This window comes from Gossypium hirsutum, chromosome A09 (assembly GCF_007990345.1).
Source record: "Gossypium hirsutum isolate 1008001.06 chromosome A09, Gossypium_hirsutum_v2.1, whole genome shotgun sequence".
Taxonomy (NCBI): domain Eukaryota; kingdom Viridiplantae; phylum Streptophyta; class Magnoliopsida; order Malvales; family Malvaceae; genus Gossypium; species Gossypium hirsutum.
In genome coordinates this window covers 62,608,074-62,678,150 of record NC_053432.1, presented here as the reverse complement: position 1 = coordinate 62,678,150, position 70,077 = coordinate 62,608,074, and the positions used below count along the sequence as shown (strand labels likewise).

Sequence of the window (70,077 nt, the reverse complement as noted above, 5' to 3'; positions counted from 1 at the left end):
ATCTCAAAGTTAGGATAACAACAAGACATAAAGAGGATAAAAATATCTCGAAGGAAATTAAATGGAGATCTTCAATCTTGAAGGAGATCTGCTTTCGAGTTGATTCTGATAGCGTTCTTCGAGTCTTTTATTCGATCTTCTCTGCGTGCTCCCTTAGGTCTTCTTCTAATTGGTATTTATAGACTATTAGGATCGACCCGATTTAAGCAACGAATAAGTAAAAATAGCAGAAGATATTGAAAAATTGAACACACAAATTTAACGTGGAAAAACCCCTCTAAAGAGGATAAAAAACCACGGGTAAAGATAATTTTACTATAATGGCAAAAGAACGAAGAGTACAAAAGATGGAGATAAAAACTAAATCCCGAAAACCTGAAAATAAAGAACCCACAAAACGTAAACACAAAATTCACTAAATGTGTTATGAGTTCTAATATCTAATAGGTGTATTTTTTAAGGTTGTAAAAGACCCTATTTATAGGCTAAATTAGCAAGTCAAATAAACCATGCTAATAAATACTAAATATATTATAGTAATAAATACTAAATCTTCTAGAAAGAAAATATATTTTTGTTTAACTTGACTTGCAAGTAATCTCTTAGAATTTGGGTCACACAACTCTAACAATCTCCATCTTGACGTGAATTCTTTCAACGCCATCTTTGCCAAAGCCCGCCATGGGCCTATCTTAAACTATGCAGGGAATTAACTGAGTCAAATCTGTGCTTAGAACCTGGAAGACTACTAGCCTTCGACTTGTGCACTGTAAAATCAAAACTAACCAGGGTCTGATTTTCACGAACACAGTGCCCTAACTTTTCAAAACCTGCATCCAAAAGAGAACCTCTTTTCAACGAAATGGTCATACATTTTTCCCTCCTATGACCAAGTTGCCTCCGCTCCAAATGAGTTGACTTCGACTCCGTAACGGACGAGGGACGTCTGATTTCACCAGTCACTGTAGATCCTTCCAGAATATAAAGACTGTCGGTTTTTTTATCTTTTAACAAAACGAAAGCTCCACGAGATACTTTAATACCGCTTGACTCGATGCTGATTCTACATCCTTTCAAGTCTAAAATACTCAAGGAGATAAGATTTTTTCGTAAATGAGGTACATACCTAACATCTGAGAGTGTCCTAATTGCCCCATCTTGTATCTTAATTTTAACAGTACCAATACCAATTACCTTACTGGATGAATCGTTTCCCATACGTACAACTCCACCTTTAACCAAACTGTATGTGGAGAACCATTCTCTATTGGGACACATGTGGAGAGAACATCCCAAATCTAGGATCCACTTGGACGTGAGTTTGGAGTTATCACTTGTTGACACTAACAAGAAATCATCACCACCTTCATCGGCCAAATTAGCACCAGCTACATCTTCCTCATTTTTCACAGTTTATAACAACCTGCTTTGATGTGACCTAACTTTTTACAATAGCGACACCTTTTGTCTCATTTCTTTGATGCTACCAAAACGAAAGGTTGTCTATCTGCCTTGCTATCCAAACCAAACTCATTGTCGAGTTTGTCTCTACTCAACAAATGACCCTTCACATCTTCGAATGAGAGTTTGTCTTTACCATAAATCAGTGTTTCCCTAAAAGACTTGTATGAAAGGGGTAAAGAGTACAATAATAGCATAGTTTGATCTTCATCGTCAATATGAACCTCAACGTTCTTTAAATCATTTAAAAGAGTAACGAATTGGCTGATGTGATCTCTAAGAAACTCACATTCGTTCATGCGAAACGTAAATAGATGTTGTTTCAACGCTAAACGGTTAGCCAGAGACTTAGTCGCATAAAGAGTTTCTAACCTTTGCCCTAATGCGGATGAGGTCTTCTCTATCAATACCTTCTGCAATACCGTATTCGTGAGGTATAACTGGATTGCAGAAAAGGCTTTTTCATCAAGCTCTTCCCATTCTGTTTAATTTAGATTCTCAGGCTTTTTTCTGGTAACAACCTTTTTCAAGCCTGTTTGAACTAGAATTGCGATCATTCGAACTTGCCATAGATTGAAATTTGTCTCACCATCGAACTTCTCAATTTCAAATCTTATTGTTGCAATCTCTAGACGGGCTGATCTATAAAAATTAAACTAGCTCTGATACCACTTGTTAGGATCGACCCGATTTAAGCAACGAACGAGTAAAAATAGCAGAAGAAATTGAGAAATTGAACACACAAATTTAAAGTGAAAAAACCCCTCCAAAGAGGATAAAAAACCACAGGCAAAAATAATTTTACTATAATGGCAAAAGAACGAAGAGTACAAAAGATAGAGATAAAAACTAGATCCCTAAAACCCAAAAACAAATAACCCTCAAAACATAAATACAAAATTCTCTAAATGTGTTATGAGTTCTAATATCTAATGGGTGTATTTTCTAAGGTTGTAAAAGATCCTATTCATAGGCTAAATTAGCAAGTCAAATAAACTATGCTAATAAATGCTAAATATATTATACTAATAAATACTAAATCTTCTAGAAAGAAAATATATATTTTTCAACTTGACTTGCAAGCAATCTCTTACAATTTGAGTCACACAACTTTAATATAGACTTTAGAATGCTTAAAAAGCTTAAAAATTGAGTTTTTCAGCGTGTTTGAGAAACAGGGTGCGAAATCGACCGGACTGGCACATGGGCATGTGGCCAACCCGTGTGGAAATGCTCAGGCCGTATGGATGTTGAAAACAGCTCTTTTTGCTCAATTTTGGCTTTTTTTCTCCTTTCGCTCCCCTATGCTCACCTAAATATAGAAATATGAATTTAAAGGATTAGGAGCATTAAATTCACTAATTTACATAATAAATTATCCAAAAACTCATTAATAATGGAATTAAAAAAATGTTACTTTTATGACTTATCAATATATATCACGTATTGCACATCTACAAAGTTTTTGAAAATTAAAAAAAAATAGTTAAAAATATTTTAAATTAAATAATGTACTAATTATTTTTCAAAAAAAGGAAATTATTGATGTGGGGAGTTTTTTTTTAAATAAAATAAGAATTCTACGATTTTAAAAGTAAATTGTATAATATCCTTACTTAAATTGATATCATATATTGAAGGGATAAATTTTAAAATTATACATGAATTTTAATTTTGTGTAATTTAATACATGAAATTTTGATTTGATCCAATTCTTTTAAATTATTAACACAATTATTGATATAACATCATTTTATTGCTATTTATTGCATACATAAATAATTATATTTATCCAATATAAAAATAAATTGATATATTTATTTCTTTAAATGTATATGGTTAAATTAAAATTAAAGTTTCAAGTATACATTTAAACTGCAATTAGAGTTTCACGTATATAATTGCACCAAATTAAAATTTATGTATACAATTACACATTAAACTAAAGTTCATGTATAACTCTGAAATTTAACCCTATATTCAATTTCGCTTTCTTTTTCACATTGTTCTGATAGAGCTAGTGTCAAAATAATAAGTGATTATAAACTCAATCAGCCCTATTAAGTATAAACATATTATTTATACATAAATGGATGTCTATGACTCATAATGCCAGCAATCCTAAAATTTAAACTAGAAATAAACAAATTTTCCACCATTAGATTGTGGGGGTTAATGAGATTACCATAAAATCAAAGGGCTTGATGCTCCTACACTTCTGGCTTTCCAAAGTTACTCAAAGATGGCACAAATTCATTCATTTTATTTTGTTCTTGGATAACTCTCATCAGCCCTATATAAACATGGTTTTATGTTCTACTTATAAGCACAAAAGAAAAGGAGAATCGTAGGGGAGAAAAAATTAATAGGGTGGAAGACATGGAGAGAAACGGCATGAAGAAACTGATGCTGACAGTGATGATGGTGACGATGGTGGTCGTAGTGGCAGTAGCCACGGATTTCCAACAGGAAACATCCACCAAAAAATGCGCCAAAAAGTGTCGCAGTCAATGCATTGTAGAGCTTTTACCTGGGAGGATTGCACTTTGTTTCGTTCTATGCATGATTAAATGCAAGCTCGTACCGACAGAAGTTGTTTACAATTGTACCAGTGATTGTGCCAACTCTTTCCTTCACAATAACCCTAACGCTGGTATATATAAACATCTCTTAGTTTACCTATCATTTTTTTTTTAATTTCAGCATTCGTAAGTAAATATTCAAAGTCTATGTTCCATGGATTAGATAATTTTGAAAGTAACTAAAAAAATTAAAAATCTAATAATGAAGTTGATGGAGTCTTAGCTTGATTGACATGGGTATTATTGCCAATATAAGGGAACATGGATTCGAGTGTGCTGAAGCGCATTATCTTTTTGTTTATGAGTTAGGGAAAAGTTATGAGTGGTTTTAAACATTATATATAAAGAAAGAAGAAGCAAATATGATTAGAATTTATAATAAGATTATTAAAAAAACCTAATAATGAAGTAATTTACTGAAAATTTTAACCTTTATTACTTGTTATCTAATAAATTTTAACTCTTAAATCTCACTCTTGTTTCTAATATTTGCAGATCCCAAAGAAGTACGACTCCATGTTGATCAGTGTTACGAGAGATGCCGGAACAAAATTTAAACTTAGGCATTCTATTTCATGCTTTCTCTATTCTTTAATGTAATTGATGTTTTTATTTTTTGTTTCAATAAATTTTACAAATTGAATTTTAATAAGAAATTATTTCTTGTTCTCTCGCCTTTCTTTATCCAAATCTATCGATCTATTAGAACTTTTCATTTTTTATGGTCAAATTCCAAGTTTAGTCCCTATACTATAATATCAAACGAGTATGATTCTCATGTTTTGTGTTGGGTTAATTCTTTTTTGAGGTTAAATTATAGAGTAAAAATTTCAAGGATACAATATTCTATAAATTTATGTACTTTTTTATATTTGGAATTTAGTCACCATACATTTACTTTAAAAAATTTAGTCTTTCTACTTTTTAAATTTGAAAATTCAAGCCCAGTTATCAACACCGTTAAAATTCTTTTATTATATTCATTGGTCTGGCATTTTTAAAATTAAAAAAAAATCATTTGCTAGTTATATAACAAAAAAATGATATTACAATAGACTAAATTTAATAGAAAATTTTAATAGAGTTAGCAATTCTTAAATTTCATTTACGTACTTTAATTAGAATAAAGTATTTAGAATAGCTAATGATATTATAAAAGTTGAGGTACCAAATTATGTTAAAAAATAAAGTATAAAGATTAAATCTCAAATTCAATTATAGTATAAGGACCAAAACTAAAATTTGACCATTATTATATAATCTCAAAAAAAAAATTGAAGGATTAGGTTTGAAAATTAATCATCATCATATAATTCCAAAGAAAAGAGAAAAATATAGTGAACAAGGGCAATGAAGGAACACCAAGTTTTTACATTTTAATTTAATCTCTATATTTTAAGTACTAAGGAGTTAAGTCCAAATTGTTCTGTTAAGCATGAGCTTGATTTTATTCAAATTATTTTTACTTATAAAAAATATGTTTCAATCGTAACCTTAACCCTTAATCTATTTGCAATTGCTTAACATAATTTTTTTTCTCTTTTTGTTATATTTTTATTGTTTTGGTAAATAGCGTAGAAATTAGTTGAAATTTGCAAGAATAGGGGAGTAGTGCTGCGAAAGAATAAAGATGAACACAATGCAATTGTTTACGTAATTTGTTCCTTAATGTATGTGGAGTTTTACCTAAAGAGATAATTCATTATCTTTCAACATCGTACAATAAGTAATTTAATTCTTAATACACACCGATTTAGTAACCTTACCAAATATTTAGATCGCTCTCTTCTATGATTTTCTCTGAAAACATAGACTATCAATCAAGTGATTCACTTGTTTACTTAGAAAATGCACTCTAAAAAAAAATTTTAAATATTAGAATAAGTGCTAAAATTCTCCACACATGGTTACCCACAAAAGCCTTTCAATATATAAGAGTTTAAGGCTTGCTAAGATAAAGATCAATTATAATAAAGAAACCCCCCATAAAAGTAGCAGTACAAATCAGCAATGTATCTTCATAAGGTTCAGGATAAGTCATGAATTCTCAAGATATATTTCTAATTTATCCAATCCAACCTCTTTAAATTGAAAAATCCGATTTAATCCAATCTTCAATGATTTTTTGCTTCATAAGATTGATATTCAAATATGGGTCAGCACATGTCTATAATATCATCTAAGTCATGGCCAAAGTGTTTTGGTTTAAATAATTGTCAATCCTAAATAAGGCAGATTATGTGACTTGCGTAGTGTCAAATGTAGTGGGCATTGCTTGTGGCACTATGTGTGTCATTGCTCATATAACTACTTCAACAATTTCTTCTTCAATTATAATCTTAAGATTGGATGCACAAAATCCCTAAAAAGATGTAAGCAAATCACCAACATACTTTGGTCAAACATGCCAATGAATAAGAAAAGTTATAAAACCTAAGCAGTGCCAAGCATCGTTGTAACTACTCAAGTCACTACTTTCAATGATACTTTGGTCGGTATTATTTTGTGGGGGGTTTCATCTCTTAACTCTATTAAGAGCCTGAATGCTTGAAAAGACGTCACATGAAGACTAAGGTGAAGGCAAAAGGGCAAGCAGGGAGGTAAAACCACCATGAAGGCCCTTGTACCAAGAGTCAATTTGTCCCCTCAACTAAAAAAATGGGCAAATTAGTCCTTATACATTAGATTAAAGAGCAAAACTAGTCCTTCTATTAAAAATTTCATGCATCCAATTTTTAACGTAAATATTGGAAACTGTAAATCAGCAGAAGATACACAAAGCACGTCACATGTCACTACTTCATTACTCCATTAGCCACGTCAATTTTTAACAGTACAAATGGATGGAAATTTTTAACAGAAATGACCAGTTTACTCTTTAATATAACGTATAGGAACTAATTTGTTCATTTTTTAAGTAGAGGGGGCAAAATGCAATTTGGCTCCTAGTATAAGGGTCTCCATGGTTCTTTCACCCAAGCAACGGCTTTGTCGCCAAAAATGGTAGATTCATCATTTAACCCCTTAAAATTTTATGAAATTACATGTTAGTATAATGGTAATATTGTACTTTGACCCTTAAAATTTAAAATTCATCTTTGGCCTCCTAAAGCAATTTTCTAACTTCTCCCCTTCCTGAAAAAATGAGGCATTCTAAGAACGGGAGTGCCTCGTTGGGTGCCTGAGACCCATTGGCTCTTTAAGCTGCACCTTCTCAATCATTTGAGCTTTCAGCAGAATTAGGAGACAAAACTCTTACTAAGGACAATACTAACCAGTTGAGGGATCTTTTCACTCTTAACAGATGATATTTCACATACTTCTTCTGATGAAATGAGCATCTCCTAAACAATAAATATTTAAAATCTACGAGTGTATATATACCATAAAAATGAATAAAATAAATTTTACTAAAAATATATATATATGATTATTTTCGTATTTATAAATCAAGCCGCATTCCCTTAAATTTTATATGATTGTTTCTGATATTTGCAGATCCAAAAACAGTGAAGCACGATGTTGGCAATTGCTATGAGAGCTTCCAAAACATAAATTAATATTTGACTATGTCTTTTTTTTCTTCTTTTTTTTGTCTTTATCCATGTTGTTATATTACAGTTTCAAAAAAATTATAAATTGAATTTTAATAAGAAAATTTTTTTCCTATCCAAACTAGATAAATGTCCGCACTTCAATAATAAACTTACACACGATATGACACAATTTTTAGTTATTTGAATATAGTTGATTAGACTTATAATAATTATATAAAATGAATTCAATATGAGAAATGATCAAATGATATGAAAAATCATATCATTTGATCATTTCTCATATTGAATTCATTTTATATAATTATTATAAGTCTAATCAACTATATTCAAATAACTAAAAATACTTAGTCTAATTGCAATAGTGTCGATTTTGTCTAGAGGTGTGCATGGGCCGGGTTTGGGCTGGGCCCAACTAAAAATTTAGGCCCATTTTCTAGGCTCGGGCCTAAAAAATGGGCTTAAAATTTTTTCCAAGCTCAACCCAAATAAAAATGTTAAAATCCGAGCCCGACCCGGCCCTCCCATATTAATTTATATTATTTTTATATAATTTTAAAATATATATATAAACTATCAAAAATACTAAAAACATAAAAATAAATATTTCTCAACATATTGAAAATAAATTTTAAAAAATATGTATACTTAAATAACACTAAAATAGATGCAACTTAACAAGCAAATGCTTCTAAAATAATAACAAAATTAACAAATGTGTTTAAAATAATAATAAAAATTAACAATAAAATAAATTTTATACAATATCCAAACAATAACAACAAAATAGTAGCGACATAATAGTAAAATAGTAGCAAAATAAGGAGAAAAAATAAAGAAATAATATTTAAAAATAATAATTTTTTTGTCATGTAGTGAATTCGGGCCAGGCTGGGCCGAGCTCGGGTCAAAAATGCCCTACCCGAGCCCGGCTCTTTTTTTAAACGAGCCTAATTTTTTTTGCCCAAGCCCATTTTTGGGGCCTATATTTTTGCCCAAATCCTCCCAAATTTTGAGCGGACCTTCCCTATCCTGGCCCATACACACTTCTAATTTTGTCTAATTCATGTATTCATGTTATTTTACATGTCATATTTATATTCGTGTTATTTTCTTAGGTTCAAAATATTATAATAAACATATTTGTACCATGTTTGCGTTCTTTTATATGTATTTAAATATTTGTAAATTTCTACACGTTATTAATTCGATATGTAGTGTCCAACACTGATGAATAATATATATTTAAAATTATTCGAATCCACGATGGCATAAAATTATTACAACAACAATAATATAAATTAAGTTAATGCTTAATCTATAATACTAATATATTACAAAATTTTAAAATATAGATGAAAAAAATCAAATAAAATGGAATAAACCACTCACTCTCATTTACAGAATGAAGTGGAGCAATTTAATAAGTGAAAATAAGAAATGATATATAATTACAGTCAAATGAATTAATTGGCCCATTTGTGATCCATTAGTGAGTTGATTGATCATAGTCAAGTTTGCTCAATTGGTGAAATCATTACTTCGGCCACTAAACAAACTTTTTAAATTCATATCAATTTGAATACGTGGATTTCAATTATTTGTAGATAATATATAAAACTATACGTTCTATATATAAATATATAATTATTGTTCAACATAAAAAATTATGACTGTTCTCATACAAAGATTTGGGGATTAATTGGGTTTATATATTTCTAAATAGAAGATTTTGACACTATTTTTGTTTCAACAAACAAATTAATGATTTTAGCTGTTTATATTTCTTTCGATTTCACTTTTGAATTTTGTTTGAATGATTATAATTAGAAGTGATAAAATTATTAGTAAGTTAACGTTTTAGTTAATTAACTTTAAAAAGTTATAAAATGGTGATTAAACTATTCTTTGTTTGCATTGACTGCACCAATCAAAAATTCTCATTTCCTTTCTCTTCTATAGTTTAGTGTTTTTTCATGAAACAGCTTTGAACGTCACAAATCTATGAACCAAAATCCAAATAGTTTTTTTCACCAATCTTTGACACTGATCATCAATATTCAACTTGGACCTAAAGTACCTTCTTCTTCTCGTCAATGAGTACCTTATGAAAATTGAACACTTTCGCATAGAAGATGTAAAACAAATATTGGGCATTCTAGAAAAGAAGTAGAAAAAGCATTTCGAAATTGATTTATCAAATTTTTTAATCCAATGGATTTTGAACCTTCAGCACAATCCATAGATTCGGACCAGAATTGAATAAATGTATCTAGGGAGAATTCACTTTGCCTTTGAAGTGACTACTCCCTAGATACGCACATCATGATATTTTTTTTAATTGATTCAATTTAAAAAAGACCTAAAGTTAGGGATTTATCAATCGGTAATGTTGCTCCAATACCCAACCAAAGGGCTACTGCAGTACCAATCAAAAAAACGGTTGTCGCTACTGGACGACGAAATGGATTTTGGAATTTATTAACATTTTCCAAAAACGGTACTGTTAATAATCCCGCGGGTACTGAAACCATATCTATCGTACCAATTATCGAATCGTTGATTGAAACTTACTAGTTGGAGTTTAAAAAAAAAACTTAACAATCCAATGACTTAAACGAAAACTTTGAATAATTCAATGACTATTTTGTAACTTTTTGGAGTTTAAGTGACTAAAGCATAAGCTTATTAATAGTTTAGTGATATTGGGTGTAGTTTACCAAAAATAAATATTTCTTCTTTTATTTATAAGAGAAATAAAATTTCTTAAATAATACTCTTTTAAGATGTGTCACACTTATCAAATTATTCGGTAAAAGTCTTATGAGATAACCGGTGGATCAAATTTTTTTTGTATTCTTCATGTTCATTTTCTGGAACAATATGTTTGAATTTTATGACTGTAATTTCGTCTCCAAAATTTAAACCAACATCTCTCCTTAAAAATACAATATATATATTAACGTTAAGAAGTTAAAAAAGAATCTGCACAAAATTCTCCAATAAATAAATATTTCAACAACTAAAAATAAATTTAAAAAATTTTCAAAATTCTTATAGAAAATAGTTTAAAAAGAAAAAAAAAACTAATTACATAACATGATTGTTAATGATTTCACATAGGATGTGCAAATCTTTTTTTTTCCCTTATTTTCTAGTAAGAGAAATCAAATTTAAACCTTGACATTGTAATGGGGTTTCTTCAACATTGCCAACCTAACTCCATTTTCATTTGCAAACCTACCCACACAAAGTCTATATATAAACACTCTCTAAAACCATTGAAAAAAACAACCACCAAAACCTCAATTTACATACATATATTTTCATAATTGATCCAAAAAAAATATGGAGAAAAGAGGAGTCTCAGTTTCATTTCATGGGTGAGTTGTTTGGTGGTGTTGGGGGTTTTAGTTGGCCAATCCACCGCTCAACTCATGCCGTTTGGGATCTGCTATGCCTCTTGCTTTGCTATGTGCACACTAGGAGGCGGCGGCGGCCCCGCCCCTTGCTCTCTCCAATGCCTTAAGAACTGCCTCCTTACCAAATCAACCGTCGGCGGCGGCACTGTCAAAGACACTCTCTCCTTCTGCAAGCTTGGCTGTGCCTCCGCCTTGTGCTCGAATTTCAGCACCAGTGACAATCCTGGTAATCTCTTTTTCCTTTTCAATATATCTCCCTTTCCCTGTGATTTAACACCGACACGCAATACTTGTACAAAATGACATGAATATGATCATATAAAAATATTTTAAAATTTAAGATACGAATAAGACAAGACAAAATATAATTCCATTAGGTCAAAATATAATTGCATAAGGTAAAAAATGTAAAAATAAACACCTATTGGATGTAATGTTAACTCATGTTAGTTCCATTGTTTATTTTGAGATAGTTTATTAACGAAAATAATGTCGTGATTAATTATTTTTATTTATTTATTTTATGATAAGACATGAATTAAATCATTCTATTTACATTAAGAAAAGTTAAATTGATTCAGATGTTATAAGATAAGCATCTCATAAATTTTTATTCCTAAAACAAAATGTTTTTAATAATATATTATAAAATTATAAAAATTGATACTTGTTAATAAAATACTAGAGTTAATTGTACTAAACATTCTCAAATTATATGCTAAATTTTAAATCAATCCCTATCAAAACATTATAAATGAATCCTCAAATTAAAGTATTATTTCAATCAAGTCTTTTTATAAGTTTATCAATACGTTGTAAGTGAATCGTCAAACTAAAGTATTATTTCAGTCAAGTCTTTTCATAAGTTAGCTGGACGTTAAATGTCAATTTGCATCTGACATAGTTTCTTTTTTTAATAAATATTTTTTTAAACATGTTATATCCAAATTGACAATCTCGCCACAGCTTACCGCTAAACTAGTAAAAAGACTTTATTGGAATGATATTTTAGTTTGAGAATTTAATTGGAATATTTAAAGTTTAGGGCCTAATATAAAATTTGACCCATAATTTTGAACTTGTCATGAAATTAACCTAAATTTTAGTAATATAATAATTTTGAAACATTAACCTTTAAAATTACCCATTGTTGACTCTATATTGTTTTGACTGTAACCAATATTTTTTTTACATATCCTCGCAAGTGAAACACATGTTATCATATTAAATTTTAGGGATGAATTTAGAAATTTTCTTAGAAGATGGGAATTGAATTATAAATAAAAGCATAACTTTCATCTGCGTTTGTACTTTTATTAAACTGTAGGTGTAAACTTTCAAAAGGAAAAAAAAATATACTCATCACTCCCGAATAACTTGTTTCTTATTTTTAATAAATTTTATTTTTATTATTTTCTACTTTTTCATATTTTTAATAGTTTTTTTATTATTTTTCACAACTCACATTGTTTTGATATTTTCGGCTTAAATTCCATAGCTTCAAACAAAGTTGGAAATTGTGTGGATGGTTGCTCAGCGACTTGCGCCAAGAAGAACTTATGAATACAAAGAGATTGTGAATGTATAAAAAATCTCTGTTGTTTGACTAAAATAAATGATTTCATGTATTGTTAAACTAGTCCATAGATAGGACTAAATCATGACCTAAATCGTCAAAAGCTTTATCACATGTTTGGTATAGATATATAATTTTATCTTTACACAAATTTTTTAAATGATGTATACCATGAATTTTGATAACAAGTTATATAAATATCAAATACAATACATATAAGATAAAAACTACTAATGATATTTTAAAATTATTATCTGAATCTTAACTTAGTTAGCATGGTTATTATTGAAATAATTTAAGGATCGTGAATTCGAAGGCACTTAAATCCATAATATTTTCTACTAAGAATTGAGGCTATATACATTGTAAATTAAAAATATGATATTCCAAATTTATTAATTTCATTAATGAGTCTATTGGTGATCATAGTCTAGTTTGGTCAAGTGGTGAAATCGTTATTTTGTCCATTAATAAACTTCAAATTAATTTAAAGGAGTTGATTCTTTCAGGATAAGTCTTCGAAGTGTCATTTGTCGAATAGTTAGCTAATCCATCAACAATTGAAAGTATTATCCTTTGGTAGGAGTTCTGTCTCACGTACTCTGTTGAGAACCAACGTGCTGTGAGCTTTGTAAGTCCACCAATTAAGGCGTTGCTAGCTCTGTGAACCAGGCCCACAAGTTATGTATGCTAGCTTTCAATAGAGTACAAGAGAGATAAAACCCTTACCAAGGGACAATACTAATTTTGATTGTTGAAGATCAACTAACGGTGGACGACACTTCAAAAACTTCTTCCAAAAGAGTTGACTCCCTCAATAAATATATAAATAAATGTTTGTATATAATAGACAAAGGTTGTATATAAATATTATTCAAAATTTTAGGAAAAAAATATGTACGGCGTATTAAAAATTATTTAGAGAGCGTTTGGTTTATGAAATATAAGATTACATTTGATGATAAAATTACATAGCATGCTACCGGATATGTAAAATTACCTAAAAGTATATCTGGTTCATTTAGCTTAAATGTAAAATTATGTTGTTTAATTCATGCGATGTAGTATTACCTAAAAGTATATTTTACTAAATTATCCTTAATTATAAATAAAGATAGAAAATGTTATTATACTATATTGAGAACCAAACTTAACTATAGAAAAAATAATAAAATAACTAAGAAAATAATAATATAAAAAGTGTTAAATTTTCTCAACTAATAATTAATTAATAAAAAAAACTTACTTATAATAATTGATTAATTAAAAATTAAGGTAATATAAGTCACAAAATGTAGTATAATAGACACATGTTAAGTTTAATGACAAAATTCACTTACAATAATTAAATAAAATGATGAATTTTAAAACAGCGCAAAAATTTTTATTTAATGTGTAATGTTATACAAAAAGTTTGATTTTGTGTAATTTTATATATGAAATTTTGATTTAATTTAATTTTCACAAACCACCAACACCATTAATAAAATAACAACATTTTATGTTTACATACTGCATGCAAAAATAATTATACTTATTCGATATAAAATAAATTTGATGTATTTATTTATTTAAATGTATACAATTGAATCAAAATTAAAGTTTTATCTATACATTTAAACCACAATTAAATTTTTATTTGTATAATTACACAAAGTTAAAAATTGTTGTTTTAACTATACATTTAAACTACAATTAAATTTTTATTTGTATAAATTAACAAATATAGTTCTTTTAACTTATTAAAAATGGAGAGATTGACCATGCCTTTTACATGAAAATAGGAGTATTTTTTGAATTTGGCATTCGAATTATTATCGTTAGGGTTAATGTATGCTTTAACTTTTGAAGTTGGTAACTTATATTTAGTTGGTGCCTAAATTAATTCTTTGATCTAATTGGAGTTTTGAATTTAGAAAATGTTAACTAAGTTGGTACTTTTTTAGGTATTTGGCTAACGCCGTTGAATTTTATGTTGGTAGCTAATAGAACATTGACACGTGTTCTAATTTTTTTTAAAAGAACTTGATCAGCTCTTATTCATTCACTATTATCTCTTTAATGCCGTCTTCATCAGCTCCTCTTGGCGCATGTCTCTGAGCAACCACCCACACAGCTTTCAACTGCCTTTGTAGCTGACAAATTTAAACCAATAAATAAATAAAAACCTTATTATATTAAAAATATCAAATAAATTAATGTCACAACTTCAACAGATCTCAAGTGAAATTATTTAAAAATCTTACAAATTTATCCTAACAGTTAAATAAATTTAAAGATATCTAAAGTTTTTATATTAAAAAATACAGTTTATTTTCTAATAAATTTTCATATTTTTTATTATCAGGGGTCACATTATAGTTTGTCATGTACTATGTATTTTAATATTTATATTTTATTTTATTTTATTTTCTTATTATTAATATTATTCTTTAATCCAAATCACTGATATAATTAAAAAATAAATATAATAAATTCTGTTTAAACCTGAAATTTTCTGTGTTATTTTTTTCAAAGAAAATTATATAATTATAAGTGTGTTTTTATATTTTTATATTTTTTTATAAATAAATAAAAGCTTATCTATAATAACATTTGAACAAGGACATCATGAATATGAGTACTTTCTTTCTACCATTTGAATTAAAGCATTTTTAACAATTCCATGAAATTTTAATAAACATATTTTGGGTTTAAAAAAAATATTATATTTATTATATAAAATTTAATATTCTTGAAATTGTCAATTGAATCTTAGTTCGATTTGATATGAATATTGTTATTAATACATGAAGATATCGGTTCGAGTGTACTTATTCTATTTATAGATAAATAGAATAGAGAATGACTATAAATACTTCTATATATAATGTTAAAAGGAGCGGATATGATATAATTAATTTATAAGAAAGTTATTAGAAAAAATATTATTGAGGTTGGTAATTTAAATAAAAAAGGAAAAGGAAAGGGATTACCAGGATCATTATCGGAGCTTAAGTTGGAACACATGGCGGAAGCACAACCAAGGTGGCAAAACGATTGGGTGTCTCCGACGGTGCCGACTGTATTAGATTTCTTAATGATGCAACTTGTGAGGCATTTGAGAGCGCAAGTTATATTGGAGGTTCCCGGTCGAATGCGGCAGAGCACATAGCAAGGTCCATAGCAGACCCCGAATACTATGGCGTTAAAATCAGCTGCTGTTGGTTCTATAAGTAAAACCCCCACCACTAAACAAATCATCACCACCACTGAAACTCTACTTTTCTCCATTCTTTTCCTTTTCCTTTCCTTTCGCAGTACTATAAGAAGAAAGATATGTATATATGTGCTTGGTGGTTCTTTTTAGTGTATGAGAGAAGGTTTGTTTATTTATATAAAGTTATGCGGCATGCAATATATTGAGCTCCCACGTGGACCGCCTTCGTAAATTTTTGGAATTTAAAATTTATTCTTATTTTTTTCAGATTCGACGATTTAATTTTTTTTAAAATTGATTGATATGATATTTTAAAATTAAAAAATATTTATTTTGTAGTTATGAAATAAAACAAATGGTATTGTAATGAATCGAAAAAATTAACAATATTAATAATAAAATTTATATTTTTAAAATTAAAAAGTTGAAAGACTAAGTTAAAAAAAAATTAGAGCAATTAAATTTTAATTATTAAAAGAGTATAAAGAGTTAAAAGCAAATCTTTAACTTCTTCTAGAATTATATTATGTACAAAATCGATAACTCGTTTAATTATTTAGAAGAGAATTACATGTTAAATATTTATTTTTTACTAATATATAGGTATTTAGAGTTTACACTATATAACAAGATCCAGATACTACTAGTGCAAATAATTTAAAATTACTTGTAAAATTTACTTTTCATCATCTAGTTGAAATTATTTAAAATTTAAGTGTATTTAAGCGTATGATTTTTATTTTATTTTTACTTTAGGAATTTGAGAAATTACTTTAAATTTAAAAAAAATAAATTTATATTTGAACTACATGTACAATGCATAAAATTTTATATTATTAATGCATTAAATATTAACTTGAAAATAAATTAAAAACTCATAGTAAATATTAATATTCGTAAATTTATATTTAGTTAATAAGTAAGTTAATTAAATCTTAAACTCTAAAGTACAATCATACAAAATGTTGGGATAATAGGTAAGTAATGGAGTCAAATACAAGCTGAACTTGTAAGATGACTAAAATTTCTAGGCTTAAATCTTAATTTAATTTGATTGAGTTTTACCTTTAAAGATGAATCCTAATTCAAACTCTTTTTTTTTTAATTCTCATGCTTGATTTCAAGTTTAATTATTTTTACTTAAGCTCAAGTTAAAGTTTAAATTACTAATTATAAATATATATATATATATATATATATATATAAGAAAAACTCAATCAAGCTAATAAGCTGCTCAAGTCTTGAATTCAACTTCCTAAATAGCTCAAGTTTATGGAGCTTAAGCTCTCAAAATTAATTAAACCGAATTCAAATATATATATATTAGATAGTTTCTAAGGTTACATATTTTAGCATTCGAATAAATATTTTAGACACATAGCTCAATTTTTAAGAATTTTGGATGTTGATTCATTTACCAGTTTGGTCTTATTTTTTGGGAGTCATGAGCAGTGTTGGGAGCAGCTATGGTTGAAGGCAGGTCCAGTTAAATGCCTTCTTAGGGTTTGTTTGATTGCCAGTAAAATATTTTCCGTAAAATGATTTCTGAAAAATGTTTTACTTTTCTATAAAATGATTTACTGAAAAATATTTTCTGGTGTTTGATTGAATCAGTGTAAAATATTTTCTGCTGTTTGACAGATTTCCTGAAAATATTTTCTGAAAAAGTTGTTTTTACATATATTAATATATATTAATAAATTTTTATATTTTAAATTGTTTTTACATATATTGCAATGATTTATTTATAATAATACTCAATTATTAAACTACAATATTAATCGTTATAAATTGAAAAAAAATACATTCTTATTATTAAACTACAATATTAATCGTTATAAATTGAAAAAAAATGCATTCTTATTAGTTGGAAAAAAAGTGAAGAGAAATGGCTAAAAATTTACCTTTTTTATTTTTTTATTTATTAAATGGGAAGTAAACTTCATACAATACAACATTCTTGAGCAATAATTAAATTCCCAATAGACTAAACTTGTGATTAATTTGGTCAAAAATCAATCAAAGCTTAGGAATTTGACACAATTAATTCAACCTTTCTCTATAAAATGAAGTATAAGCTTTATGGTAATCGAACATCTCTCTTAAGATCATCAAATGTTTTGTGAGAGTCAAAATTTCTAATGGTTAACCATTTACAAATGATGAAGTATTGTTGTCTAAGAGAGAGAGTAGTGATATATGTATACCATATAAACATACACTACTTTTTCTAAATGTCTGTACATATTAACAAACTTTAATACAACAATACAACTACATGTTGTTGTCTAAGAGAGAGAGAGTAGTGATATATGTATACCATATAAACATACACTACTTTTTCTAAATGTCTGTACATATTAACAAACTTTAATACAACAATACAACTACATGCATGGTATTGATCCTTTACCTCCTTTTATGTATGTATATGTACTAGCTGATGTAGAATTTTAAGGGCAAGACTAGCTTGAAGATTCTTCTTAAGTCGGCTCCTTCCTTCATGGGGAAAAAAATACAGAACGAAGCTTGAATGAAGAAGAAGTCTCAACAACTTCAAGCTGCGTCATGATGATTGAGAAATTCTATTATACAAGGATACACTAGATCTACGGCCTGCATCAAAAGGAAGTGTAAATATTTAGGAGAAGCAATGTTCCAATAGGAATAACAGGAACATTTAGGACCTGTGCAGGGTCTGCCTGCTCACCGAAGAGAAATAACATCAGATTATTGTCAATATACATACAAGCAGATAATAACACTTCACAGAGAAACAATGCTTAAGCAATTTCGCTTCAATAACACTTGCCAAGGGTAAAAGCAGTTTGAGTGACGATCTAGAAGACATATAGTCCAATGATGATGCCAACATAGTGACTGCTGCCAATCCAGAATCCTTTCCTTCATAACCTTATAAAAACAAGACATTTTAGCACTCCTATATATTGTTCAAGATACAAAGTCAAAGTAAGATGAAAAGTTTACTTATAAAACTATTCCATCAAGTAGCCTACCGGGACATATAGAACTCTTTTGGACTTATACAGCAACGATTTTGATTCCATCTAAGGGCCTTAAAGAGTTCAAAATTAATTGGCTCTACTCATAAAGGACTCAACATCATCCTGGTTGACATGCTTTAGCTGTGATAATTAAAACGCAACAGTTTGAACTCTTAGATTAGCCTCAATAAGCAAAATAAAAAGGTTCAAGCATCAGATAGTTGAACCAAGCGTAGCATTTTCTTTTGTGAGTTTAACCAATATTATCAGTACCTAGATCAACATAATTTGTGCACAAAGTTTTCTATTCTTTTATCTATAAATAAATTGCTGTTAAAATGTTTAACCGGTCTAAGAAGTGATTATAAACTGTTTACAAGTCTATTTCAGTCGGTGCTGTGTCCAAAGGAAATGAAATTCAAGTTGGTCACAGCTTCAAAATGCTAAATAAATTCTAATCATAACAGAACAGAGAAATTAAACATGCAGTTATGTGTTAATATAACAAACTATTTTGCAATACCAAAAAGGTAATAGCCAAAAGGATATGCAGTAATAGGTTTTACATAGGTCATAAATGTAGATGAACAAGCAAGTTTTTACAGAATCTTACCACATCGTGATAGCATCGCATATAGCAAGATACTGCCCATAGAATGACCAATTGCAAGTAACTTGCCATCCTTTGGTTCACTCTTATCCTTTATGTATTCCATCTAAGATAAAAATTTTAGTTTAACAATACTCAAGTTAGTTGTCATGGCTTACGAATTGTCAGCTGGTGTACGCATCGCATAAGGGAGGCACCTCACCACTGCAGGGACGTCTTCTTCTAGGTAGTTATCAAAGTCCCAATCATACTTGGAAATAAGATCTAGTTGTTTCTGCATATCTTTTAGTGCTTTAGAAATGCTGTTTTGCATATCAAAAGCACGTACTGGAGATGATCTTTCAGCTTCTTCAATTATATTTACAAGCTTTTCAATTAAATCCGTAATTTGACTGGAAAAAGCATATCTTTTTTCTGTTTTTGAAAACCTCTTATAATATGTACCCTTACCATAAAAATCCTTCCTCTGAGAAATAGAATCTAAAGGGTCTATATATTGTCCAAAATCCATTCCTTGTGTACTCAATCCAGCACCTCTGAGTTCAATAATCCAAGTATCATATCCTTGACTGCACATGAAGCGTGCGAACGAGGACTGAACATGAATTTGCATCATCAATAGACTTAAAAACAAGAACCCCAAGAAAGCTAAAAGCCTAGAAATTACAATCCAACGGAAGAAACTCTATAAACAGAACAAGCGTAACCCCACAAAGCCATAAGCTACGAAATCACAATCCAATGGAAGAAAAGTTAAGAACATCGAGAAATACAATTAAAAGCTAAAAATTAATAACAAAAAGAAACCCATAAAAGCTATGAGGTTTAGAAAATTACAAACCCATCACGTAGAAGCTTGGAAATTGCATTAATTCACCAACAGAAATAATTCAATGAGAATGAAGAATGGATTGAAATTCGGGTACAGGGTCGGAGCGGGAAGGATTGAGGGAATCGAAATGAAGAATGGATTGGAATGGGAGAAGCCACAGAAAATGAGTAGAAATGAAAGTGGAAATAGAAAACATACATTTCTAAAGAAAGTCTGCAAAGAAAATTTTGAAGCTGAGACGATGAGAGTGTAGAGAAGGGAATGGAAAATGTCTTACGGAAGGAAAATCGGTAAGACGTTTTCCAAAACTAAGGAAGTGATTTTACCCGTGTTTGTAAAAGGTTTTCCTTGTGGAATTCATTTTCCTCCAATCAAACACCGGAAAATAGGGAAAACCAATTCTGAAAAATATTTTCTCCTATCAAACAGACCCTTAATTAGGTAAGCCCTAATAAACCATGGGATACAGTCTGTCAATCAGCTACCAAGGAATTAAATTTTTAAGCCACAAAATCACAACTCCAGCCCGCCAATCTATCCTTCTACAGTGCTCAACCTTTGGCGGCAGTAGAGTAAGCTATGGTAGGTAAATGAACCATGGATTAGGAGTTAATTTGAATTTTATTCTTACATTTAAAAGTGGATAAATTAGTTTTTATATGTTAAATAAAAAAGTGAATCGATCTTTTTATTAAAAATTTTATCTATTTTTATTATTAAAAATTGGACTATGTACGTTAGCATGAGATATATATGGCACATTATGTGTCATTGTTCGGTTATTTCATTAACCACATTAATTTTTAACAAAAAAAATTACTCTTTGATTTAACGTACAATGACTGATTTGCATATTTTTTAAGTAGAGGAGTCAAAATACAATTTAACTCCTAATACAAAGGCTTCGATAATACTTTTACTGTTATGGTATTATAATGTTATTTGTACATATATACATACTATAATAAAATCCCTTATTGTGTTTGGTGTTATAAGTCAATTCTATACCAATTTGGCTAAAGAAGTGGCATAAAAATTACTATTTTAAGAATGTAAAAAATGATGGTATTTTTTATCTTTTATTATTTTTATACGAAATAGTTAAATAAAATTGTATCACCCTCTACCCGACTCGAATCACCGAGTCCGAATATTAGATGTTATGACATACAAACACTTAGCATAAATTTTAAACAATCTGCGTATAATCCTTTTTCAACATATTTCTTATTACTTTAATAAATGTTTTCTGAACAAAAAAAATAAATAAAATCTTCAAGAATACAACAGAACTTAAATATATCAAGATAAATATTAGATTAAATTGAATATTAAATCTTATTAAATTAATAGAATATTTATCTACAAGATAAATGTTAAATTAGATTTAATATTAAGATAATCACTTTAATATTAAATTAATAAAATATTATTAAGATAAGTATTAAATTTAATTTAATATTAAATCTATTAAAAATATTATTTTTGGAATACTTAATCTGAAATCAAATTCTCTGGTAGAGTCCAAGTAGGAGTGTAATTCTTCCACTGCTCAACCGCCGAAAACCCACCATCGTTGACCATTTTTCGGCCACCAGAATACCACTGTCGCAGCCGCCGGCATCCCAAACTGGTTTGGTTTTTGTCAGTTCGGTTCAGGCTAGTGACGGTCTAATCGATCTGATCTAGCCACCGATTGGACCGTCGGCCCGGTTTCACGTACCAGACTCAATTCAGCCAATTTTTGGGTCTTGATCTTGATTTTGGGCTCCCAGGCTCAATTTATGATCTAAGATCCAATTTTCAAGTTCAATTACCCATTGGGCCAACTAGCTGACTTGAAAATTAATTTCCAAAAATATCATATTAATTTTTATTAATTTGAGTAATTTATTTTTACTTGATCAAAATTAATTTTCCCAAAAATCACTTGATTCGTTGATTCCTTTGAGTATGTGTACCTTCATATGATATCCTTGATTCCTTTGAGTTAAATCCGTTCACTCAATACAATCTTATTTTATCTCTTTGTCACCATTGTGTCTTCTTAATGATTAATATGATCACCGTCAACAAATGGCTATGATAAATTGTTCATTCTAAAACAAGCAACCCGTGGCCACGTTCCATATTTATCACTCCACATATTTCCAATGAGAGATATCGTTAACTCTTTAATTGAACTATGAATTCCACTGTTGCTAGTAAAGTCATGTCATACACAAGTCATATACCCAACATACCGACTATCGACTCGATCATCTTTAGAGCATAAGTCTCCATTTATATCAAAGCACATGAATTACATACGCATGGCCAATGACTAACTCAGGATTTAGGTAAATCACACTGTAGCGACATAAAAATTTTAGCTTGGTCGCTAATTGTGGCAATTTGTTGAAAACTTGAAAATTGAAGTTTGATTTTTTTGAAACATAAACTGAAAAACAGAAATAAAGAGGGGAGTCGCCACCGACTCTTTTTATAGGTGTGATCGGACACCTAATAAATTTATTTTTAAAACAAAAGAAGACCGAGTTTAGGTCTACGTTAAAATCAGAGACAAAGTAGGGCTCGGGAGTCAGTTACGCGCGAGGAAGGTATTAGCACCCTCGCGACGCCCAAAATTGGTATCTTTTGAACATGTGTTGTCTTAATTTTCAAGAAGGCTAGTTCAATTTAAATTCCAATCGTGATCCGATTTAAAGGACGAGAACTTTCAATTTTTGATTTTTGAGAAGGATATACCATTTTAACACGAGCCGACAAATTCCATCCAACATAGCGATGAAATTTACGACTTAATGTTAAATCGATATATTGCCTCGATTAGTAATTAAAACATAAAAGATATTCATGAAATAAGGATTTAAAATAAATCAAAGATGCAAACAATGACATTATCAATGAAAAATGTTAACATAATACTAGAGCAGTAGCAAAGCAGTAATAATAATATTTAAAAGAGAAATAAAACCAAACATGAACAAATATAAAGTACATTTAGTAATAATAATATAAGGTAACATCTAAATATGCAAAAATATAATATATGACATATATACATGATGTATGAAAATATAATGCCTAATAGACATATATGTGCAATATTACTAAATATATACGTACTAGATACAAGTACACATAGTATAATTGAACATATACAATAATATTAGGAATACTATGGACAAGGAAAATATATTTATACTGATAATGGTAAAAGATGTATGTACACCAAATAATAATATAATAAGTAGCAATAGGGAAAATAATAAATACAAAATCAATAATACGACATACACAAATGATACAAATAAGGAAGGTATATATATACGTATGATAAAATAAATGTATTAAAATTAATAACAAATACAATATGGGTAAAAATAAATATATACATGATATATACGTAATGTGGTACTAAGAAAATATATATATATATATACAATATAGTATTTAAAAATATATACATAAGATGGTATAGAAATATGTACTTGGAAAGGTATAAGAACTATATATAACTAGTAATATTAAAAATATATATAACATATACAGAACATATACAATACATGCGTACCTTAGAAGTGATAATAATAATAAGAAAACTATTTTGTACACTATACACATACTTATACACATATATATATAAATAATAGTATTAGAGATCATATAGTATAAAGATATATAACTGATAATATTAAAATATATACATGATAATATATATAAAAGATATATGTATATATAAATATATAATATAATATTAAAATATAATAATACAACATAAAAAAACATGACACAAATAAAGTATAGTATTAAGAACACATATGTATAATACATGAAGAATATACATAATACTGAAATATTTAGGTAATATATGCGTATTAAAAAAACTAGTAATAATATTACCTAGGTATATACAAATATATCAAGTATATATACGTATTATAAATATATAAATATATAACAAAGCATAAACTAATAATAATAATAATAATAATGATAACATTGGAATATAAAAGAAACAAACATAACATTAATAAAATATTAAAATAAAGTGAAATAAAAATATTGAATATGAAAATATATATATGTATACACGTACATAATAAAAATATATACTAATACATAATAATAATAATAGTAATACTAATAATACTAATAATATAAGAAATAACAAGGATATTTAATAAAGATATAAAAATAAACGAAAAAAAGGACTAAAATTGAATTAAAAACAAAGTTGTGGGGCCAATTTGAAATGAAAACAAAGAAAAGGGACTTAATTGTACGTGCGTGAAATGTTGGGGGGATCGAAACAGCAATATTTCCACTCCCTCTAAATGCAGCGCATTAACAGGACTAATTTGATAACCTCAAAAAATCATGGGGCCGAATTGAAAACCATAAAAAACTTAATTGCGAAGCATCAGAAAAGCGGAAGGACTGCGCGCATAAATATCCCATTCAAACGAAAACACGCGGATCCTCTAGCGGGTCGGGTCGGATGGGTCGGGTATGGCCAAAACGACATCGTTTTGGGGCTTAAGTGTAGCCCCCAAAACGACGTCGTTTTGGAGGGCTATATAAGGCCTAAAATAACCAAAAAAAAATCATTTGGGGAGAGGGAAAGAAAAAAAAGAAGAGAGAGGGAAGAGAGAAGGGAGGGGAATCCGGCCAGGGGCCGGTCACCGGACGGCCACCGAAGGCCAGAAAAGGTAAAAAAAAATTTATTTTTTTTGTTATTTATTCTGTTATTTTATTATATTTTTTGATATATATATGTGTATGAAATCAAAAAACAAAATTAAAATAAAAGAAAAAAAACAATCACCTTAGGTCGGTTTTGATTTTAGCTTCTGATTTGTTGATCTTGGTGTTTTTTGTTTGTCTGAATGCTACTTCTATCTTTAAACACTGATTGAAATCACTATATTGGCTCTGAAAATGGAGTGTTTTATTTCTTGTTTTTGTGTTTTTTCTTACTGCCGAATGAAAAAAAAGAAGAAGCCCCTGTATTACATTCGGATCTGGCCTTTATAGCCATTTCTATACAACATTTTTTTTAAGTTTCTTGCCATTGCTCCTTGTCGCCTGCTCTGTCTTGGTGCTTGCTTCACTTTGCAGGTGTCAGATGACCCTCAGAGGCACGGTGGCGTGCGTGGTGGCCGACATGGTGGCATGGAGAGCTGGGGCGCCAGGGTATGGGGCTGATGGCGGTGTCAGAACAAGTGGAAGCCGAAAATGGGGCCAGGGTTTTGGTTGTAGATGGGCTAGTTTAGGGTTTGTGAATTGGGTATGGGTAATTTGGTTTTGGGCTTGCCGGGCCATTGTAAAAAAAACTATTTATTTTGGTTTATTTGTAAATGGACTGGGCCAAAATTGGCCTATAACACACACCATGAATGTCACAATTGAATTATTCACAAATGAATTTAGAATTAACTCATTTTGAGTCCAGTCTAATGTATCGTTCTTCCAATGAGTACATCTATGTCTCTACCCATGAAGCCAATTGCTCTGATAGCCAAGACTAGTCATCTCCTCAATTGGAATTATAGACGATATAATAATCTTTCTCAGTAATGAATCAAATGCTCACTTTGATTTTTTTATGGGATTACTGACTCGTTTAAATTATCTACTGAAGTAAGTTATCTTTCTTGCAATGTAAACGTTCTTACAATGACACTTATCATCAGTTTGAACTTAGACAATCAATGAGCTAATATTTGTTTGTCACATTTCGTTATGCATGCAAAATATGAAAGACAGAAATACGAAAGACATAACAGTGAAATGTAAAATTTATTTATTCATCGTTTAAATAAATAGACAACAGTTACATGTTTACTACAATATGGACACATTTCTCAACACCCTTTAATGTCCTACAAAAATCGAAGAAAATATAAAAGAGAATCCGATGTTGATGCTATTTGATTGGTCAAACCATTCAGTTGACCCTCGGCCAATCACGTTACAGAACCCCGCATACACATCGTTCGAACAAACCAGGCGTACCATAACTATGGCAATAACTCATATATGGTATGTTATACTTAACTAGAGCTTCTGAGGTGTACTCCTAGCTTGTTATACTCTTTCTTCTATTGAGGAATACTACGAGAATAAATCCTTAAATACTTCTATGGGCGGACACTTTATGCGCCAAACATTATTCGCCAAAAATCTGTTAATTGGCAGACTATACTATTATAATATGCCAAACAGATAATTTCACAACTATACACCTTCTTCTCGGATCCGTCAGATTTGAGGTGTGACAAAAACAACTAACAATCACTGCTTAAAAGAAGGTAATTATTTTATATACGATTTGTGGAGTTTTCTAGACTCCACAAACGGGTTGAAGATGTAACAAGTGTCAAATTTATTTATATATTTAATTTTTAGTTTTTTTAATATACCCTATACGATACATGTAACACCCTGAACCCGCTTATAGATTCTAAAAATTACAATGTATTGGATAAATTTCCCTAAAAAAACCCTAAATGTTTAGGGATTAATTCAAGATTGATAAGTTTATATTACGCAAATACTTTACCACTTCACTATAAATTAATTGTTAAATAAGTGCTTAAAAATATTTTTTAATATAAAGTTTTTGTTTTGTGATGTAATATTATGATGCTCTTAATTAAGAATAGTGGCACTCATTACAATGGCACTTTCTTAGTTGGAAAAGAATAATTTTTTTATTATAAATAAGTAAATAATAATGTAAGATTTTTTTTGTATTTTATGTTTTTATATAATATATTTTTAGAACGGTTTCTTTCTCGTGCAATACATAAATTAATTATATATATTAATTAAGATATATTATATTATTTTTATTTTTGTACTTTTTTGTAAAATATGATACATAAATTTGTACATATTCTTTCATAGATAAAATATTTTAAAATTACTTGAAATAATTTTTTAATAGTTCAGTGTAATTAATGCTGTAAAGTTCTCTTTTTGACATTATATATTTAAGGTGGATTGGTATTATAATAGTAAAATATTTAAAGTAAATTTAATTCCTTAGAAAAATTTTCAAATATTTTATCCTTTATCTTTTCAACAATAGGGTAGAAATTTAATATGAAATATAGTAAAGTAATGAAATTATACACTTGTAAAATAACAGTACCCACATAGAAATGTTTCCTTAAATGTTGTATACTTATAACATATATGGGTTAATATTTGGTATATTGAAAGTGAATTTTTTTTTTGTAACTTTAAAAAATTATCATGTGACTTTTTTAATATATTTTTAATATTTTATTATATCCCTATGAGATACCTGTTAATCACTTAAACCCTTAATTCTGTTTGTGGAGTCTAAAAACTCCACCAGCAGTGTATCAAATATTATTCTTATATAGTATATAATAAATTCTTTTATATAACTAAGTTGAAAATTATCACTTTTGTCGATTGAGTTTTAACTCAATTATTATTGTTATTGTAACAATAAAAAAGACATGGATTCAAACGCACTTAATCTTGAAGTAGCCTCCAATTTTAGGGTATTCATACTCTGGTTAAAATCGAATTAGTTCAGTTGGCTACCGAAATTAAATCAATTAAAGATTTTGTAAAAGTTCAATTATCAATTAATTCGATTCGAAAATAGATAATTAATCAAAATTTAATGATATATATAAGCCTAACATATATTATATATCAATAAGCCTATTATATAGTCAAAATGGGCTTATAACTATTGATATAATGGACAAAGAAAACATTATGAAAAATGATATTAATATTTTTTTTAATTTAGTATTGTCATAGATATTATTTTTAATGTAATACTTGTTATTATTTTAATGTAATATTTTTAATTTAGGGTGTGTTTAATTCACTAAAAATGACATATTTTTTTTGTATTTATATGTTTATTTCACGAAAAATAATTTGGTTAATAAAAAATAAGTTTTTTTTTCTGAAAATTTAATTTTCTTTTCAAAAAGTGCAAGTATTTTTTTATAAAAGGTTATTGTGAAACTTAATTTTTATTATAAAAATGAAGTATTATTATATTATTAATAATTTTGGATTTTTGAAATAGTTTAATCTCATATATTATATTTTTATATTATTAAAATACATACTTATACTTAATAATACAATTAATATGTTTATTATTTTAATAAAATTATTCCATATTACCAATTTTATTTTGATAATAAATTCTAACATTAATAATAATTTTAAATTTAAAGTAATATTCATAATACTTTATTAAATATATTCAATATTAATATTTGAATAATATATATCACGATTTACAAATATTTTGTAATTAATATTTTATATTACAAAATATGAAATTTTAATTATATAAATATAAATTTTTGTTTAAATCCAACTTAGCTTCATTTATCTTTTTTTGTTCCACAATGCCACTATCATATATGTAATATATGTAACTTCAAATTAAGTTCTAATTAGATATTGGTTATTGTTAAGCTCATATAAAATATTAGTTATTATAAAATATTATTTTGTTGTAAAATAAACTCCGATTGTCAAAATAAAATTATTTGTAATATTTTGTAACAATATAATTTATGTTGTATCTATTTTATGGAAATAGTTTAAAAAATAATTTAGAAAAATTTACCAAGCAAATAAATTTTTTTATGTAAAATCATCCAAAAAAAAAAATCAATTCATTCAAAAAAGTATTTTCAGTGAAACAAATACAACATTAATATTTTCATTGCGTTATTCGCCGTTTCTCTTCTTTCTGTTCAAATCATAAGATGATATAGTTCAAACAGACAACACCCCAATCCCAAAATCTTAAATATCCATGAACAATAAAACAGAGAAGATATTAATATCCATGAGCAATAAAACAGAGGAGATACCTCCGTTCCAATAAAATAAAATAAAAAAACATTATCGTGATATTGTTGTTTTAAACTAGTTTGAATTAAAATAGAAAAAAGAATGTAACAAATTTCAATTATCCAACTGAATTAACTGCGATTTTTTAAAACTTCAGCTAGTTTGATTAAGAGAAATAATATTTTGATTCTGTTAAATGTTTTAAAAGTTCTCAAAACTTCAATTGATAATTTAAATTGAAAGGGTTGGGAGAGTTTTGAGAAAAAGTAACATTGTATCAAAATAAATAAGCGTCACTTTTATAATAATAATAATAAATTAGAACATTGTCATTTATTACATTTTTAAAACCGTACCGTCATTAAAAACCTGCGTTCGAACTAAAATTCAATTGGCCTCAAAATATATTTTTTTAACATGATTTATCTGAAAAAAGAATTGAATAGATATAGACAAACGAATAGGAAAACACAATATGATATATGACATAATGTTTTTTATTTATTATTATGTAGATATGTTTTACAGTACAAGTTCTGATATTGAGCGAGGCAATTAGGCAAATAGTGTACCTAAAATTTAAAACCAAACATAAAATGGGCTCAACTCGATTTGGTTAAATCAAATCATCACTAAGATTCTCAAGTTCTTTCTACATTCACAATGGCACAATAAAAAATCTTGGACCAAAATGCCTCAGAAAAAAAAAGAATATATATATGCTAAAAACCCAAAAGGCCAAGAATCTAATATCATAACTGGAACGCTTAATTGAAAATACTTTGTATTATGCCCCCATCCCAAAATTCAATGTGCTTTTGTAGATAGATCCAAACCAAACCTCCAGGAACGCAAGACAATCAGCCATCTCTATATTTTAATATCACATCTGTCTAGGTCGAAATCTGCTAGTTAAATAAAATAATTACGACGGTGGAAAAGAAAAATCAAACCATATTTTTGATTAAATTATTACTCGTGTCGTGGGTTTATTCCAAAGTAAAATGATTTGCATGCATCTCTAATATATGGCAAAATCCGGTACAAAAATTCTAAAACTAATGAAGTACTCCATTCTAGATTTATTTGGGAAAAAAAATATGACTAATAATGTTTTCTCCTTTAAGAAATAATAACAATGATTATGGTTTCTCACCTTAAATATGTTCTGAATAGAGCTCGAACTGAATGTCTTGAAGGAACCTAGTGATCCGGTGTAAGCACTGCCAATAGGGGAAAAGATGATAAGAATCAAGGCATTACAGAATTGCCGAAAGCACCAAATTGGAAAGAATTTAACAAGCTTTAATGTTCTATGGTAGAATTAAAGAAAAAAAAGAAGTATCATTATTGGTTTGATGCTAGATGGCAATAAATTGATGCAGAAACACAAATTAGATGATAACAGTTACAGGGAATATAAGGTATCAGAAGCCAATAGATGCGCATCATACTCGTCAATACTAATAGGCATCAGACTCGGATAAACTATTTCTAGCCCAAGTTTGGGACCTAAATTTGTAAAATACGAGAAAGATACAGAAAGGAGAAAAAAAGGGCTATAAATAATATCATAATCAAGTTATTTAGCAACCAAACATGTAGCAAATCCCGAAGACAAACAAGATTAAAACGACTCATCAGAGAATCCCAAAAGAGAAACAGGTTAGAAATTGCATTTCAGAAACAATTAATCACCAGAGACAAAATTTGGATTTTCACACTGCCCCGACCAATTGCTTTTAGGCTGACGGGGTTCCTTCATTATTCGTACCCCACTCTTCTTCAGGTTCATTGCCATTAACGAGCACTGCACCATCGTTTGAATCAGCATCCACAACAACAGCCTCCTCTTGGCTACCCTCTTCTCCATTCTGATCCTCTAGATTCTGATCATATCAAAGCAGTTTTTATGTCAAAAGTTGCCTACATAAAAGAAAAACAGATGGATATGAACGCTATACCTCATGATCAAGGTCACCATTCTCAAGAGGCTCCTCCTCTGTTGGCATGTTTCTGAAAGTCTCCACAAGTGTCATATGTGATCTATCAGCATGTTTCAAATAGTCTGCGGCAGGAGGATAAATGCCCCTATAACCAAATTGAAGGTTAAGAGCATATCCATGTGAGACAAAAAAAAAAAAAAAGAGGACATTTCAACCACAACAAAGCTAGTAAAAAAAAAAACTGCGGAGCAACCAAGAAAGGCCAAACACAATCGCAAACTAAAATTGCTTTGTACAAAGAGATCACACCAGAATCAGTAACACTAAAATAAGAGAAAGAAATCCTCTTTAATAACATTGGATAGAAAATTGGTAACAAATAACACAACTAAGTAACAGAAGGGATCATGATTTCTACCTTGTTTCTGCTACTTGAGATTCAAGAGTAAGAGCAAGTTGCCAATCCTCAAACAAGTTGGGATATTCTTCAGGATCAGACAAAGATTCAGCCGCTTTTGGATTAACCTTCAGATGCGTAAAAGTAGTGTCAAAATATTTATGCAAACTGAACCATTAAGCAGTAACATAAGAATGTTAGGGCATATAGCTTTGAGTATGATTACAAAGAAACATACAAGTACAACAGATTCATGTTGCAAGGGTACAAAGAAATTAAAGACCACTTGGAAGGATATTTAAACCACTCCACAACCAATGAGTTATTAAATTAAAAAGATTCCCACAAGATTCTGGCGGTACTAAACTGCTGCACTGGTTGCAAAAAAGAATAAGATTGTTGTCCTTAGCTTTCAGATGTAAAGCTCTATAAGCAGAATTTCAGACAAATATTTTTCAGAAAAATATTAGCCATCAATTTGACCAAAAAGGCAAGAAGTCAAGATACACTTCACATACAATACTAATGCACGATTCAGAAAGAAATAATAGAGAACGGAGAAAGAAAAATAGTGTTATATTTACTGATTAAAGAAATGCAATAATTTGAATATGTACAACCATTCTGAAAATCAAACAAGTGGAATGAAAAGAACAAAAGGTGAAAATACAGCTAAGCCAACCCATAAAGAAGCACGAAAAAAAAAGACAACTGAGAAACAAGCACATCAACAAACCTTGTTGAGGTCTTTTCTCCAAATTGCTACTATTTCTGAAACCTTGCTTGGAAGATAAGATCGTGCCATCAGAGCAGCCTCTGGTATCCGATTGCTGCAAAAGGAATCCTTCAATATATCCATAACTTTGGTAACATGAAGGCCAGTCTACTGTTTAAGGTACTTGATAAGGAATTACCTTTCCACCAGAAGCTGGAGGCAATCCTCCAATTTACCCAACATGAATAAACAAAGGAAAGCAACATTATTCTTCCCTTGCTCTTTGGAAAGGGATGCAAGTCTTGATATTCCTTCTATATCTCCCAAAGAGGAATAAAGCAGCAGTAAACCACTCAGGTCCATTGCATGCTTCATGCATTCCTCAGCCATTTGTAGCTGTAATGACAAATTTAGCATAATTAATAAAAGATATTATTAGTTATCGAAACTAACAATTTATATAACCTGTATGTTCATAGAGCAACATTAAAACATACAGTTAATTCATGTATTAAAGTTCAATGTCCACATCAGTAAAATGTAATGTACAACATTAGCATAAAACAAGACACTAGCCAAACATAGAAATGGTCTTCATCCAATTTATTTACCAGTTGAACAACCTACCAAGCCAAAAAGCTCAGACAAATTTAGAAATATTTATTGAAAGGCAAAGCTGTCTACTCCCATAACCTTAAGACAGATTTCACTCCTAGAGCAACCGCAATGAATATTTTCAAATTGTGATTTGCAACAACTTCATGATACCAATATACCAGCAAAAGAAGCCACCAAGAAAAGTGATGGGAGAATCAAGAATGACAATCACGACAGAAAGAGATGGAACTGAAACAAATTTGGCAAATTAGAGAATACACGACACCTTTCCAGTGGACATAGCTAATTCTCCCAACTGCTTCCATTTAGACTCACTCTGAACTTCAGTGGCTATCTCCTGCACAATAGTGAGTGACTATCTAGTGAATATAGGAAATTTTTTAAATGGCGTAATCAAGCTTAATACAAAATGGAATATATCATACAGAGATTCCAGAAAAAAGGATCTATGAAAACATATTTCTATCCCCAAACCAATTAAACAACTTTCTTACCTTAGCAATACCTAATTTACCAAGCTGTACGGCAAGCTCAAATCTGTAATCAGGGTCTGTAGCTACTTCTAAAGCATCCTCTATCATACCTCGTGATTCTAGGAAATGAGCCACGCTATAAATCAAGGCAAACCATTAATTAAATCTAATAAAATTTTCAATAATCACAACTTAAAAACAGAGAAAATGAATTTAATAAAATTTTAAATTAAAGGCTTTCAGAGGAGTAGAACAAATACACAAAGGAACATGGACCAGCTTTTGGTAAGATACATAGGAGTCAGGTTAGATTTGGAATTCTAGGTTTCTAAAGGCATGGAGATGAGGCAGATATTACCATAGATGAAAACGTAATCCAACCACAAGAGGCATGAATATTCAGCACAGATGACTAATTAAGAACCAAAAACTTCAAAATATTTCAAAGGAAAAGAGAAGGAAAGATAGTCAACAATAATCTCTAAGAATGAAAGGAAAATATTTCAAAGGTGTAAACATACCTATTATGGTGCTCTTTGGGAATTGAAGGTAAAATTTCATTGGCCCTTTCCAAGTCTCCACGCATCACAAGAGTTTTGTACTCAATTAGGCTGAGAAGTAATGTGTACCCCATAACACTGCACAATATGACAAGACAAGGGCAAATAGGCGTTAATAATGTATTTTCAAAGCAAAACAATTTTTTCATTTTGACCAAAGAATAGCTGCAACTAGCCACTCACTTAAACTCTTTGTCTATCAGATACACCCGACTTTGGCTTGAAAGATATCCCAGCAAGTACATAGGACGGTCCAAATGAAACATAGTGGTCACCTAAAATCATTCCATTATAAATGAAACCATCAAAACCTACACAAACCAAAGTATAAACACATTGAACCCTTCAAGCCAAGGATAAAAAGAATGCAAATACCTCTCCACCAACACAGTAATTAAGTCTCCATGAAGAGTTGTTGTAAATGAAACAATCCCCAACCCAAATGCCAGTCCTGACACGTTCGTTATTTTCATGAAGAAGCTCAAATGCATCCTCGACTCCTTGTTCATCAACTGGTCTTCCACTATCCAAGTAAGACTGAACTACATCCCTCTGCAAGATGAAAATATCAAATTTAGTTATGTATAACTGTAAGAAGTGTCAATTTAATAGACAAGTCTGTAAAAAAGGTTTTGCAGATTTAAGAAGCAGATTACTTACATTATACTTTAGAATATAGAAAGATGTATCACTGGCAATGGCCACCAAATCACCACTATCAGCCCAGTAGAGATTCTAACATTTTAGAAACACAAAGCAATAAGGGTTTTAGGATGCAAGGTAGCCAAAATGAAACAAAAGGGGCTCAAAGAGTTATTTCAGCTTACTTTCACAGTAACATCAATTCGACGAATCAACCTGCACTCAGCCCAATCATAAAAACAAATAAAATCATTGGAGCACATCGCCAATAAAGTACCCCCAAAAATACGCTCAGCGGAGAATGTTGGACGGACACTCCTCTTTTCCTGGAAATGTTAAATCTCAGTCAAGACCACTACATTTTACAAATGAAGCTAAAACATTGCATTAAATAAAATTCCTTAACAATCACAATGCAAAATACCATTATACGATTAAAGAGCAATCAGTCAATTGTTTAAAATAATTTTTTTCTAAAAAAAAAAAAAGGAAAATTGAAATCCCCTACCCTAACCAAAGTTCTTTCATCCTATTTGATCCAGCTCTTCAGCTGAAATTAATCTGTTGCTTATAACATATCTTTTAAAAAGCGAAAACAGGATGTGCTTGTACACATACTTTTTTCTATAACTACTTTAGATTAAGATAAGAACCATCTAAATGATAAAATAGCACGAACCTGGAAATTTTTGCTGAAAATTTTGATCTTTGATGAGCTTTCTCTAACAGCATACTCGCCTTCAGATGACCAAACAAATTCCAATGCAGAACCAAATGACCTATTTCTCCACGCCAAAGCCGTATATATGATGTACTCGCCATCTCCACAAACAACAACAAACCTCCCATTTGGGTTATGCTTTAAGCTCTGAGAATAACAAGATAAAAGGGTAAAAGGATGTACACATCAAAACATAAATACAACTTACAAAAATAAAATAAAAATTAGGAGCGATCATTAATCTAATCGAAAATTCATTTAAATGGGGGTATGACTCACTTGAGGGTATAGATCGCAGGTGCCCAATTCCTTGACAGCCAAGGGCAATCTTTCTCCATCAGAAACCTAAGAACCAAAGCAAAAAAGCTTACGTCATCACCTGAAGGTGGAAAACCCAATATTGAAAGCCAAGCCATGAATGACGAAGGAAAATTTCTTAAACAAAAAACTACCTCAAAATCTGCTCCAACACTCTTAATATTCACAGTTTGAATTTCATTGTGCTTAGCCCATATGATTTTCCCACTGTTGTCCATACTTGCTACAGGTACTTCACGGCCAATTTTCACCATAATAGTTCCTTCATCATACCCAATCACAATCCTGTAGGAAGGAAAGAGTTTGGTAGTTTTAGTTGTAGCTGATTATCAAGTAAGAAGTGTCAAATAAACTAACCAAGATCTCAATTCAGAACTCTAGCATCTTCATATTACACGCAGAAAAAAATATGTAACTAAATAAGTCAGGATAATTAACCTGAAAGAAAAACAGTTTTAATTAATTTCTCACATTCTTTGAGCAGATAGGACTTACATTAGGATTTAATGGCCAAAAAATGATTATAAATAAATAATCTAGAGAAAAGTTAATCTGAAATTAAAAAATAAATAAACGTAACATAACATTGTTGCAGAATTTAATCAAAAGAAATTACCTTCGTGAACCTTTCATATATCCAATTGCCCAAACTCTCTCAAGACCATAATTCAAGGTATTTTCAAGCCTGAAAATAAATGAATTGGTTAAGAAGTCAAATAGTTGAAGAAATTTTAAAATCTCATTGCATACATTAAAGACTATTAAGATAAAAGTATCTTAAGAAAACACTTAAGTTTATGCAAGGAAGAAATATTAACGGTAAATCACTAATGTGACTCTCAAACATGAATTGCTACATCTATCTCAATGATGCTCAACCAGAAATATTTTTCTATCTCAAGATTTACCTATAAGTGGTAGCATGCCAGATACGAACTGTCCCATCCTCAGAACCAGTAATAATAATTGGAAGTTCAGGATGGAAACAAACTGCAGAAACATTGTGTGTGTGGCCTTCTAATGTTTGAACACAACTCTTGGTTTGGTAGTCCCATACCTGCCATCCACAGAATTTATCCATGAATAGTTCCTCAAGATTTACTTACGATCAGAAGATAGCAGCACTAACAGTAAAAACTAGCTGCATACCTTAGCAGTGTGATCATCAGAACCAGTAATTAGATAGGGCTTATCACCACCTGTAAAGTAATCAACGCAATTTACACCTTTCTGATGGGCATCCAAAGTAAAATTTGGATCGGGAGAGCCAAGGTTCCATATCTAGAAATTTCAAACAGATCCAAGGAAAACTTAGCATGTTTATACCAAATGAAGAAAGAAACTGTGAAAAGAAAACTAAAAACAGAAAAGCCGTTTTATACCTTTATAGTACGGTCAAGAGATGCACTGGCAAAAGTGTTGGTGTCTTTGGGATTAAAGGTCACTTGCATGACATAATGAGAATGTCCCTCAAATATCTGAGTACACACCCAACCCTTCTCCCAGTCCCAAAGTTTTATGAGCATATCATCAGATGATGACAACACATATGGAAGAGTAGGATGAACAGCCACACATCTAATGTAATCAGTATGTGCCTCAAATACTTTGACCTTATCCATGGTGTTGTAATTGTATACACGAATAAACATATCATCAGCTGCAGCAACAACCCACTGTTTGCGTGCTACAAACTTGGCCGACCTAACTGCAAACACAAGATGCCAACCACTTCAGAGAATAATAATGACTTTATGACGACAAAAACAGAACTGAAAAGTAGTATCATCAGACAGAGATAAGTGCATTGTAAACACAAATGAATACATACCCGGCAACTCAGTGACCTCAAAAGATTTAGCCATGGTCTGTGTGCACCAAAGACAGTTAAAGTTAATACTAAACAATAAGTGAAAGAATTATGTCAAAGTGTAAACAAAAGATGTATCATTCATAAAAGAAAGAAAAAGATTTCAAAGATAAAGGACAAGTGTCACATCCATATACATAGAACTAAAATGGATACATGTTTCTATGTTTCTTAGAGTTAAACAGAATTTAAGCTAGTAGCTGTGCTTATATAAAACTATAGATGATAGTTTAATCATAAAGTAGAAATAGATAATAGCTATATAGTCTAAAGAGTTCGGGTTAATGAGTTTACGAGTCAGACTAAAATGAGAGAACTTTTACTATAAAAGAAATGATGGAACAAGAAACCGATCACTCCTAATAAAAAGGGAAATTCTAGGGTGAGCTCCACTAAAAATTGTTTAGCAAAAGCTTTTAGCAAAATATCTAAGGATTTACCAAAATTTCTAACACTTTAGAAATTTTGGTAAATCCTTAGATATTTTGGTAAAAGCTTTTTTTTTAAGCCGAAGCTCATGGTAGAACTGCCGAAAAGAAAGAGTCAATTCAATATGCATAATTTTTTATAAAGCCAGATAAGCAGCACAAGTTTATGCCCTATGGTTTCTCTGATATAAAAGAAATTTGTGATCCAAGTAAAGAGTTATGAGTAAGTTCTGATAACACATTTTTCGGTGTGGTAACTAAGATAATTTTTTTCTGTTTCTGAAGAAGAAGACAACTAAAAACCAAGTACCTAAAAAGGAATAAACCTTTGGTTCAAGCAGAATGGACATTTAGTCCAGATTAAGGCTTACTCAAACTAATGGACTTCCATGAGAAAAATCTTAAGGGAAAATTATCATCTAATATGCCATAGTTTCTCACACAGCATTCCAATAAAACCAAAGAAGTGCATATGAAAGAGGGCGAAAACCATGCTTCGAAGAGCAACATAAATTCAAGCTCAATCATTAATGTTTCACGATTGATTCTCCTAGTCACAACTCAAAGTATATGCTATGGAAAAAATGTAAGTAAAAAATAAAAAATAAACAAAATAGTTATCTAAGTTTTATACACTAATTGTAACCATTAAATATATCTAATTATCAGCCCATTTTTCCAGATTCTGGCATTTCACTAACATGAAGACAGAAAAAATTCTAGTTTTTGCAGGCATTACGACAATCAGTATAACTCCCGTACCTGTGACTGGTAATTCCAGATACAAACAGTCCCAGAATACAAACTTGCTAGAATCCTGATATAACAATTAGAACATATGAAATTTAGCCTTCAGACTTTAAAAATTAATGTTCAAATAAATGGAAATCTCAATATAGGATAGAGGTACCATGGTTCAGTTGGATGAAGATCTACAGATTTTACTCTCTCTGATCTTTGAGCAAGCTTCCTCTGATACAAATATCACCAATTAAGAGCATTACTCACACAATTTACCAAACACTCATACAATAATAATAACTAGATCTAATCCACAGATAAAACTTAACTCAAATGAAATGAATAACACATACCTTAATTTCGAGTCTGAGTGGCTGTTAAACACAAGAAAAAAAAGACCACACTATTAGTCGAAACCATGCAACAGATCTTAAATCAAACCCGTTCAAAAGAGATCAATAAATCAAAATTCATAATCGCCGCATTAATATCTAAATTCCAAAGACTCCAAAAAAAATCACAGAGCAGATCTCAACTACATTCAAATCCCTAACTCTCCATCCCTGCCGCATAAATGATAATGAAAACGGAGAAATTCCAAACTCGAATCAAACATAATTCAAAAGTCCTCCCGTTTCAAGTTCCATATGTTAAACAGAAATTGGAGAAATGAATGTGAATCAAAGAGATTTGAACCAGATCTAGAGCGGAATCAAAGGGATCAAGAAATTAAACTTACCATTTTTTCAGATTAAAATAAAAAGATGAAGAAGTTGGGGATCGAGATCGCGGTTTTGATGTAGAGAAAGAAAGGGGTTTTTGTTTTGGCGTAATGTAAGAGAGAGAGAGAGCTCTTCTCTGTATGTGAGAAAAATAAACATAAAATAAAATTTTCCGCTAAGATGCTTTAGAATTAAAAGATGGTATAATGATTATTTGGTCCTTTAATTTTGTAAAAAAAATTATTTTAGTTCCTTTTTAACATTTAATTTTATATTTTTGAATTTCAAAAAACTAATTAAATACTGAAATTTTATCTACCTGGAAAAGATACAAGTTCAATGACTCTAGAAATAAAAATTAAAATATTTTTTTATAAAATTAGTAGACTAAATAAATTATTAATTTTTTTAATAAAATTACTGAAGTGCCACTCACTGTCTCTATTGCGCTGAAGATGCATACGAGACATATTGCTTATTTCAGAAATATAAATATATTAATAATCATACTACAGGGAAATTATAAAATAGAATTAAATAGAGTAAATTATATATAAAATCACTAAGCTATTAGTAAATTTATATTTTGGTTACTCAATTTTAAAGAGTTACAAAATGATCATTGGACAATTCAAGTGTTTTCATTTAAGTAATTGAATTATTTGAAAGTCTTTATTAAAGTCACTGGGCTATTAAGTTTTTTTTTAAAGTTCAACTATCAAGCTTCAAGCAACAATTCGACAATTAGTACAATAGATTATTATCCATCAACTAGTATAAGAACATACTTTAGATTCAAGTCGATTTGACGGTTAATGTTAGAGATCAAAAAGAAAGTTGTTGAAATTTTTATTCGTAGATTTATAACATTAAAAGTTGTTTTATAATAATAATAATAATAATAATAAACTAAATAGTAAAAGAGAATGAGAAGAGGTTTCGGTTGGTGCAAGCGGTGTGAACAGAGAATGCCAAACAATAACATTTTAACAGTTCGGTAAATTAAATGAAAACTTTTGAATAATTCAATGACCATTTTATAACTTTTTGAAGTTAAATAATCAAAATATAAATTTATTAATGGTTTAGTTACATTGTAGTTTACTCTTTTTTATAAAAGTTCATTTATGAATAAGTCCAACTAAATATTTTATTTTAGCATAATTTAGACAATTATTTAACTATTTTACTGAGTTGATGTTACTCTCAATCGGGTCACCAACTCAATTGTTAAATTACGGAAATATTTTTCAATAATTAAAATAAGTATATTTTTTAAGAATATTTTAGTTCTTCCATTTAAGAAAAAATCAGTAAAAATATATATAGTGAGATTTGAACCTAAATTATTTGCATTAGTAAAATCTTTAATTTATCACTCAATTAAGTTTTATTTGGATATTTTTATTTAATTTTAATCATTCACACTTTATTACTTTTCAATTATATAAGCACATATTTATATTATATATTTACGGTAAGTGTATAATAAAATTTATAGTATTAATTAAAAAATATTAATTAAACTAATGTTTAAATACAAAAAATCGAATGTGATAACAACAATCATATTTATCTTTAGAAGATAAATAATTAATTAAATAGTTACCACAAGTGAATTTGATTTTTTTTTCAAATAAACTCAATTAAACTTATTTTGAACAAATTTGAGTTGTTAAATTCAAATGATTGTAAGTCTCATCGAATTATTATATTTTTAATATAATATTAAATGTGAGAATTTAGTATATTAATAATGTATTTGTTATAGGCATTGACAAATGTTTTATAATGGTATAATAAAATATTTTAAAAAATAGATATTTAAAAATAAAGACACATGTTAATTTTTTAAGGTTAATTGTGAAATAAAAAAAACACATTGCTAATGTACCAAATATCAACCCAATATTAATAATTAATATTAAATTTATTAAATTTAAATTTTAAAAATGAAAACAAATTAAATTTCAATAAACTAATTTGGATCAATGAAACCTTAAAATCAAATGTTGGATCAATAAACTCTTAAAGAGTCTGTTTGGATAGCACAGAGTAATTAAATGAAAATATAATTATTATCATAATAATTACACTCTCAGACATATTTGATAGTACAAATTGTAATTATATAATTACATAACTTATATTTTTTAAAAATATTAATTACTATTAAAAGTTTTTAATATGATAAAAAAAATTCTAAATAAGTAACAAAAATTAAAATCAAATTGTCATATATATTATGTTAGTCTAAAAAAAGTAGTTGATAATATGATTACTAATAAAAAGAGCAAGAAAATAAATATCATATGCGATTTTATTTAATTATTCTAGTGCATATTTGCTGGGTTATTACCTTTTTAATATTTAATATAGGTTACTTATCATCATATATTAGTCCTTAACTGAGTTGATCACTGTCTAAATTTAAACTTGTATCATTAGAATTATTAAGATCTCCTTATTCCATGTGCTCTAGAAAGTATAGATCATCTCAATTCTTCCTATAATTGAAGTTATTTAATATACAACATGTCAGTACAATTCAACTAAGAAGATGTTGATATGAGAAATATTTTTTAGAACAACAAATGTCTTCTCAATTACATTTTGAAGTCTCGAATATCTCAAATTAAAGAGTTCGCGAGTTGTCTATGGTACTTATGTCTAGGCATCATTCTCTCAAATGATATCATAGCCTACAATATGGTGCAAATTTTTTTTCTATTTGTATAATTAATATCGACCTTATAATATTTGAGTTCACTGTCCATATAATATATAACTTTAATTGTAAAAATTTAATTTGGAAAAAAACTTATGTTAGGTTAAATCCTTTTTATAACATGTAAATTAAATAAAAAATAATATAAAATTTATAATATATAATCTTTATAAAAAAATTTATATGTTGTTCAAAATATTCATAACACTTTTTATAAATACTATAAAATTTTCCTTAACTTTAGAAATCATTTTTTATAAATAAATTAAGATAAAAAAAACTATAACATTTTTCATAAATAAATATATTATTTTTATAATATATAGCATGAACACGTAAATAAATTATATTCAAACTTGACCATAATTTTTTATAAATAAATATACTATAACACTTTTATAACATGCCAATTATTTTTTATACTAATTTTTTAACCATAACTTTAGAAATTTTTTATGATTTAAATAATATAACTTTTTGTTATAACATTATAAAATACACATTATTTTATAACATATATATTTTTTAAAATTATGATATAATAATTTTTTTCATAACAATTCTAAATATTCATCCATATTCATGCTTATAATATAATTTTTATAAGCTATAAAAATAAATTTTTAAAAATTAGACTTGTATGTAATTACATGTGTAATTACTCCAACTTTTACCCTCCCATAAAAGTGTAATGAAAACACTCAATTTAATAGAATTCACCAATTACAATGATTATTCAAATACGCCAGCCTTATTTAATTAAAACCAATTACATCCAAATTCGATTACAATATAATTTTCCAAACAGTACCTAAAAGTAAAATGTTGAACTCCAATGTAAACAAAAAAGGTGTATCCATAAAAAAAACTTATGTTGAACTAAAATACTGAAACACCAAATCTTTAAAGTGTCCTACAATCGTCATTATTATAAAAACCCCTATATTAATAATTGCATTACATCTTGTTTACTCTACTCAAAAAATAAATAAATTAATCTATATATATTAGATTAAAGTGTAAATTGATATTTTCGTTAAAATTTTTTATTCATTTTTATTGTTAAAAACTAATCCATGTACGTCGACGTAAGATAAAAGTGACACATTATGTGTCACTATCTGATTATTTGATCAATTATGTCAATTTTTAATAGTAAAAAAGAATAAAATTTTTAGCAGAAAAAATCAACTTATTCTTTTTTCTAAAGTACAAAAATTAATTTTTTAAGTAAAAACAAAATACAATCTAACTCCTAAAATCCTCCATGCTAGTTTCAAGGTTAAACAGAGTTAGATTTATCAATGAGTGCACACTCAAATTTATTTTAAAATCATATGCAAAACTCAACCAAACAATTGTATTAAATAAATGAAAAAAACAAATCAAACTCCAACTCTTCATTTTTCTTAAAATATCTATGTCCAACTATATTGAATATGGGGTATGAGGATATAATATGGAAAAACTTGAAAGAAAAGATTGAGATATACCCGTGTTAGACAGATATTCATATCTATTACTCACACTTGACTCTTAGTAATATAGAGCAACTATGCCGAGATAAAATCAGATAAACAGTACCAGAAAGCAGCATACCATCGTTCTTAAAGCCACCCATAGTTGATTTAGATCTCCCTCAAACACAAAATGATCACCGACCCTTATGTGATCCGGCTTCACCACTATCAAAAATTTTCTTAGTTGCTCTCGATCATCTTCAGAAACACTTCTTATATTATATCCAGAAACACTAAAACTAGATTCTGTAACTAAAGCTAGTTCTTTCTCGTCACCGGATGCTGATCAGTTTGGTAAGTATATAATTCAGCTCCTCTGTAGTCCGTAGCAGTGAAAAACAAAGAATTTACTTTGCATCTGATACTTTGGCAGTCAAACATCTGCATGAAATTGTTTCAAATCCAGAAATAAGAATTGTAAACCAAAAACAAAAAAGAAATGCAATAGCAGTACACTAAAGTTCAAGCCGGAAAAACAAGAATGGTCTTGGATCAATGACTAAAGAACTGAATGTATTTGACCCATTTCAGTTCTTACATGAGCTAGATCTTCGTTTAACAAACATGGGTTAAGCATTAAAAGGAAATTTTATTTTTCGGGAAATGCCTTTGAGAGTTTCATTGATACAAATCCAATAAAACAATTTTCTACTATGTAGGCAACGCTTTCTAAGCACTTGCAAGCTATAAAACTACTCTGCAAATGCAAAATTTGCCCCTCGATTTAAATCATCTAAAACGGAATTCAAAGATAAGATCCAGATAATTTCTTTAAAAGATCGTAAGGTATTTTACATGCATAAAATGACAATTCCCTAAAACATTGTATAGAAGGAAAAGAATGTGAGAGGAAGAGATAATGCAGGATACATTAGTCTACACAAGAGGAAATCGTTGCTCCTACTTTATTTTTGCTAACATACCATGTCTGGCACCTGTATTTGACAGGTATTCGGCAATGGGTATGGAAGTATGATTCTTCAAATATATGAAGGAAAAAAAAAAAGAGAGAAAAAAATTGAGTACATCCATGTTGGATATAAGCCCGTACCCGACACCCTTAAGTCTGAATAAGAGAATAAGAGACCAGTTCTGTAGCATCCAAAAATAGAAATAACATGACTTAGCACCAATATATTCATATAAGTTCGTGTGATAATTCCACGTATTCCCGTTGAGCATAATACTAAACAAAATAATTGTGCGGACCAACTATCAAACAGAATATATTATGGAAAACAAATAGCAATCCCACAAAATTCGAGACAGAAAGTTGGAAGCCCGGCACCAATAATCCCACAGCAACACTTGTCCCAAAAAAGAAAAGATAGACAAAATAAAAAAAATTGGTTTATTTCATATCACAATTATCTTTTGAAACACTTTGACATATATAGGAAATATTCCTTACTTGATCGGTATCGCGTTATTGGAATCTCTTTGAGTTCCCGTCTAATGCACAGATATTCACCTAGCAAAGCCATCACTGCAACTCCAATACCATTCACAAACCACCATGTTATTGAGGAAGGCCAACCTCCATATATTAGGCATATAAAAAGATGGATAATATAGAGGGTAGCTGCAAAATCCAAGCACTTTTTTGCCCTTTCAATCAAATAAAGCATGTAACCAGCTCTGCAGATCGAAAGAAAAAAAATGCAAGTTAAAATGAGCTAAATTTAGAACCTAGAATTATTCTCTCTAAAATTCATATTACATTTTACTTCAACATTTTATTTGCATGAACAAATAAAATAATACTTGTTTTAAACAACATTCACCGAGACAGTATCAGGTTCAGGCCATTAATTTATAACTAAATAAACCCTCCCTCATACTAGACAACATTCAAGCTTAGCTACTAATATTCGAAAAATGTTAAAATTCAATCTTTTCATGTTTGAAGTTCAAAATTAAAGCTTCTAAATCTTAGCTTTTAGGATCACAAAAATATACATATCATAAAACAAATGACACCAACCAAACATCAAACGTCTACCATTTAATCTATACATTGATCCAACCCCATTGTACAACCTATAATCAAGCATTAATAAGAGAAAAACAATTGTACAACCTATAATCAAGCATGAATAAGAGAAAAACAATCATTTTTCAGTTAAATCTTATCATCTGAAGGTGCTATAAGGACGAGTACAACAGTGAAGAGTACATTGGTGAGGCAAACAGTAGGAAACACAATGATTCTTCAATTAATATGTTTGGCGGCTAGGCCATAATTGAGCAAAATAATACCTAGTTTTAGCACCATTTTCCTTTTATGAAAATAATTGTTTATATTCAAGTAAATCTAATAAACCATACATTTAAAAAGCAACAGACAGAAACCGACTGTTTATTCCATAAGACGAATTTCAAAACTCTGCACTTGCAGATGCAAATAAGATAAGCATACAAATGAAACATAGATAGCTAAGCAAATGATGGGAATCATGATCTCACCCTGCAATAGAGCTGAGCAGAAACGAAGCGATGACACACCAGCCAGTAACAGTGGACGTAGTGATGGTAGCAAAGTCGAAGAAATAGACCAAACTCAGACGAGAAACACGGGTGCCGACGAGGAATGACAAGAAGGCTCCAAGAGTAAGGTAATATAGACATTGAAGGCAAACAATTTGGGCTACAATAAGCCAAGGATCCCATACTACCGCCCCATAGAACATGATTATAATTGAAATACCCCTCTTAAAATTACAAATATCCCCAGATCAGCAAAACCTCCCACAGCAATTCCTCAATATTATACTGAATTTGCCTTAACAACCAAGCTTCAAATCCTAAATAAAAAAACTAGTTCCCACCCAATTCTTAGGAAATTAAAAGGATTAAAGCAAAATCATAGGTTTCCCAGCTGAAAATTTTCGAAGTTACTGAAGACCCAGAGCCTTGTTCACTAGCTATGGCCTATGATCTTTAAAGACGAACAAAGGTTTTTGACGAATGAAAATCAATGCTAAAATCGAGTTTGAGGTTCAATTTTCGGTGCACCCAAAATAGAAAATTGACGAACTCGGATCTGCTAAATCAGTGAATCTTGAGAGAACAAACCCAAATCTGGAATTCTCGTTTTTTGTGAGGGAATCTGACAATAAAAAAGAAAAGGCTTCCATTTTATGCCAATCAAAAATAGAAAAATAAATAAATAAATTATTGAAACTAACCGTCCAGATTGGTACAAGCGAGACGTTGAACAGCAATATATCTCGAAAAATTCTGCAAATTTTTATTTTTTTTAACACCTATTATAAACATTTCCTCGGCTCTTCCATCCTATAGGAACTGATTTCGGAGAAGGATGGAAGCTTTTATATTTTTTTAAAATAAAAAGGGAAAGAAATACGTTGTTGGAGGTCTTTTGTATCTATTTGTTAAATATATAATATTAAGCATAACGCAGTGGATTGGCGCTTTTGGCTTCGGATCGACTCCCACTGTGATCGCTCTGCTTTTTCCTTTTCCTCTCTCTCTCGGCACTCCTGCAGAGTTTAGGGATATAGTCAGTGTTCTGAGAATGAGTAGCGTGTACGGATGTGTCGGTAGATTCCGGGGATCAAATTGGTAAGATTATTGAATTAATTGGATCGATTACAAAATTTTAAAAAATAATAAATTTTTAATTCAATCCTTCAATCAATATTTTAATTGATTGAATCAATTTTCAATCTAATTGATTCAAAATTACTTTTTGAATTGATCTCACAATAAATTTTCAATCCAATTAATTTAACTAAAAGATCCTATCCATTCAAATAATACAAGATCCTTTGCATCCAAACGAATGAAATGCAAAAGTTACAACTAACCTTGTTTTTAATCAGGTGGCAGAGGCTGTTAACGATGAAATTTAGAATCTGATCTCTCTTCAAATTTTATATAATTTTAAGTTAATAACTGATAAAATTATAATTTGATTCTTTTAAATTTAATAAAATTTTGATTTATTCCTAAAAATTATAAATAGAATAGTAAATTTATATTTTAGCTCTTATAAAAGCATGCTGCTTAATCTCAACTCAGAAAAAATAAATAAATTAAGCCTCTAACTATAAATTCTATTGACAAAAATGATAATCTAAATTCCTAATTAGATTATGACATACTAAGTAGGATGAAAAAAAAAATTTATACAAAAATGTATACTTTTAAAAGTTTACATGGAAATCAAATAAAAATTTAGTTAAAACAGTAAAATTGAATATTTAAAACTAGATTACATTAGGTTCAAATCTTACTATTTGTCTACTATGTGCTAGTGAAAACATCAAACACTCTATGAGTGAGAAGATTTCATACACTCGTGGTTATAGGTCTTTATACTCTTTATAAATTTAAAATTTTAGTTCCAATACTTTTACTTAGTCACTCTACTTTTCAGATTTCAATATTCAAATTTGATTATCATTATTAATTTTTTATTAAATTTATTAGCGTGACATTTTGAAATTAAAAAAAAAATCACTTGATAAATATGTAAACAAAAAGAATGATGTTATAATTAACATGAATTTAATAATTATTTTAACAATATTAACAGTTGGATTTAAATTTTAAAATCTAAAAAATAGAGGAACTAAATATCTCAAAATAAAAGTATAGAAAGTACATGTAGTTAAAGACATATTTTAACCGTCCTAAAATATTCGTTTTACAGTTAGACTAGTCCTTTTAGAATTTGTATTTCCGTTGTGCCTTACCAAGTGTTGGTTGTTCTAGAATTCAACTACACAAATATTCACATCTTTAATCTGCAAGTTAGATTTGGTTAGTTAATAAAACCATAAAAAGTTGAAGCAGGCAATATAAACGTTGATGTTATCATTGTTGGGGAAAAATAATGACCGTGTTAGTATTTCATCAGTACAAAAGTAAACAATTGATCTTTATATGCAAAAGTAAATTCCCTTAATTTGCATTCGCTTCCCTCGGTTTCGGATTTATACAGTACTAATAGAAAATGGTATTGTGAATTTTTTTGTCAGAAGATTATTAGAACCCAGGATCGAAGTTGGAAGAAGCCGTCATTCCGTTCCGTGCCAAAACCAATACGAGTACAATACAGACTACCACTACTTAAAGATGAGTTCTTGGCCTCACTGTGAGCTACCCTTTTTCCTTCTGCTTTTCCTTGCACTTACAGTGACTTTTGTTTCGGTTTCATCTTTCTGTTGCGGCTGATCATTTACGGGAGCTTTGGATGAATTTATTCGACTTCTTAACCTTAATATTTCACCCTTAGCAGAAGCCAATTCTTCCTTGAGTTTCTTCACTCGCTTTTCGAGACTCTCCCTTTCCCTGTTCAGTGTCATCACAATGCTATGAGCATCTTCCATGTTTTCTCGAGCTTCTTTCGATGCATTCTTCTGCTCGGTAAGTGTTTTATAGAGAACCATTTTCTCATCCTCGAGACTCGATATTTTAGCATTAGCGATTTCCAGATCTCTGGAAAGTTTCAATATTTTTTGGTTCACTTCATCGAGTGAGTTGGTAGCCTCTTCCAGGTTGGTTTCGAGTGATTTTCTTGCTTCCTTGTCTTTCACAATCTGATTCTCTAAAGCCTGTCTTTCCTGGTTTAATGAAGAAACATGCTTTTTCTCTTCTTTCAAATCACTGGATATGGCTTCTACTCTTTTATAAGCATCTATCAATTCCCTTTGAAGGGTATTCCGGTTTTCGGTCATGGAAGTCAACTCACGAGAAAAAGTTTGCCGCTCTTCCAAGGTTTTCTTCAGAAGCTCTTTTGTAGTTGTGAGTTCACTGGCCAGAACTACACTGTTTTGTTTTGCCTCATCAAGGTTGGCTTGCAGTCTTTCTTTAGTTTCATAAAACTTGGTCGTAACCCTTGAAACATCAGACTCAAGCTCTTTACAATGGATTCTCGATTGCTTCAGTTGTTCAGACAGATAAGAAACTTCACTCCGGGACTTTGAAAGAGTTTCCTCAACAAGTAGGAGTTCTTCTTTCAGGTTCTTTCCACCGTGCAATTCCATCTCCAGTGCTCGCTCCAGGCTTTCCTTTTCCTTGTTCAAATCAGCAGCAATTGTTTTATTTTCACTCACATCGTTCAGAGCAAGCTCGAGTTTTTCCTTTAGCAGCCGGATTTCATTTTCTCTTTCCCCCAAAAGCTCAGCATCAGCCACTGCCTTATTTTCAGACAACAGTTTCAAATCATTGTACTCCTCCTGAAGAGAAACGAACTCCCGCATAGAATTATCTCTTTCAACCACTAAAGAACTCACCCTTGCATTTAATTCATCAACTAAAGAACTTTCGGATTCGAGTTCACTTCGATTTCTCTGCAATTCTTCTTTCAGACTTCTGATCTCCAAATGTGCTTTGCCAAGTTCTTCCTCGGTTTGTTTGTAGGTAGTGATCAAGTTCTTGAACTCGGATTCTTTTCCTGCAAGTAAAGTACTGAGCTTTTGAATACTAACTTCCTTATCATTAAGTTCTGAACCAAGCAAGTTAACTTTTTCTCGTAGGACATCAACGGAATTGAGCTTTTCCTTCAGCTCTTGTTTGAGAGACCTTTTCTCTTCCCCGACTTCCGAAAGGTTATTCTGAAGACTGTCTATTTGAACTTTAAGCTTCTCAATTAACCTCTTCTCATTATTAAGTTCACGTCCTAAGCCGGTAATTGTACTATTAGCTGAATTTAGTTGATCCATTAAAGCCAGCTGTTCTTCTTTTGCCTCTTTGAGTTGCTTGGTTCGTTCTTCCCGTTCTATTAATAGCTTTGACTCAAAGTCTTTCTCCATCATGATAATTGCAACTTCCTTTTCTTGCAATTCGATTTTTATCTGCATTTTTCCAATCAATGCAAGATTAATAGCAAACTAATCCAGGAAAACGAAAAAGTACATTCAGTAAGGGAAGTTGAATAAAGTAAAGCATTTTTCAGAAGAAACAGACTTCTTGTTATTCGTATTCTTCCCATAACTTCAAGTGATGACTTACTGATTCCAGGATTTCATTGTTTGTGTTCTTCTCCTTCTGAACCAAAGCGTTGAGTGCACCAAGCACACTGGCACCAAATACTCCAAGACCATTTAGGAGGGACAGAAAGGGGTTAGATCGTGAATCTCCCCATGATTCCTGTCCATACAAGGTAACCCCGTTTAGAAGTTTTGAAACTTGAAAGTCGCAAAATCACGAGGTAAACATAACAAAAGCAAATAAACTGGGTGGGAACATAAAGTACGAGAGACTCAGACCTCCAGCTTTCGGCTTTCCTCTGGTTTATTCAGCTCAAATACAGCAATTTGGCTTTCCTCAGGTTTGTTTACGTCACTTTCTTCTGAAATAGACAAATACAAAGAACATAAAATGAAGAAGCATAAACTAATATTAGATCAACCCTATTAAAAGGCTATGTTTCTCCGGCTTTCTTTTCTTGAACTACCGGTGTCTAATACATTTCCAAAAATAACTATGGGGATAAGATCCTCAACTACATAGAGAATCATAGAAAATACAGAGCATACCGATGTCAGACACATATAAATATATGACACGCCTGGTCCTTCATTTTTTAGGGGAATGGGACGGGAATAATTAAATATTTTACTCAACTGTATCATGGCAATAAATGTTAAATCTTATCAGAGTAAGGGTGAATGAAAGAAATTAAGCAAAGGGAAACCACACCAGTGCTTTTACCAGTAGCAACTTCCGTCGGCAGCTCTCTAGTTCCTTCTTCTAGACTTTTACTCTTTCTCGGCCTCTCTCTCCCTGCAAGTTTACAAGTCTTAGCAGTCTCAGTGTTTTATCACCGAAGCTTGATCTATCTACCATCTATCTTCCTAGACAACAGTAAAAGAGGAAGTTGATCTTGCATGCCCATCATTTTTATATTTAGAACCTTCCAGAGGTCTACCAAAGATAGATTTCAGAAATGAAAATACACATTGCATATACTGGTTCTCTTTCTACCAAAATCAATACCATATAAAGTGAAAACAGATGTCAAACACAGCATTACACTGTCAACAACAAAAGTATTATAGAAAGGAAGAAGGATGTCATTAGAACTCAGAAGAGCACAATCAAACAGTATTATCGTCGCAGCCAAAGTGTGTACATATATATTATAGGCAGATTGGATACAAGGTTTCCCTATGAGGTCCTTATGAGCTTTAAGTCCAGTCCTAATAAAATCTCTTCACCCTCCTCTCCTGGTTCAAAACTGAAATCATTTTTAGCAGTAGAAGCCTACCTAACTCTATGGCAAAGCATAGGTTGGCTTAAAACCAAGACAGTAAGAAGGAACTTTATAGAAACTACTGCTGAGAAGGCTATTCGTTGTGAAGCTGACTACTGTCTTTTCTCTTTCCAAAAGGATTCAGATTCATTTAGTAACAGTCACAAAGTTAATCAGAATGGGAAAGGCTAGTTTTTTAGTCCATGTTTGAACCTAGTTTTATAATACAGTTATGGAACAATCATAAGCAAAATCTTATAGGATTTCTCCAAGAAAACAATCTTATTTACAAAAAGAAGTTCTGAAAGGATTATAAGTGAACAAAATTATAATAGAGCATCATTCCAAGAAGCAAAAAACATTAAATGTCCATACTCTCAATGCAAACAATAGCTGTTGAAGAAATGCGAGCGGAACAAACGGCATAAGCTCGATAATCAAGCAACTAGTATATCAAGTGAAAGACAATAAGAATAGGATAGGGCAAAACGACCTTTGATTTATCTTATTTCGGTGCATGCATAACAAAAACAATCTCATCTTATTTTAAAAAATTTATTCATTAGATTATCCAATCCTCTCCATCTCCATAAGATTATGTAATTCCATCCGCATAGGATAACTAAGCCAACCAATTTCCATTCACTGTGTTAAAAGCCTAAATAGATGAAATATGCACAAAGCAAGCACTAAATAGATGAAGGTTGGCAATCACTTGAGTAAAACCAGTCATTAAAAAGCCTATATATCCACAATCTACTGTGATATGAATTAAGTTCACTGCAAAAACATAAAATATTAATTTCAAATTAATAATATGTCACCATGATTTGATAAATTCCAAGATGCTGCATTCGGGAACATGAACTGAAGATTTGGATTTCGATTTGGATTTTTTCTACAATCTAAATTGTGAGAACGAAATGCACGCATTATGTTTAAATATTAATTGAGATTCACAAATATCCATAGTATTTTCAAATTCACTATCAAATAAGCATGCAACAAATCCACGGATTTCGGGAAATATAATCATAAAAGTAGAATTTATATATGTTTTATCACACAATTTACATTTTTTTTAAAATACAAATCGATCTTTTGAAATCAAGATTCGAGAAATAACGGGCCAAAAGCAAGATCACTCCAATAACTTGCTGCTCAAGATTCTAGCTTCTGATGGGTAAAGAAACAAGAACCAAGAAACAAAGGAAACCCATTTAATAAAATGCAATAACTTAATTAAAGCAAATGGTTAATACCATTCTAGTTAACTAGAACAAGAGAACCAATATGAAAACTGAGCTTAAACCAGAAATTAAACATATATATGATTAACCAATCTACAATCTGTAAAAGCAATCAAATGATAAATTTGAAAAAGGGCAATTCAACAACTAAAACATTGCCTAGTAGCATCATTAACCCCCAAAGGCACTGAAATGAAATTGGAGACAACCCATTTCATAAAATCCAATAGTTCGATTAAAAATATATATCAAACATACTGAATAATAAAAGAAATGGGGCTCGCTTACTTAAGGTGGAGCCTTCAAGAGCTTGGGATCTAAGTTGCAATAAAGGAAGGATTGAAATACCCACAAGAAGAACAGCCCTCCTCTTGCCGGAAACGTCATCGTTTGGGTCTTCATGGGTCAAGCAAGCCATTGGAGGCCTGAAATTTCTCGTCTTCCACCTCTTCCTCTTGGTTTCTCCATTTCTGATATTAAAGGAAACGGATAAAGAAGATGGGAACCGTACTTGAGAATTGGAAACGGGAGCTTGCAAATAACAAGAACTCCCTATCATGAAACCCATTTCCTTTTTTTCTTTTTTTTTTTGGGGGAATGGTTTTTTTTTTTTTTTGTTCTTTAGCACGCCATGAAAGAAAAGAAGCTTTGTTCTTCTTTAGTTCGATATTTCTTTACTGCCTTCCCATGTTGCAGGATTTTCGCCTTTGTTCAGTGGAAGTTTGTTGAAAAGACGTAAACGCCACTTTTAATAGTGATAATTACCGGTAAAACGCTATTTTAATTTAAAATAAATTAAATCGGACAAGTATACATTTTAGTACCTGAAGGTTTTTTTTTGTCCAATTAGGTACCTAAGGTTGTTGCATTTTGTTAAATGGGTTTCCTTGATAAAATTGGATTCAATGCTCAAATTGGTACCTAACCTTTTTTTTTGGTCTAATTAGGTGCCTAAGCTTGGTTTCAATGTTCAATTTAGTGTTTAAACTTTTTTTGGTCCAATTAGTTACCTTAACTTGACTTTTTTTTATTCAAAATAGTACTTGAATTTGGTTTCATAGTTCAAGTTGGTTCAAATAAGTAATTTATTGTAAGTAATAATTGGGACCAAAAAAACCAAGTTCAGGTGACAATTTGAACCAAAAAGCCAAGTTTAAGTATCTAATTGGACCAAAATAAATTTTAGGTATCAAATTGAATATTAAAGTCAAGTTCAAATAACTAATTGAACAATAAAGCTTTAGGTGACGATTTAAACCTTAAGCCGAGTTCAAGTACCAATATATAAATTTACCCAAATAAATAAGTGTAAATCTCTAAAAAACTACTAAAATAATTAAAATTAAATGGGAAAAAATCCACTTACACCTCTATAAAACTAACATGATTTTAGGTCATTTTATAAATTTTTTCCTATGATTATATTTTAATAATCCAATTGCTGAATTCATCCATATAATTATATTTTTCATGCATGTAAATCTGACATGTCATATGTAAAAGTGTGTTATACCTCAACCGTTTTGACAGAATAATGAACTTACGAACAGTCCAAAAGCGCCACTTGGGTTACTCTTAAAAATTATACCTTGAGAACCCTTTGTATCAACAATCAAGAGAATCTCAATCATTAATTGTCACATTATACTCCAACTATCATGACTCACTCAAAATGATTAAAAGCACTTTAATAATCATAGACCACTTGGCCACTTGCCTCCGACCCGTTATAAAACATTGACGTGACATCTCAGGACTGACATTAGGAGTATATAAAGCCTAAAGGCTTAAGGCTAGCACCAAGACCCTTCACCCTCCTCTCCTACTTTCCTACTTTCTTCAACTCGTACTCTGCCACTCTTTCATCTAATACCATCTCAAACCAGCTTATCTAGCAACTCTCCGTCTAGTACTAAAATAAGCTGAATCGCTCATTCTCACTATCCATTGTTACTTGCATTTGTAAGAAACTTGACTAGTTCGTGATAATAGTTCATGCTTGTTATGGAAAAAAAATCATATTTAGTGCTTTATAAAATCATATTAAGACTTAAGAAATAAACATAGAATTTTTATTTTATGAAAGAAAAAAAAATGTTTAGTTTTATTTACAAAATAAAATAATAATTTTAATAGTTATATTCATTAATTTTTTATTTTAATTATTAAAATAAAACTTTGAAAATATTTTTTATTACATTTTTTGTTTAAATTATTCAAAATTGTAGTTTAGGTAATAAAATTTAATTAAAAATTAAAATTTAGTGGAAAAATCCAGTCAAACACAAATTAAATGGGAAAATTTAATATTAAGCTATAGTGGTAAATTTATCTTATATCTAAAAATACAATAGTAAATATCGATTAAAATAAAATGTAACAATAAATTAATTTTTTTTTGAAAAAAAGTATAGTGGCAAATTTACCCATTAATCTTTTTCACTCAAATGAGTGAAAGTATTCAGTCTAGTGTCTCAAATGGGTTGCAATTTAATTGTAAAAAAAAATAATAATAATTTATGAGTTTTTCACATGTTTGGTTGATGAAAAAAATAAATGTGAATTTTAAAAATTTTAAAAATTAAATGTAAAAATATTTTAAAGATTTTTTATAATTTTATAATTAGAATTAAAATGACAAATATTATAAATATTATTTTTTATTAAATTTAGGATTAAATTGATAGAATATGTAAACATTGGAGGAATAAATTTATTAGTAAGTCAATAAAACAAAACCCATGTTAAACTTCCTTTAGACAACTAACAAAAATGCGATTAAAATATTTAATTTTAAAAAATTGAGTGATTAAAATAAAAATATTAATAGTTGAGTAATTAAAGTAGAACCAACAGTACTTTACCAAAATTTTAATTATATATATTTTTAAATGATAAATCTTCTCATATTCTTAAAAAAAAAAGTTGAATTCTTTTTAAAAAATTGTAGTTATTTTTTTAATGGAAAATTGAAGTTATTTAAGGTGTCCAAAAATCAATATCATTCTCACTCTCATTTTACTGAAAATTTAAGAATTAAGTTTACATTACACAAAATAGTATATGTGACAATATGTCAACTTTTTCATGTTATTGAGTGAATGTTTGACATCCGCAAATCTGGTATTTGACACGTCACACTGGTGAAGTCACAATGATGTCTGTCATTTCAAAATTTATTAAAAAAAAATTAAAACTTCAAAAACTTATAAAAATAAATTATTTTTGATAGAAACAAAACATCATAAAAATAAAATTTTTAAATAATTTTCATAATCTTATAAAAATTATGAACTCAAATATTTTAGTAATTTTTTTTATAATTTTATAATAAAGTAAATCAAAATATGAAAAATTTATATTAAAAATAAAATTTCTATCAAAATAAAAATTTGAATTTTTTAAAAATAAAAAAATATGAAATTATATTTTTTACATAAAATATTTTTTGTAAGTTTATAATTTTTACCGGATACCATTTTGTCTGATGAAAACCAAATATAAGTAGCACAAAGAGTTGTGGAGGGCATGAAATGAACCCACATTTAGTAGTTGCTGTACCAATTAGCCACCCACTGGAATTCAATGAATGGTCCATTGGACCACTGCCTTTTTGGTCTTTGTTTTGAAGGTGATGCTTAATTGTTCGGCGCTAAATCATGACCCACAAAAGCCATATTCTATTCAATGATTTTCATGTCAAAGTATTTTCCAAATGAGAAAAAAAAAACAATGAAAAACTTCAAAGAAGCATTCAATAGGTATGTTACTCAAGACTCAAACATAAGATACAAATATGTGTTTTCATGTGTTCTGAGAATCCTTAGAGATCTTAACAACATATCATATGTGCAGAACACGAGCCTCGCTAACATGCATAAACTAGAATCTATGGCAGACAAATAAGGTTGATCTCCATTTTGTTGTCCGAAAGCGAATGCATATTAAATCGAGTGAACACCGATGCATACATTTGAGTTTTGACAATGAGTTCTTCAAGTTTGAGAGGATTATACAACAACTCTCACAGGAGAGCAACGATACTAACAGGTAAATTAGAAAAAAGGAAAACCGATGAGACGGGGCTTCCGGCCGCTACTAACTCATCTAAACAAAATTATAATGCAACACCGGTCTATATATTTATATCTATCACTGGATTTATAAATAAAATTCTATGTTGTGCTATCCGCGACTTGCGATTTATGCCTCGATCATCAAAGGCTGCAAATAAATTCACATAAACAGCACTTTACGAATAGATGATCGAGGTGTTAAAGCTTTGAGGAAAGTTTATCGATCTTACCATGGAAGCCTTGCGGAAACGCAGTCGGTCATTATAGCCCATTACATGTTAACAGGCATACCTATTACGAAGAGATCCTCGTTGTCACTATGCTCAGGAGAATCATCGGAGGTCTTATTACAGGTTTTCTCCATTTCTTCCTCTGCAAAAATCTCCTCGGAGCGGCAATCAGTACTGCAAAACGCCTTTTCCCCCCTGCAAGTATCGGAAGGAAAGAAACAAAAAGCCTCAGCAGTTATTATGAGGTACAAATCAAGTAAAAGTCCACGAGGAGAGGTCTGAATCGTATAAACCTGTACATATAAATGTCGTCATCTTTCTCGAACTTTTTCTTGCAAGAGTAACAGAAGCTCAAGAACTCATCAGAAGGGTAAGCGGTTAACGTCTCCGTGTTCTTAGCGAATCGAGGCAATTGTTCAGCTGTTTTATCAAAATTGGTCAACTCATCGATGTGACATTCCAAAATACAGTCACCAAAAATGCGAGTTGTTTTCGGGTTTGGACCATGAGAAATGATACAAGTATAATCTTCCGAAAGCTCTATCTCGTGCGCGGAGAGAGATCCCGAGGTATGGCCAAGAGGTGTAGGAAGTGAACTTGGCTTACTTACCAGTTGAGGTGAACTATTAATGCCGATGGTTCTATTCTCCGAACAAAAATTTTTGGGACTTGAATCAGAGCTTTGGGTAGAAGCTATAAAGGAAGCGGAAAGCCAGGAATCTGGTTTGGTTTCTAATGGCACTTCCTCATTTCCAAAGACAAGACTAGAATCTCCGGACTTGGTCTCGGGTTTTCTGGCTTGGAAAAGTTGTGAAATTATGTAATTCCTAGGCAAAGAATTGGATTTCATAGAATTTCCGAGGAATTCGTGTGAATACCTCGAGGAACAAGGAAGTTCAGTCTTCATCCGTGGCCTAAATATTATATTCTTTCTCTTTGGGAACCCGAGTTTTTCACCATTGGGTTTATTTTCATCAGCAAGCAAATTCACAATGCCTAAATCTATCTTATTACAATCCCATTTCTTCCGGTAACCATTTTGGGATGGCGATTGAGGAGACTTAACACTAAAAGGGTTGCTAAGATTCGCAAAAACTCTCAAATCAAGAGGAGATGTAGGACTTCGTACTGCATCAGAATCTGAAGAACCCTTAGCGCTAAACCCAACCAGGAAACCAGGAATATTGAAAAGTGAGCTGCTAATATGCCGTAAGCCCAATGCATCGGAGCGAAAAATGGACTCCGAATCAGGATCAGCCATCAGATTATCATCCATTAAATTTGCTTATGAAGCATGTAGATTACACCGCATTATCTATAAATCTCGATCTTCTAGCAAGAAAACCAGCAAGCCCTTACTGCATCAGAATAAAGAATTCATCAATTTAAAACCAATAAAGAAGCAAGTATAATGGAAAAACCATATGGAAAACACAAAAATCATTGATTAAGCTACCAGGAACAACAAAATTTGATCATAATAAGAATAGCTCAAATAGAGTAATATCTAGATATAGGCATAAAAAAGAAAGCCCATAGATCATTATATCATAGTCAACCATAAAAAAGTCCTAAAAGAAAGAGCATATTGGAAGCTTCAATGCAGTAACAGGGTTAATACCAAAACCATTGCATGGCAAAACCGTATGGAAAACAAAAAGATCATCAATTAAGCTTCCCCAAACAACAATATTTTATAGTAATAAGCAAGGCTCTAATAGAGTTATATCCAGCAATCTGCAAAGAAAAACGAATCCAAAGATCATTATATAATATAACCAAAAAAAAAAAGTCCCGAAAGAAAGAGCATATCAGCAGCTTAGATGCAATAACAGAGTTAATACCATTGCATGGCAAAACCGTACCAAAAAACAGAAATATCATCTATTAAGCTACCCCGAACAACTGTATTTGATCGTGGTAAGCATGGCTCAAATAGAGTTATATCCAGATATATGCAAAGAAAAAATGAAACCAAAGATCATTATATCATATAACCATAAAAAAGAATTCCCAAAAGAAAGAGCATATCGGAAACTTCGATACAATAATAGCCACAGGGCTAATACCAAAACCATTGTATGGAAAAATCATACCGAAAACAGAAATATCACCCATTAAGCTATCCTGAACAACAGTATTCGATAGTAATAAGCATGGCTCAAATAGAGTTATATATCCAGATATAGGCAAAGAAAAACTGATCATGTAACCGTAAAAAAATGTCCCAAAAGAAAGAGCATATCGGGAACTTCAATGCAATAACAGGGCTAATACCAAAACCATTGTACAGGGAAACCCGAACAACAACACTCGATTGTGATAAGCATAGCTCAAATACAGTTATATCCAGATATACATATCATCATATCATATTCAACCACGACTGAAGTCCAGAAAGAAACAACAATTTGGAAGCTTCGATGCAATAATAAGGCTAATAATAACATAACAATTCCGCTCTAAACACGAAGTATCACTGAATCATACTGTAATATATATATGTTCAAGATCCTTGAATCATATGAACATTGCAACTAGAGAAGCAAAAAATTACATGGAAAATCTCAATAAAGCTATATAAAAACTATTCATTAAATTACATTTTTAGAGCATCAATGGAGAAATTATTGAAGGAATCAAATCCTCCATGCCTGGCTTTTAAAATAACAAAAAGCAAAAATCCAGATCAACAACAACAATACCAATCCTTTTAAATAGATTATATGCAACAATGAATCATATAAACAATCAAGCAAAAGAAATTAACCAGGCCAATCATTAATTTAAATTCAGAACTGACAAAAACCCAGACTATGGATATTAATAATAAAAAATCTCAAAAGTTCCTAAAAATCAGACTCATTTGAGGAGATTTCAGGCTTAAAAATAAATAAATACAGAAGATGAAGAAGAAACTCAGGAAAAAAAATGATCGAAAAATCAGATGCAAAAATCTACTTCAAATGGATCAAATGGGTGCTCAAAAAAATTACTAAAGAATCATTATTTAACAAAAAATAGACCCCTTGCATGTATCAAAACTAAAAAAAATTAAGGGGGAAAAAACTAAAAAACAAACAAACCTCAAACATTTTCTATAACCCAGATGCTCAAAGATGCAGATTGATCAAAAAATTAAAAAAAAAGGTTAAAATAATAAGAAAATAGAAAAAATAAATTAAACCCACCTGATTTTCTTTTGTCAAAACTTGAAATCTGAAAGAGGAAAGAAAAAAAGAGAGGAAAAAACCAAAATGCAGATGAGATAGAGAGATTATTTTGGCTTAGCAAAAACATAAACTCTTTCTATATAAATTCCTTTTTCTGCCATTTTTTTCTTCAATTTGTTAATTTATTAAAACTTTAAATTTTTTTCTTCTTCTGCAATGCATCAAAATCAGAGAAAACAGTAAACCACTGAGGCTTCTGAAATACTCCTCTTCCCTTCACTATTCTCTCTCCATGATTAAGAAAAAATACGTATTTTTATACTGTTTTTTCTAAAAAAAAGTGTATAAAATCTTGGTTTTTGGAGTTGAAGACAAAAAGGAAAAAAAAAGAGTTTCTTTTTTGTGTGAAGTAGTCACACTTGTTGTACAGTGCAAAATATTGTCCACTTGATCATCAATTTTTATTTCCAATTATTATTATTATTATTTTTTGGATTTTTAAGAATATTATAATGAAAATATCATATTCTAGATTTAATATAGATATAATTTATGTGTAAATTATTTTATATACATTTTTAGAAATTTTTTATATTTATTTTAATTTATTGTTAAATTAATTACTTTATTTGATGCTTATATTATTGATTTTAATTCCAAAATATTTAATTAAATTTTATTTTGGTAAAACATCTAACTTATTCTAAATATTTTTTAGAGAAATTAAATTATGACGAGTGGACTGCAAATTTTATATAATAAATTAAAAAAATTATATAATAATTAAATATGATTTTGGTTGGAATGTAAAGTGAGTTATTAAAAATTATAATATTTTATGTAATTTTTTTAAAAATTATATGAAAATTAAAATTAAAATTAAAAATATTTTTAAAATAATATCTATTATTTTTTAAAAATAAGAATTTTTTAGTAAATTTTTTCACTGAATATATAAAATAAAAAATCAAATTTAAATAATAAAAAATTATTCAACTGTAATTATAAAATGACAAAAGAGAAAGTGGACCTGTAAAGAAAAAGAGCTGGCTTCTAGTAACGATTTTTCAGTTATCTTTTTTATTTTATAAAGTTTTATTACTAATATTATTATTATTTAAATTTTGTCGTTTAGCTTGACTCAGCTTTTTTTCAGTTAAAAAATATTAAATAAATAATAAAATACATACACGTGTTCCCTTCTACTGTGAGGACTTGGTGCAATCCAACGGCTCATATTCACTGAATTAAAGTCAGATGATCTGACGGTTCAAACAAAAATTTCAATTATCAGCAGTTCCTTTAATGGAAGGCCCAACGAAACCAGTCATGGAGTGCCAAAATTACTTTTTGTTTGTTTGTGGCACAAGATATCTTCAATCACATCGAGAAAAGAAAACCCCCTGTTTTTATTATTTTTTTCAATTATTTATTCAATCCCTTTGGGTGGATTTTCATAAATCTTTAGGCACAATTTTGATCTTCGATTGGCTTAAATTTTGAAGTGGGTTCTTATATCTTCAAATTTCGTTTCATGTTGAAGATCTGGCAAGGTTTGATGGGTTCTAATTTTGCTTTTTTATTTTCGGGTTTTTAATTCTGATTTGATTGAAGATTAGGGTTTTATTTCATTTTGAGGAGACGGTAATTGGAATTTGATTTTTTGGTGAAAGGATAAAATGATCTAGAACTGGAAAGTTAAAAAAAGATTGAGAATTCCATGACTTAGAGTTGAATAAGTTGATTGTTTTTTCAGTAAATTTTATGGGTTTTTGTTATTTGATTCAATAAAAATGGAGTAAGCTTGAATTTACTTTTTTTCTTCTTTTGAAGGGAAATTATTTTTTTTTGGGGGGAGGGGGGTTAGGGTTTTTTGTTCATAATTTAGGGTTTTTGTTGGATGAAGAAGATGAAATTCGAGATTGAAACTATTAATTTGTAGGGAAAGTTTTTCATTTTTAATTTTGATTTAGAATTAGGCTTGAATCTTTAGGGATAGTATTAGGGTTTCTCATTGTTGAGCTTAGATTTTAGTTTAATGGATGAGATTGAAGATGTTAGATACCATTCAAATCCATATGGTGATAATCAACAGCAGGGTTATCGATCTTCGAGTAGTGGAAAGCTTCCAGTAAGAGATGTTTCATGTTCTAGATTGAATGGGAATCAATATGTTGATGGTAACGAAGACGAGGAAGAAGATGATGAAGATTTGAGTGAGGAAGATGCAAATCATTGTAAAGTTAATGGTGATCAATATGTTAGAAACTATAATGATGGCAACGACAACAAATTGTATGATGATGATGAAGGTTCTAATCAGAAGAATGATGATGTTGACTCGAGGAGGCATCCGAAAAAGAGGAAACTGAAGGATTTGGTGTCAAGTTATGAATTTGTTCGTCGAGTACCAGCACCGGAAGTTGCTTCAACATCAGTGCCAAAGCCTTCATGTGGTGGGAGGAATCCCCTTACGGATTGGACTGAGGGTGAGACATTTGTTTTACTAGATGCGTGGGGTGACCGGTTTTTACAACGCAAGAGGAAGAGTCTCCGAGCCGAAGAATGGCAAGAAGTTGCAGAGAAAGTTTCTGAAGTCTCAAAGATTGAAAGGACTGACACTCAATGTCGCAACCGATTGGATACACTGAAAAAAAAGTACAAGAAAGAGAAGGCTATGGTAGCTGAGACCGGCACTAGCACTAGCAATAGCAAATGGGTTTTTTTCAAGAAGATGGACATGTTAATGTCAAGTTCTCCACAACAGGGTGTTATCCGTAAGGCTATTTCAGATGAAATGCGGGATAGTCCAACAAGCTCAGAATCATCCGATAGTGAGGAGGATGTCTCAGAAGGATTGCCACCGAAAAAGAGAAGACTCGAGAGGCAATGCGACGATGATTCTTGGTTCAAATTGCTTGCTGATTCAATTCGGAAATTCAGCAACGTATACGAAAAGATTGAGAATAGCAAAAGGGTGCAGATGTTGGAACTTGAGAATATGAGAATGGAGTTCCATAGGGAATTGGAAATGCAAAAGAGGCAGATCTTGAAGAAACTACAGGCTGAAATTGTGAAAATGCAGGAGGAGGATAATGCTAGTTCTGACTAACATTCGACATTAATGCCATAGTCTGATCGGTTTTGTACTAACAATTTGCTGTCACCATTGATGAAGCTTGAAAAACCTGGAGTTGGTGTAAGTGCTTTTGTTATAATTTCACTATAGAGTAGACATGAATTGCAGTTTACTTCCCTTCTTGTAGGCTGGGGATAAAAAATACGGTACTAGATATGATGATCTCTCTTAATGAGAAATATGTTTAAAAAAAGTTTTTTTTTTTTTTTTTAACAATCTGATTATAAGTAAACTACCTATAGCCTTTCGTGAACATATATATACTACTTCCCTCAATTACTATAGCCTTTCGTGAACATATATATACTACTTTAACTTCCCTCAATTACTCAGTTGAATTACGAATTCGAATAATATTTAAACTTGAATTTTAAAACTATTATTTGTTTTTGGATACAGATAAATATTTTGGATGTTTATTATTCAATTTCCTATAGCATATTGATGTAAAAAATGCTTATAAGTTTAATTATCTATATATTATTTATGTGACACACTTACTTAAATAATAATATTATTAAAATAATAATATTAAAATAACATTATTTATTTAAATAAATTATATTATTAAGAGTATTTTTATTTTTATTGAAACCAATAAGGAGTCATAAATTTTAGTATTTGAACCCTTACCATCAACATTTTTAAAACATTTTTAATCACTTCAACTAAAATTTTATTTTGATATTTTTATATATTTTACTTTTATTATATTAATTGTTTCACCCACATTGTTTATGTATATATATTAATTCATTATTGAGTTAGTGTCACGAGTCAATAAGAGAACAACTTAATTAGAAAAATTACTAAATTACCCTTACATATTTTAAATAATTTAGATTGCTATTTTTTTAATGTTTTAAACACATAATTTCCATGCATGTATGTTAAATTACTAGTATATTTGAAAATTTCAATAATTGAAAACTTTATAACCTTGTCCAATTAAATTGGTAGCACACACTAGCTTTATCGACCCCAAAATTCACCGTTTCAAGTTTTGAGAATAGTTTGCTTTGTGAGGGGGCTTTTTATACAGATGGAGGAGGTTTGTTAGGTCGAATACTAACCTGGTTGCTAGGCTTGCTTTGTGTGCTGATTATCTTTCTCGTTGGAAAGAGGCGTTGGGGAGTAATTTTCATGCTAGAATAAAAGCAGTGAAGGATGGGCTTTCTCGTATGAGGGATATGAGGAGTAATGATATGCTTTGCTTCGGGCTCGAGCTGAGTTGGGCTGTTATTAGCTCAAGAGTAGTAGGGGCGAAGTTAGAAAATTTTTTTAGAGGGACCGAAATGAAATTTTAACTTTTAATAGTCTATACATTTATAATTTTTAAAGGATTAAATCAAATTTTTATAATTTTATCTTTACTAATTTAAAATTTTAAAAATTCTTAAAGAGCTTAAATAACAATTTTTCATTTTAGGGGGGTCGGGGCCCCTGCCGCCCCCTTAGATTCGCCTTTGAAGAAGAGGTGTTTTGGAAACAACAAGTTAAGATTCTTTGGATGCGGCATCCCCTTAGATTCGCCTTTGAAGAAGAGGTGTTTTGGAAACAACAAGTTAAGATTCTTTGGATGCGGCATGGTGACACTAATATTAAAATTCTCCATGCTCAAGCTAGTAAACGTAAGAGAGTAAATTATATATTGATGCTTTATGACAATGATGAATGCCAGTGTACTGATGATCTGGGTATGTGTGTGATTGTTCTTGGCTATTTTAATTTTTCATATTTAGTTTCCGCGACTTTAAATTTTGATGTGTTCTCAGGTTTTAATTTTCGGGTTATTGATTCAAGTAATAATACACTTATTGCTCCGTTTGAACTAGTGGAGTAGACATCTAATAAGTGCATCTTTCCATGAATTGTGTTATTTTACAAGACAATTTGACTTAAAATTATTTCATTATGAGATAACTTTACATACGAAAATTATATCTTTACAACACAACTATTGATCAATAATTGTAATTTATTAGACTTTTCTATATAATAAAATATTATTACTATCAACATTATAAACTACAAACAATCCCCCCTTAGTTTAAAATGTTGATACCATACTTTATAGTCTTTCACACAAGCAAATATATCTCTCAATTTGAACCATCAATTAGCTGATGTATTTTAGAATTCTAAAGAAGTTGGTGTCCAAAGATTGAATCACAACAACTAAAATTAAAAGTAGAAATACACTACACATAATATTCATTAATTTTTCTATCAGAGGTTGTTTGTTTTAAGCACTAATATGGTCATGTACTTATCTTGTTCATATTCATAATAAGCATTTACAAGAGAGATCCTACCTCTACTTGTTAAAGCGGCACCGCTTCTTATGTTTATATAGGTAGAGTCCTTTTAATATCACCATTACTTTAGACATTTAAATAATAAACAATGAACTCTATTAAGAGTATTCAAACTCATCCTCTATACGCAATGGACCACACTAGTTTCCATTAAACTTGTTTTAGAAAAAGTTTTACTAGTGCATCATAGACACATAACGATAACTTGTTTTTACCCATTTAACTTTAAAATTAGAGGTTACTAATTAAAAGTTGGGTTCCCATTATCGTTGTCTAATAATATGGTCAAAACTCATTTTAATTATCGGTGTCTAAGGAAACAATTCAGCCAACAAAAATTTGAGTTCAAAATCTCAAAAAGTAGTATTTATAGTCTACTAACATTTAACCCAACATTGATCATTTTGCCTTTAAGTAAAAAAAAGACCTAAGCTTATTTGGACACAAAATTGTCACTACAGTTTTTTCACTCATTAGGCAGCAGTATCGCGACACCCTGGCTTGTGTAACGTCCTAAATTTTACGGTTATCGAAAAATGTATTTTCGGGTCTCTATTTATGAAGTTAATCGAGTGGTTAATTAGGCTTTAATTAAGTGAATTTAGCTTAATTAAGAGTAATTAGGAAAAAAGACTAAATTGAATCAAGTGTGAAAGTTTAATTGTAGATTAAAAAAAATAAAAAGGACCAAAATGGAATTATGCCATTTGTCCTAAGTGAGGCGGCAAATGCATAATTTTTATTTTTATTTTTATGCATAAATATGTATATTAAATTATTATTATTATTTATTATGGTTTTATATTTGATATTTATTAATGTTATTTTTATTAAATTAATATTTTATTATGAAATAAATTAAAGTAAAGACAATTGTATAGTAATAAAAATATACATGTGTAATACATATATTTGTACAATTGTAAAATATTTATTTAATTACTTTTTATTTAAGTAAATAGATTTTTATATAAAATAAATAAAATAAATAGTTGAAAGATAAATGTGTGGTTATGATTTGATACAAGTGTATTAATAAAAATACATATATTTGTAATACATGTATTTAATTATTAATAGATATTTATTATTTATAAAATATATATATTAATTAATTATATTATAAGATATTTATATAATGAATAAATCTTATTTTTAACAAGTGTATGGAGTTGATAAATTCATGTGGAAAGATTATATACATATAATTATTAATATTATAATAAACTTAAATACTAATACGGGTGTAGATAAACACAGAGATTGCAAGAAAGAAGGAACTGTAGCAGGTATGCTATGCCAAAACTTAAACCCTTTCTCCACACGGGTTATCCAACAGGCACTGCCTTTTAGCTACAAAGCCTTAATTCAAGAGACATATGCTATCCACAACAATATTGTTATCGTTGATCAAAATTTCAATATTTCTGATGTGCAAGATCTATTGGGTGGCAAGCATAGAGCATACTATATTGTAATTCTTGGTTAACTCATCTAAAGTTTTCTAAGAAGAAGAAGATTTAGAGAAACAGGGAAAATTTAGAAAGCTATGGATAAAGGAAAACACACTCAGATTTTATTTAGGGAAACCTTGATATCTTACAAAGAGAATACATCTTCCTTTTATAGCTGAAGGAGATGTAATACAACAAAATAGTAAACAGTACACTGGATAGATATCAGATATTAAAACATAAAGTAAACAGTACATAAAGTAAAAATAGTACTGATATTAGACATTATTTGACATAAAGCAGAATGCTTTTAATTATTAAAGTAAGATCCCTGATAGGTGTCTTCAACTGTTTGCGTTTGAACGTGGAAGTTGGGCACTATCTATGGAATCTTCCCTATAGCAGGTCATTTCTTCATCTTTTTTCTTTTTCATCATGTAATTCCATCTTAGCAAGACTGATTTGACTATATTGCCACGGGTAATCTTGAGACCATTCTGTAGGATCAAGAATTCCTTCATAATATTCACGGAAAACTTTTAGGACCTCTTTATGATAAGGTGTGTATGTCCTTGGCTAGGTGTCCCATGGTGCATCAATATCTGGAGGTGGCCATATATCAAACAGAATAATTCTATTGAGCTGGCGGAGAAATTTTTGTAAATCTCGATATTGAGCATCATCCTTGAAGATATCATTTTCGAGATATTTGCAAATCCAAGAGGTGGGAAAGGAGTTGAGTTGGGCTACCTTTCCACATTTGACAAAATATTGAGGTTTATAAAATATTATAATCATATAACCTCCATAATTTCCTCTTGTCTAATTGCAATGTTGTTTAATGATTTGAAGCCATTGTGGTAAAGGATGAAACCAGCTAAAGAAGTAAAGAAATTTTGTTGTTCTGGTTCAATATTTCCTCTGATGGTTTTTTTCAAGTAATAAAAAAGGTCAAGGGTGTTGAACTGCATGGCAATATGGTAAAGATGAGTAAAATACCATAAGAACCATTTTAGTTCATTTGGTTGTTCAACAAACTCAAACCTAATTGGGTGAATGAAAGGATAATCTGGATGGATACCCCAAGGTTTAAGAATAAGTCCTCCAAAATTCATGAAAACTTGAATTTGGTATTCGAACATCATGTCTCTGGGTTTTTGGTGAAAGCAATTCTTTTCCACAAGAGTATAAACTTCTGGTGGATATTCTGGGTGAAGGTTAGGAGTAACTGTGTAGGATGTGGGAGAGGTGGATGATGAGGTATAGGGTTTATACATCATGATTGGCCTGGGCCAAAAAACTCTATTGTAAGCAAAGACCTCTGGTTTGGGCTTGACTTCAGGTTTAGGTCTGGAAAGCAAATCAGCAAGAACATTTTGCTTTCCTCTTATATGCCTGACATCAAATTTGAACTGAGAAAACCATTTTGCCCACCTCAAACACTGAGGGTGAGGAACCATTTTCTGTTTAAATTTGAGCATTTGGGGAAATGAAGACATATCTATTTCTACCAGAAATAATATCCTTGGAGATGAAATTTGAATTTTGCAATACCTTTCTTGACTGCAAGAATTTCTTTGAATGTGGAATGGTAATGAATTTCTACTTCTGAGAATCTTCCACTTTTGTATCCACAGAGTTGTTTCTTTCCCTCTCTTTTTTCAAGTAAAATTGCTCCCAATATTTGTCACTGGCATCTGTTTGCAAGATTCTTTCTCCAACCGTGGGGATTTGAAGTGAAGGCAAATTCTGGGTTATTTTTTTCAATCTTTGAAGAGCTTTTGTCTGAGAAGAAGACCATTGCGAAGGTTCTTTTTTGAGCATCTTTTTCAGGGGGTTAATATACTTAGAAACTTTAGGAATAAAATCTCTAAGATAATTAACAATCCCGATAAATTGCTAAACTTGATTGAAAGACAAGTTTTTTTATGGGAATTTGAGAAGTTCTTGAGCAATGCTGGTCCTGAGGAATATTTTCCTTCTTTAATGTCTATTCCCAGGAATTGGATTTCTGATTTGTTGATCTGCATTTTTCTTTTTGACAACATTATCCCATATTTGAAAATATGGGATTTGAAATCATCAATGAGTTGTGCATGAGAATCTTCATCCTTACTATAGAGTAGGATATCATCAATGCAGACTAAAGCATTTTCCATTAAAGGATGAAAAATTTTATCATTGTCTTCTGAAACAGTGAAGGAGCAATCTTTAGTCCGAATGGCATAACTTTCCATTGGAATGTCTATTAGGAATACAAAATCCTGTCTTTGGTCTATCATCAGGATGAATTCCTAATTGCCAAAATCCTGCTTTGAGATCAAATTTAGAGAAGACTCTTGCTTTGGCCAAACTTGAGAAGAGTAAATCTTTGTTTGGAAGTGGAAATTTGTCATCTTGGAGGAAAAGATTAAGAGGTTGGTAATTAATTACCAATCTTAACTTTCCTCTGATCTGTTCAAATCTTTTATTCACATAAAAAGCTTTACATGCCCATTGAGAATCTGAGGGTTCAATCAGATCTTGTTGTTGTAGTTCTTTACACTCTTTTTCTGCTAGTAGCAGATGATCTGGATTCATTCCCTGGTGGCTGGCCTTTGTTGGGTTGATATCTTCATTTTTCTTGAAAGGAAGATTAATGAAGAAATTTGGGTTTTTTCACAGAGGATTTGGGCATTTATTCAGGAATTCAGAATGAG

General features: G+C 30.0%; 9 protein-coding genes across 23 annotated transcripts; 3 read left to right on the top strand and 6 right to left on the bottom strand.

The window, feature by feature from the left end:
- Nucleotides 1-3,806: 3,806 nt before the first annotated feature.
- Nucleotides 3,807-4,706, top strand: LOC121206097 (uncharacterized). Its single transcript, XM_041076363.1, has 2 exons — nt 3,807-4,114; nt 4,539-4,706. Exons 1-2 carry the CDS (start codon nt 3,841-3,843, stop codon nt 4,598-4,600), a joined length of 336 nt encoding a protein of 111 aa, XP_040932297.1. The 5' UTR covers nt 3,807-3,840; the 3' UTR covers nt 4,601-4,706.
- A 6,110-nt stretch (nt 4,707-10,816) lies between these two features.
- On the top strand, nt 10,817-12,707 carry LOC107890286 (thionin-like protein 2). Its single transcript, XM_016814763.2, has 2 exons — nt 10,817-11,245; nt 12,518-12,707. The coding sequence occupies exons 1-2, from the start codon at nt 11,035-11,037 to the stop codon at nt 12,580-12,582; spliced, it is 276 nt and encodes a 91-aa protein (XP_016670252.1). The 5' UTR covers nt 10,817-11,034; the 3' UTR covers nt 12,583-12,707.
- Nucleotides 12,708-14,388: 1,681 nt separating this feature from the next.
- LOC107890285 (thionin-like protein 2) lies at nt 14,389-15,989 on the bottom strand. Its single transcript, XM_016814762.2, has 2 exons — nt 15,571-15,989; nt 14,389-14,730 (listed from the first exon to the last, which is right to left on the bottom strand). The coding sequence occupies exons 1-2, from the start codon at nt 15,866-15,868 to the stop codon at nt 14,669-14,671; spliced, it is 360 nt and encodes a 119-aa protein (XP_016670251.1). The 5' UTR covers nt 15,869-15,989; the 3' UTR covers nt 14,389-14,668.
- A 1,838-nt stretch (nt 15,990-17,827) lies between these two features.
- LOC107889135 (uncharacterized) lies at nt 17,828-20,721 on the bottom strand. Of its 8 annotated transcripts, none has more exons than XR_005901076.1 (5): nt 19,612-20,717; nt 19,413-19,515; nt 18,812-18,940; nt 18,505-18,707; nt 18,227-18,410 (listed from the first exon to the last, which is right to left on the bottom strand). XR_005901076.1 is itself a non-coding variant. In XM_041076361.1 (5 exons), the coding sequence occupies exons 2-5, from the start codon at nt 19,984-19,986 to the stop codon at nt 18,351-18,353; spliced, it is 702 nt and encodes a 233-aa protein (XP_040932295.1). In that variant the 5' UTR covers nt 19,987-20,004; nt 20,251-20,721; the 3' UTR covers nt 18,227-18,350. The 8 variants fall into 8 exon arrangements, 4 of the variants coding, with proteins under 4 accessions (XP_016668943.2, XP_040932295.1, XP_016668942.2 ...); XM_041076361.1 differs by lacking the exon at nt 18,812-18,940 and having other exon boundaries at nt 18,544-18,707; nt 19,612-20,004; nt 20,251-20,721; XM_016813454.2 differs by lacking the exon at nt 18,812-18,940 and having other exon boundaries at nt 17,828-18,410; nt 18,607-18,707; nt 19,612-20,710.
- An 8,875-nt stretch (nt 20,722-29,596) lies between these two features.
- Nucleotides 29,597-39,432, bottom strand: LOC107889133 (coatomer subunit beta'-2). Of its 2 annotated transcripts, XM_016813450.2 has the most exons (26): nt 39,284-39,432; nt 38,898-38,918; nt 38,714-38,775; nt 38,566-38,620; nt 37,337-37,373; nt 36,888-37,213; nt 36,655-36,786; nt 36,414-36,562; nt 36,122-36,190; nt 35,640-35,790; nt 35,467-35,532; nt 35,146-35,334; nt 34,652-34,792; nt 34,485-34,559; nt 34,200-34,376; nt 34,008-34,099; nt 33,786-33,902; nt 33,286-33,400; nt 33,057-33,128; nt 32,373-32,569; nt 32,195-32,288; nt 31,480-31,586; nt 31,080-31,206; nt 30,890-31,004; nt 30,272-30,338; nt 29,597-30,020 (listed from the first exon to the last, which is right to left on the bottom strand). In XM_016813450.2, the coding sequence occupies exons 1-25, from the start codon at nt 39,284-39,286 to the stop codon at nt 30,319-30,321; spliced, it is 2,709 nt and encodes a 902-aa protein (XP_016668939.2). In that variant the 5' UTR covers nt 39,287-39,432; the 3' UTR covers nt 29,597-30,020; nt 30,272-30,318. The 2 variants fall into 2 exon arrangements, with proteins under 2 accessions (XP_016668939.2, XP_040932294.1); XM_041076360.1 differs by lacking the exons at nt 29,597-30,020; nt 30,272-30,338 and having other exon boundaries at nt 30,808-31,004.
- A 3,900-nt stretch (nt 39,433-43,332) lies between these two features.
- On the bottom strand, nt 43,333-47,081 carry LOC107889134 (protein SYS1 homolog). The gene is made up of 4 exons (XM_016813451.2): nt 46,703-47,081; nt 45,981-46,623; nt 44,926-45,152; nt 43,333-43,895 (listed from the first exon to the last, which is right to left on the bottom strand). The coding sequence occupies exons 2-4, from the start codon at nt 46,202-46,204 to the stop codon at nt 43,888-43,890; spliced, it is 459 nt and encodes a 152-aa protein (XP_016668940.1). The 5' UTR covers nt 46,205-46,623; nt 46,703-47,081; the 3' UTR covers nt 43,333-43,887.
- Nucleotides 47,082-48,326: 1,245 nt separating this feature from the next.
- On the bottom strand, nt 48,327-53,713 carry LOC107889132 (MAR-binding filament-like protein 1-1). Of its 2 annotated transcripts, none has more exons than XM_016813449.2 (5): nt 53,277-53,713; nt 51,186-51,269; nt 50,753-50,835; nt 50,496-50,633; nt 48,327-50,338 (listed from the first exon to the last, which is right to left on the bottom strand). In XM_016813449.2, the coding sequence occupies exons 1-5, from the start codon at nt 53,554-53,556 to the stop codon at nt 48,632-48,634; spliced, it is 2,292 nt and encodes a 763-aa protein (XP_016668938.2). In that variant the 5' UTR covers nt 53,557-53,713; the 3' UTR covers nt 48,327-48,631. The 2 variants fall into 2 exon arrangements, with proteins under 2 accessions (XP_016668938.2, XP_040932293.1); XM_041076359.1 differs by having other exon boundaries at nt 51,198-51,269.
- Nucleotides 53,714-56,911: 3,198 nt separating this feature from the next.
- LOC107889131 (FCS-Like Zinc finger 10) lies at nt 56,912-60,884 on the bottom strand. 6 transcript variants are annotated; one of them, XM_041076358.1, is made up of 5 exons: nt 60,486-60,857; nt 58,916-59,031; nt 57,594-58,652; nt 57,295-57,489; nt 56,912-57,212 (listed from the first exon to the last, which is right to left on the bottom strand). In XM_041076358.1, the coding sequence occupies exons 3-4, from the start codon at nt 58,568-58,570 to the stop codon at nt 57,336-57,338; spliced, it is 1,131 nt and encodes a 376-aa protein (XP_040932292.1). In that variant the 5' UTR covers nt 58,571-58,652; nt 58,916-59,031; nt 60,486-60,857; the 3' UTR covers nt 56,912-57,212; nt 57,295-57,335. The 6 variants fall into 6 exon arrangements, with proteins under 6 accessions (XP_040932292.1, XP_016668935.1, XP_016668937.1 ...); XM_016813446.2 differs by lacking the exon at nt 58,916-59,031 and having other exon boundaries at nt 57,588-58,652; nt 60,486-60,884; XM_016813448.2 differs by lacking the exon at nt 58,916-59,031 and having other exon boundaries at nt 56,912-57,238; nt 57,588-58,652; nt 60,486-60,862.
- A 908-nt stretch (nt 60,885-61,792) lies between these two features.
- Nucleotides 61,793-63,718, top strand: LOC107889129 (trihelix transcription factor ASIL2). Its single transcript, XM_016813445.2, has one exon. The coding sequence runs from the start codon at nt 62,506-62,508 to the stop codon at nt 63,577-63,579; it is 1,074 nt and encodes a 357-aa protein (XP_016668934.2). The 5' UTR covers nt 61,793-62,505; the 3' UTR covers nt 63,580-63,718.
- The last annotated feature ends 6,359 nt before the right edge of the window (nt 63,719-70,077 follow it).

What these genes read in the sequence shown, in the direction of transcription:
- LOC121206097 (XM_041076363.1), top strand. Translation starts at nt 3,841, where the DNA reads ATGGAGAGAAACGGCATGAAGAAACTGATGCTGACAGTGATGATGGTG. An exon ending in TCACAATAACCCTAACGCTG is followed by an intron (nt 4,115 to 4,538) that starts GTATATATAAAC and finishes TAATATTTGCAG; the next exon opens with ATCCCAAAGAAGTACGACTC.
- LOC107890286 (XM_016814763.2), top strand. Translation starts at nt 11,035, where the DNA reads ATGCCGTTTGGGATCTGCTATGCCTCTTGCTTTGCTATGTGCACACTA. An exon ending in CAGCACCAGTGACAATCCTG is followed by an intron (nt 11,246 to 12,517) that starts GTAATCTCTTTT and finishes TAAATTCCATAG; the next exon opens with CTTCAAACAAAGTTGGAAAT.
- LOC107890285 (XM_016814762.2), bottom strand. Translation starts at nt 15,868, where the DNA reads ATGGAGAAAAGTAGAGTTTCAGTGGTGGTGATGATTTGTTTAGTGGTG. An exon ending in AAGCTCCGATAATGATCCTG is followed by an intron (nt 14,731 to 15,570) that starts GTAATCCCTTTC and finishes TAAATTTGTCAG; the next exon opens with CTACAAAGGCAGTTGAAAGC.
- LOC107889135 (XM_016813452.2), bottom strand. Translation starts at nt 20,025, where the DNA reads ATGATGCAAATTCATGTTCAGTCCTCGTTCGCACGCTTCATGTGCAGT. An exon ending in TGCGATGCTATCACGATGTG is followed by an intron (nt 18,708 to 19,412) that starts GTAAGATTCTGT and finishes TGTTTTTATAAG; the next exon opens with GTTATGAAGGAAAGGATTCT. An exon ending in TGAAGTGTTATTATCTGCTT is followed by an intron (nt 18,411 to 18,543) that starts GTATGTATATTG and finishes CTTTTGATGCAG; the next exon opens with GCCGTAGATCTAGTGTATCC.
- LOC107889133 (XM_041076360.1), bottom strand. An exon ending in TGGCATGCTACCACTTATAG is followed by an intron (nt 36,191 to 36,413) that starts GTAAATCTTGAG and finishes ATTTATTTTCAG; the next exon opens with GCTTGAAAATACCTTGAATT. An exon ending in TATATGAAAGGTTCACGAAG is followed by an intron (nt 35,791 to 36,121) that starts GTAATTTCTTTT and finishes TCCTTCCTACAG; the next exon opens with GATTGTGATTGGGTATGATG.
- LOC107889134 (XM_016813451.2), bottom strand. Translation starts at nt 46,204, where the DNA reads ATGTTCTATGGGGCGGTAGTATGGGATCCTTGGCTTATTGTAGCCCAA. An exon ending in CTGCTCAGCTCTATTGCAGG is followed by an intron (nt 45,153 to 45,980) that starts GTGAGATCATGA and finishes TTCGATCTGCAG; the next exon opens with AGCTGGTTACATGCTTTATT.
- LOC107889132 (XM_016813449.2), bottom strand. Translation starts at nt 53,556, where the DNA reads ATGGGTTTCATGATAGGGAGTTCTTGTTATTTGCAAGCTCCCGTTTCC. An exon ending in TGCTACTGGTAAAAGCACTG is followed by an intron (nt 50,836 to 51,185) that starts GTGTGGTTTCCC and finishes TGTCTATTTCAG; the next exon opens with AAGAAAGTGACGTAAACAAA. An exon ending in AGGAAAGCCGAAAGCTGGAG is followed by an intron (nt 50,634 to 50,752) that starts GTCTGAGTCTCT and finishes TTGTATGGACAG; the next exon opens with GAATCATGGGGAGATTCACG.
- LOC107889131 (XM_016813446.2), bottom strand. Translation starts at nt 58,570, where the DNA reads ATGGATGATAATCTGATGGCTGATCCTGATTCGGAGTCCATTTTTCGC. An exon ending in GACGACATTTATATGTACAG is followed by an intron (nt 57,490 to 57,587) that starts GTTTATACGATT and finishes CGATACTTGCAG; the next exon opens with GGGGGAAAAGGCGTTTTGCA.
- LOC107889129 (XM_016813445.2), top strand. Translation starts at nt 62,506, where the DNA reads ATGGATGAGATTGAAGATGTTAGATACCATTCAAATCCATATGGTGAT.